Source organism: Stylophora pistillata, chromosome 14 (genome assembly GCF_964205215.1).
Source record: "Stylophora pistillata chromosome 14, jaStyPist1.2, whole genome shotgun sequence".
In the NCBI taxonomy this organism is placed as follows: Eukaryota; Metazoa; Cnidaria; class Anthozoa; order Scleractinia; family Pocilloporidae; genus Stylophora; species Stylophora pistillata.
This window is the reverse complement of record NC_142532.1, coordinates 8,749,341-8,819,878: the sequence shown is the minus strand read 5'-3', so window position 1 is coordinate 8,819,878 and position 70,538 is coordinate 8,749,341. Positions and strand designations below refer to the sequence as shown.

The 70,538-nt window shown below is 39.0% G+C and overlaps 4 protein-coding genes and 1 pseudogene across 4 annotated transcripts; 4 read left to right on the top strand and 1 right to left on the bottom strand.

Annotated features, from left to right (window-relative positions):
- Nucleotides 1–6,458: 6,458 nt before the first annotated feature.
- Nucleotides 6,459–8,088, top strand: LOC111338093 (uncharacterized). The gene has a single exon (XM_022944514.2). The coding sequence runs from the start codon at nt 6,599–6,601 to the stop codon at nt 7,985–7,987; it is 1,389 nt and encodes a 462-aa protein (XP_022800249.2). The 5' UTR covers nt 6,459–6,598; the 3' UTR covers nt 7,988–8,088.
- A 2,018-nt stretch (nt 8,089–10,106) lies between these two features.
- LOC111338097 (uncharacterized) lies at nt 10,107–27,886 on the bottom strand. The gene is made up of 27 exons (XM_022944516.2): nt 27,464–27,886; nt 26,036–26,121; nt 25,585–25,825; nt 24,967–25,095; nt 24,131–24,237; nt 23,868–23,954; nt 23,168–23,221; nt 22,438–22,562; nt 21,921–22,024; nt 20,727–20,875; nt 19,799–19,905; nt 19,632–19,715; nt 18,952–19,044; nt 18,118–18,259; nt 17,671–17,726; nt 17,344–17,419; nt 16,704–16,906; nt 16,366–16,449; nt 16,055–16,141; nt 15,738–15,870; nt 15,249–15,323; nt 14,882–14,918; nt 14,347–14,455; nt 13,446–13,557; nt 12,862–12,909; nt 11,912–11,950; nt 10,107–10,385 (listed from the first exon to the last, which is right to left on the bottom strand). The coding sequence occupies exons 1-27, from the start codon at nt 27,760–27,762 to the stop codon at nt 10,258–10,260; spliced, it is 2,994 nt and encodes a 997-aa protein (XP_022800251.2). The 5' UTR covers nt 27,763–27,886; the 3' UTR covers nt 10,107–10,257.
- Nucleotides 27,887–30,053: 2,167 nt separating this feature from the next.
- Nucleotides 30,054–31,181, top strand: LOC111338103 (myosin-2 essential light chain). Its single transcript, XM_022944524.2, has one exon. It carries the CDS (start codon nt 30,160–30,162, stop codon nt 30,610–30,612), a length of 453 nt encoding a protein of 150 aa, XP_022800259.2. The 5' UTR covers nt 30,054–30,159; the 3' UTR covers nt 30,613–31,181.
- Nucleotides 31,182–35,861: 4,680 nt separating this feature from the next.
- On the top strand, nt 35,862–53,046 carry LOC111338083 (uncharacterized). The gene is made up of 22 exons (XM_022944499.2): nt 35,862–36,375; nt 38,573–38,658; nt 39,512–39,746; nt 40,568–40,699; nt 40,849–40,955; nt 41,597–41,671; nt 42,221–42,274; nt 42,951–43,072; nt 43,322–43,425; nt 43,808–43,965; nt 44,299–44,405; nt 44,756–44,839; nt 45,132–45,236; nt 46,818–46,944; nt 47,433–47,482; nt 47,587–47,635; nt 47,805–47,867; nt 48,363–48,508; nt 49,395–49,478; nt 49,921–50,004; nt 50,761–50,818; nt 51,063–53,046. The coding sequence occupies exons 1-22, from the start codon at nt 36,023–36,025 to the stop codon at nt 51,983–51,985; spliced, it is 3,306 nt and encodes a 1,101-aa protein (XP_022800234.2). The 5' UTR covers nt 35,862–36,022; the 3' UTR covers nt 51,986–53,046.
- Nucleotides 53,047–64,235: 11,189 nt separating this feature from the next.
- On the top strand, nt 64,236–65,281 carry LOC148716394 (uncharacterized; annotated as a pseudogene).
- The last annotated feature ends 5,257 nt before the right edge of the window (nt 65,282–70,538 follow it).

Sequence of the window (70,538 nt, the reverse complement as noted above, 5' to 3'; positions counted from 1 at the left end):
CGCTTGAGCCCCTCACCAACTATGAGCTATTCAGAAGATGTCCCGATGCCACTTCGAGTTGAAAGGATTGTCAAAACTCTTCCTTTCTCAGATGAATGAACCTTTTCAGGAATACCAAAAAAAAAAAAAAACTCGAGAATTTTTCAGAGAAGGCATATTCAAGGCCTGATGTCTATTTGTGAAGTGTTTAATCGATATTCTGAAGGAACTGCACAACACATTTATCTATATTACACTACTCCCAGCAACTCTCTGGTTAAAGGGTAAGTCTACGGTGTCCAATTGATGGGTCAGCGGTGGTTTAGAAAAATGTTGAGAAGTCAACTCCGAACGAAATATCAACGTAACAGGCAATCAATTGAAAGAGGATCGTAAAAGCGCGCGAGATACTAACGTGGCAATCGATTGAAAGAGAATCCTAAAAGTGCACGAGATACTAACTTAACGATTAAATGAAAGATGGCCTTTAAAGAGCGCAAGTTGCTAGCACAACAATCCTATCAAAGAAAATCCTAAAAGTGTGCGAGATCCTAATGTAACCATCCAATGAAAGTGAATCCTAAAAGTGCACCAAATGTCAACGTAACAATCCAAAGAAATACAGTCCTAAAAGTGCTCCAGGCACTAATTGTTACTAACTTGTAACTAATTGTTACAATCGAGTTAAAGAGAATCCTAGAGTGGGCTAGATACTAACGAAACAGTCGAATAACAGAAAATACTAAAAATGCATAAGATATCAACATAACAATCCAATAAAAGAGAATGCTAAAAATACGCGAGATGAAAACGTAACAATCCAATGAAGGAGAATCCCAAAAGTGCGCCCGATACTAATCTAACAATCGAGTTAAAGAGAATTTTAAGGTGGGCGAGATACTAACGTAACAATCAAGGATAAGAAAATCCTAAAAGGGAGCTCATTACTCTAACGCAATTTTCCAATTCAAAGGAATCCTAAAAGTGCGCCAGCTACTGATGAAACAATCGAATGAAGGAGAACCCCAAAAGTGCGCAAGATACTAATGTAACCATCCAACGAAATAGAATCCTTGGAGTGCACAAGATGCTAATTTAAAAGGAGTGTGCGAGATATAAAAGTTACAATTAAATGAAAGAGAGTCCCAAAAGTGCACGATATATAAATGTAACAATCGAGTGAAAGAGAGTCTTAAACGTAAGCAAGATACTAACGTAACCATCCATCGAAAGAGAATCCTAAAAGCGAGCAAGATACGAAAGTAACTATCCACAAGTGTGCGAGATCGTAACTCAACAATCAAATGAAGGAGGATCCTAAATTTCCTCGAGATAGTAACATAACAATCCAATGAAAAAAATCCTAAAAAGGCACGAGATGTACACATAACAGTCGAATGGAATATAGTCCTAAAATTGCGCTAGATACTAACGTAACCATCCGCACGAGATGCTGACATAACAATCTAATGAAAAAGCGAATCCTAAAAGTGTGCGAGGTACTAACGTAACCATCCGCACGAGATGCTGACATAACAATCTAATGAAAAAGCGAATCCTAGAAGTGCGCGAGATACTAACGTAACAATCGAATGAAAGAGAGTCCTGAAAGCGCACGAGATGCTAACATAACAATCTAATTAAAAAGTAAATCCAAAAAGTGCGCGAGATACTAACCTAACAATCGAACGAAAGAGAGTCCTAAAAGCGCACGAGATGCTAACATAACAATCTAATGAAAAAGCGAATCCTAAAATTGCGTGAGATACTAACGTAACAATCGAATGAAAGAGAGCCCTGAAAGCGCACGAGATGCTAACATAACAATCTAATGAAAAAGTGAATCCTAAAAGTGCGCGAGATACTAACGTAACAATCGAATGAAATAGAGTCCTAAAAGGGCACGAAATGCTGACATAACAATCTAATGAAAAAGCGAATCCTAAAAGCGCGCGAGATACTAACGTAACAATTGAATGAAAAAGAGTCCTAAAAGCGCACGAGATGCTGACATAACAATCTAATGAAAAAGCGAATCCTAAAAGTGCACGAGACACAAACGTAACAATCGAATGAAAGGGAATCCTAAAAGTGCGCGAGATATTGACGTAACAATGGAACGAAAGAGAATCATAAAAGCGCGCGAGATGCAAACGTGCACCAGATACCAATGTAACAGTCGAATGATAGAGAATCATAAAGCTTGGCGAGATACTAACGGAATAATGAAATGAAAGAAAATCCTTAAAGTGCACGATATACCAACGCCCCAATCCAATGAGAGAGAATCCTGAAAGTGCGCCAGATACTAATCGACAATTAAATGAAAGAGAGTCCTCAAAGTACTCGAGATACTAACATGACATTCATTAATCATTTTAAGAAACAGAAAAAGTTAATTTTGAGTTTGATTCTTTGAAAGATATCTTCCTAATAAACGTCAACCGTCTAAAGCCTAAGAAATTAACTGTCAATCGTCAAAATCGAAAAACTTAATCGTGAACCATCAAAAATACCCCGCCATTAAGTCCCTCCTGGTGCCTACCTTCGAATAATTTAACCACGCACGCCGGCTCGTACGTGTCTTTGGGGCTACCTTACATCGTCTCATCTGGTTTGTGCTACATTTAAATTCAAGGACTTGCGGGGTGGTACCAAAAAAAAGTGATGATCATCAGACGTCTGACGATTTGAAGCCTCTAAAACGTAACTGAAGTTCCGAGGAACAAGGGAATTAGAGTGTGCTCTGCCTGTATCTAGCTTTTATGAATAAAGATGTTCCCTGAATGCAAGGAAAAGGATTGGAACTGTCAGATAGCCGGTAGTCTTAAAATCGCAAAGAGTGAAGAATGGCATTTCCTGCATCATGAAGATAAACAGAAAGATGAGCCATTGTGTTAGGATTTCCTTGTGTGCTGAACGCAGGGTGTAGGAGCCTTCTCTACCATTAACCATAGCTTAGATCGTAGAATTGTGATCTTCTTTGCAAAGGCATTACCTGGACACTAATTTCAAGCTGAGCAGTCGATACAGGAAAATTAAATACGACATAACATCTTTTTAACAAAACCGCTCAGTTAATTTTGGTAATTTAATACTACATGTGCATCAAATTCCATACTGGCGAGTTTCGCAAGAACGATGTTGATTATGTGGATATAGTGAAGCTAAGGGAGACTATAGAGTCGGAAGCCTATAGCTAAGTGATGTGGAGATTGAGTACAAGTCCATCAATCCCTCATGCGCAGCACTCTCACAAAATTAATTCTTCCGTCCATTGCGCAGAAGTCCAGCAAAGAAGCGCCTGAAAGGAACATTCCCGGATTACCACAAATGAATCCATAAGAATCTATCCCTGCCGCGAAAAATAAAAATACCGATCAGGATTGATAACAAAAGTATGGTAGACTTGACCTCAAGTCCACCTTTGCCATCAATAGATCAGGTAGAAATTTAAGTTGGCCTTCAGGTGAACGATTATTCTGTACTCTCCGCAACCTTCTTGTTTTCAACTTAAAACTCTCTGTGCCTCAGTACATTGCTTTCGCAGATCTTTATTGAAGAGTGTATTGACCATAAAGTTTTACAGCCCATCAACCAGGAACAGGGAACCAGCCAAGACACCTCAAAGACCAGATCAGTTCAGACTGAACTCACAGACCAAAGTGCAGTTCAGAACTACGGGTAGACAGGTCAGTTTACTCTCTTCAAAAGAACAAAAATTTTAGTCTTCGAGTAATTTCGAAAAATTTCGTGATAAAAAATTATCTTGATTCAAAAGATGAACTCTTTCTATTACACTGACACCTTAAAAGTATAATCCATGAACAATGAGGCCCAACGACTTTATGTTCGCACTGTTACATAAACTACCGGCTGTATTTAAAAATACTATAGTTGTAGTCAAGCATGATAATAAATAAATTTTTTTGTTGTCACTTACTAAAAACTTTGTGTGAGAAAATTTCGGTTAAAATACTATAACCTTCTTCAGCAATAAAATGGCTAGGAAGCAAATGAGCGCTTTAAAAAGAGCCGCAGAAACGTCACTTGGGATTGCCAAGGGCCTTGTAAATGTCAGGAATGTAAATGTGTTCATTAATGGCATTCGGTTCACAAATTGAATGCCACGCTTCTAAAAATAATCTTTTCGACCATTGGGAACAGCGGTCAATGATCTTGACGTCCTCAGGGTCAAAATCATGATTGTATCGTTTTATACAATGTTGGGTTAATAAAGAATTTCTATCTCCCGTGAAAATCGCTCTCTTGTGTTCTCTAATCCTGGATCTTAAGGCTCTTGATGTTTCACCGATATAACTTTGTCACAATCTTTACAACTGATTTTATAGATCACTCCTGTCGATAAGTCTTTACTAAATTTGTCTTTAGGTTTTTTAGAATGGAGCCAACGGTCGTTACGGGTTTGTGGGCAACATTGATATTGAATTGATTAAAAGTTCTTGCAATTTTTTCTGAAATTCCTTGAAAATATGGCAGGGTGACAAAACCTCTGTTGGTTTGAGACTGATTTGTAGACCCCGTCAGTGGTGCTTTGCCAGCTTCTAATAAATTGTTTGGTGTAACCATTGATCTTCAGGGCGTCGACCACGTGTTGTATTTCGGATAATCTGTCTGCGTCGGTAGACGGGATGTTCTTTGCTCTCTCGAGAAGGGTTCTAGCTACTGAGCGTTTGTGTTGAGAAGGGTGGTGAGAGTTCAATTGAAGGTATTTGTCAGTGTGTGTGGTTGTCCGGTGGACGCTAGTTTTTATAGTTCCATCGGGATTCCTGCCTGTCATGGTGTCCATGGTGTTTAAAGCACTCATTTGCTTTCGTAGCCATTTCATTGCTGAAGAAGGTTATAGTATTTTAACCGAAACGTCCTCACACGAAGTTTTTTAGACAGTGACAACAAAAAAATTTTATTTACTATCGACTGTACTTTGACTTCGTTTCATGATTCATGACAAATCTTTTTAAAATGGCCTCTATCGTTTCCACGGCCGTGTAACTAATCGTGGTTATCATGTACAAGTGTAGCAATAAAGCCGTTGGGTCGCATCGTTCATTGCTGACGCTCTTTGGGTGTCAACGTTCTTGCAATCCTGTGTATCCATAGAGATGGAATGAAGACCGAAATCATTTTGTTTCGTTATTTTGAAACAGCGCTGGAATAAACACTTTTAAAGTTTCGAAATAGGGTGCAAATCGATTGACTGCCTTAAATCAGCACAGATATCGTCACACCGGCCAATCAGAAAAAAGGAAAAATGCTAAACCAAAGTAAAAATATGCACACAGCTTGAGTCGTGGATAAGTGTCTGATTTGTTGAGAGGGTGGCCAGAATTTCTGGACCAATAGCAGGGCGATGTAATCGCAAAACTACAGTAGTACAATCTTGTATTACTTTCAACACCCAAAAAGGCAATCTAAAATGTCAGCATTGATTAGAAAGGTACGTTCTGAATTCAAGGTGTGTGATATCATCTTGACCCACCCTGTTTCCATTTATCATAGACTTTGCCCAATTGACCTCAAACAAGTTCCAGTTACCTGTTATTCACCTAAAATAATCTAACCAAAGGTCAAGAACCTTGAACCAACAACCCTTAAATCCATTTTGCTCGCCACATCATCATCCTTTGCAGGAAAGGTGGTGAGGCACAGTGCATCAAACGGAATGATTCCACTGAATAGTATCCATCTCTGTGGCAGTTAAAAACAATCTGTAGGAAAGCAACATACCAACTTCATAGCCTCCCCCCCCCCCCCCCCACGTTCTGTAGTGTTCGCGTAAGCCCAAGTCACGGTCACGAATGCCCCTTTGAAAAACTTTTGAAATCAGTGAACGCAAATGAAGTTCTAGTATGTGCACGTGGGATCCTAGTTTGAACAGGCTACCCAACTAAAACGGAAAGTGCCGTCATGGGTTTGTTTGAGGCGGGCCGATTACGTCGGCGACCCATTGCTTAGAATAAATCGGCTTGATTTCATTTGTTTGTCTTTTTGTTTGTTTTCCATTCGCGTTAGCCATTTTTCACGCCTTATACCTACCAGTGAACATGTTTATTTGATACAACTATGCAAATGTCATGAACTGTAGAGTTTGCGTGGTCGTAGAGGGTCACCTGTTACGCTCGGGAAATGACTCTGAAGGGCGCGCATGAGTGCAGAATGAGTCACGAACATTAAGCGCGTCAGTTATTTCCCTAATCGCCTTGTGAGACTTTTGTTTTGCTTGAAAGTCGATATGACTTGTATTAAGGCCATAAAAATCCCTGGTCATTGGGTCAAGCGTCGTTTGGGTGTCAAATACGTAATATATTTGTTCTGAGAGCCTATGATGATCTTTAAATAGCAAGCCTACAACCTGCCTCACACATATTTGTTGTTTATAAAAACCAATTGCACAAAGCGAGATGAAAACTGAAATTGACCTCTTGAAATGTCTTTCATCTTGAACTTGTATGAGTTGAATGGTTTATGGCCTCGGAAGTGGTTTGGAGCTGTTTAAGAATGCAGCCCGCCATACGAGAGCGATAAATACACTCGCGGTCAGATAAGCTGATCCAAGCCCGCCTGTGATAACATATTCAGAAACGACGAAATCCAAGATATGAGTCGCGTATTCCTTCTAACCCATTACACGCCCCACGCAACAGAAATGTCAGCCGCTCGCAACGAAGAAGATTCCTCCACCACGCGGGCCGAGACCAACAACAGTGAACACTATGAAGTTGAAGTATTTAAATCACAGATTGTCACTGTGGCATCGTGTGGCTTAAGAGAGGCTATAGAGAATATACGTTATAAAAGCTGTGGTGATCCGACTGTTGTTGTGGAAGCGAACAATGGCGCAACAAGTTCACCCTTACCTGAGGAAACTGATAGCAAAAAAACTGTTGCCATCCCTAGCAGCGCAGAACATAAAACAAGACGATTTAAACGGATTTCTCTTCCACAGTGGCTTCTCAAGCCCAGCAGAAAATCTTCGCATAACTCATCTCGAATACGAAGAATAACTGGCCCGGGTGGAAAACATAGAATTTTACGGATTAACTCGGCACCGAAAACTCTCGGTCCAAGCGGAAACGGCTTTGCCCATTATGGAGACGATGATAAATTCCACATTTTTCAAAGGGGCTCATCGAAAGACAGAGGACATCAACACAGCTTATCGGACTTAAAACCCGTCAAAGAAACGCGAAAAATTAGAAGGATCTCTTTGCCTGCTCATGTTTTGGAAGGGGGATCACAAACAGTAGAAACTTCCTTGCCTCGTACCCCAGAACCAACAAGACGGAATATATTCGATGAAATAGATGAAAAATTTATTCATTCTTTACGAATCGACGATCCACGGGTCGCAAATAAAACAATTTCAAAACCAGGCGCCTCCGGTAAGGAAAAGGTTGAAAGTCCATCCCATGAGAATAACAATAAAGCGGCCTCTGTCGATCACGAAGGGAAATTGTCATCACCTCGTGGAACGCGCGAGGGCTCCCTTCAATTTAAAAATGTGCGGAAAGAGAGTTCCGGATCGGTAATTTTTAAACCCTCTCGCCCGGTACTTAAATTGCACAAGTTTCACAACCCGGACATATTTTACGTTCCTTTGCCAGAGGATGATTCGCAGAACTTAGACCCCTTGCCGCACAAATTGTGCCGCGCGCGGCTGATCGAGCCGAAGAACGAAAACTACATGATACAAGAATGTGTTCGGGACGAATTACAAGCGTTTCTACACGACAAGCAGTTCTGCAGTCGATCTTGCCAACAATGGTGCCTGGAATTGAGCCAGAACATTAAAACTTGTGTACACAAAATGAAAGATTGCGAGAGTAAGATCGCTTGTGTGGTTTACATCGGTGCGCTTCGTGGACATGGCATCCACGCAGCCACTCAGTGTATATGGGTACCAAATGAAGACAATTTTATAACAGTGAAATTTAAAAATCGTTCAATGATGGCTATAGCATCAGTTCTAGCGATCAAATATGAATGAATTCCTCTTTCAGCAATATCCAGTCGTTGACAAGACTGTGCGGCGCTTATTACTTGACCTTCAGCTTCCATAGCTCCAAATAAAAATATCTGTTATCCATATCATGTGGTATTCTCGTGGTCTGTTTAAATCAAATGATCGTTACCACATACCGAGAAAGCCTCAATCACAGTGATAACATGCTACTTAGAATTCATTTTAGTTGAAATATTACAACATTTACAGAGCACAACATGTTGTCCATTATTTTACAAATGTTTCAAGTGGTATTAGTTACCATAATTGTTTGACACGGATCGATTTCAAGACCTTTCACATTTCAGCAGGCTGAGATCTCAAATACTTTCTAATGTCGTAGTAGTAGCAAGTAGGATAAAAAAAGTTGTATATTTCTTACAAAACTTTCTAATGTATAGATATAATCAGTTTTCCGGGACTGAAAAAAGCGTATTTCTCGGGCTTGACTGGAGAAGTATTTCAATCGATAAAATACCGATGACCTTTATATTTTACGGCATAAAGCCCCAGTGACGGTATCATATAAACTTTGTCCCTAAGCCCTTGCAGATTGAAAATACGTGACCGGATTCATGAGCACTGAATTAGAATAATGCCGAGGCGTGTTCCCTATCGCTAGAAACTGGGCTGGCTATCAGCGCGTGATCATCCAATAAAATCACGAGAAACAGAGTTTCGGCTTGGTTAGATGCTCCAAAAAAGGTGAATTAATGAATGAATGAACATATAAATAAATAAATAAATAAATAAGTAAATAAACGAATGAATAAACAAATCTCAGGTAATCAGCATTCTGTTTTCGTTGTATTTCAAATGAAGTAAAACCCTTGTTCATCTGAACTACTTTTCCAATAGTTTCAGTTTCGGAAGATTTAAGATACGGCTTCTCGACGTTGTGATTTTCTGATAGAAAGGTTGTTTTATGGCCCAGGGGGAGCTGGGCCGAAGAAACTCCTCGAGCTCTGTGGCTTACATAAATGGGCAGGGCTGCGCAAGAGTAACAGCTGGGTAGAGTTTTCAACTTTGATAAGTTCTCTCCAACATAACTCAAAGCAGTTCGCAAAATTAAGGCAAGTGGTATTTAGTTAGAGAGAAGTTGACAGTGTGGATGTATGGGGAAGGAGACTTTTATTTCCTTCTAAAAGATAAAAGTAGGGACCTTAGGCAGTCAGGAAGGCAACGCTAAGGAAGACCAAGGAAGGCACTTATTGAAAAATGAGCTTACATCTTTAGTTAGAATTTAAGGCATGGCTGGATCGATGTGATCGCTGTCTCTTTTGGCGACACTCCTCAACTTTAGCATGCATACGCGAGTTCCAAATGGAGACCTCAAATAATTATCCGTTGTTTTGCAGAGGACGGCTAAGAAATGTACAAAGTTTTAAAACGCAGATAGTGAGTTATAGTTCTGGTAACTAGCTCTTTTGTTCTGCCTAGTCCTCGTTGCTGTCGCCGTCTTGGTTTGCCTGTGGTCCCTATCAACTTGATGAAGGCAACATGTCAGGTCATTGAACGCCCTGGATGTCTTTTTCTTAGCAAAGAAAGATACTGAAACAGATAAAAACCCTCACTCGAATTGCAAAGCATCTCTATATTCTTGGGTTATGCTCCATAGGTATTTAGCTATGTCCATAAGAATCTCCTACGTAAGTATTTACAAGAAAGATGATTGTAAATCAGAATCAATCTAGACCACCTATCATAGCGAAAGACAACCCTACGGTACTACTCTAGATTTGATCAGTTTGTTTTGAGAAAATTATGATCTGATTTCAAGCATTGACAGTCATATCACGATTTATAGTTTTCGTACTGATATTTTTCGGCGTAATTAAAGTGGCAAGTTTTTGCATATTTTCAAACTACGATTAAGCATATTGCAAAAATTATGAATCTCTCTCTAGGTGTTTACAAGAAGATTTGGTGTTACGTTCATGTTTACATTCGAGTTACTTTTTTCTATAAAATGCAACTTGCTGTCTGTATAGCTCAATAAAAACAACAAACTCTGCTTTGAATCCCCTTCAATAAAAAATATCAAACACTTGGAAAAAAAGCGTTTCCCAGATAAAAAACAAATGACCCACCCCGTGTACTTAGTATATTATTTGTATCGTAGAGCACTTTTCGATTGCTGTAAAACCAAAATTTTTAGACTCAAACTTAAGCGTCTTGCACAATTCCCAACATTCCACGCGCGCACCGCATATCATCATAGCAGTCTTTACTCCACATGTATTTTGCAGTCTGAGCTAAAGATTTGAATTTGAAGAAAATCTTTTCAAGATGGAGCGTTTCTTGAGCGTAGTTGGGGCTACAGGGGCATCTGGAGTGTCTGAGTATGACATCATCACTTGCAGACGACCAGCGGGCACTCCATCTATGAAAAATAGAAGTTCAAGTTAACAACACTTTCAGCGTACCATGGGATGTGTGCACTATACATAAACAGCAAACACGTCTGTGGACATTACTACGGCAAAGAGTTTTCGGTTCAAATTTTTCGAAAATTGCTAATTTATAAAGAAGAATTTTAAAACACTGTTCTCAAACTAAAAAAAAACACTTAATGTACCATTGGGTGACTCGCAATTCCACGTTTCTAAAAAATTTCTACACATAAAGAAAGGTTGTAAAATTAATCTCAAAATGTCCATCCATCAACAGAGTGATTAAATCTAGATTCTTGGCATACTACGGCGATTGTCAATACAGATAATGATTTTTCCACACTCCTTGGACAATAAAGCATCCGTCGATATTGGAATTCAGAATCGCTCTCCCTTATTCTTTCCTTTATTTTTCGAAGAAGGAAGTGAAAGCACCCAATGGAAAAGAGATCGAGTTCAATTGATATTCAAGCAGTTAGGAGATGCCAAGTCTGTAAATTTATCATTTTCGAGACAGCTTAACTCTAATGAATCCCCTAGTATTGTGGTGAAACACTTAGATATAGAATTACTGTAGGCTGCACGGAAACCTTAGACAGTATTTGCACATCAGGTTAAAAATAAAAAATCTGTGGATGATTGTCTGTACATCATTAATCCTGAGAGTCTTGTTGAAGATCAAAACAGATAACTATCTTTACTCTTGTAATTAGTATGATTGATATTTTGCCTTCAGAAAGAGTAGATAAATGAGATATTTTTCGCAACAGTTAGAAGACAGAAGGTTCTATGGCCCTCTTTGGTATGCCATTGATACTTCGCACAGTGTTGAATCGTATCCTTTTAAGTGCTTAAAAGACAACCTGGTCACACATGTTAAGCCAATTACTCCAGTTATCTGCTTATTAGTAATACGCTTATCTTTATTTCCTTTTCTTTCAGTGATGTCTTTATCTGGCATGCGCCCTTCCCGACCGCCCTCATACCCCACGCAACGTGCGTGGCAGAAACATATACACTCGCGCGAAGACGTAAGTAAGTAAATCCACCACATAGGCTTTGGGGTGGAGACATGTCGTCGGGTACTTGTGAACGATATTTGCTATTGCCGACAGGTGTATAATAACCTTGGAGCTGGAGAGGTGAGACGTGGTGGGCGGGTGAAGAATAGTATTGAATAGTATTGAATAATATTATGACATTTGTTGAAAGCCGCTTTAGGACGCGCCGTTGAAATGTCGTCACTTTTCGTCTCCTACGGCAATGTTCGGCCCGAAACGTTCGCTGATTAATAATTAATGCAAAGCATCCTGGGAACATTTTCAAATCGGTAAGTCTGTATGCACTTTCGCCTCCTCCCCTCTCCCCTCCTTTGGATAATGCACGTCTGCAGTTTTAACTATATACTTTCAGTTGTGACCCACCACAAGTTACATTTTTAAGTAGGTAATGAAAACATGGTTCTATTTTATCAACGATCGGCTAATTAGGTCCTGAACTTTAAAATTGAACATACCGTTTTCAAGATTGAGCCACTTGGTTTCAGAATATTTGCCTGAAAAGTAATTGTAATGTATAAGTCAGGACTTTGCACAGATATCTGACCGATGAAAAATAATGTATTTCATGATTATTTTTTCGAAGATCCGACTACAAAACAGTTCATTTTCTTATTCTCAGCATGGGCCAAAACTACAAAAAATTACAAATGGCGTTGAAAGATGAGTCGAACTTGAGTTTTCAACGGCCATTTTGGAGGAATTAAAAGGTCGTTGAAGATCTTGCGGAGAGGAATAAGTCACGTATGGTATCAGACTTGCGGCCCACATCGAGACACCAAGAGGTTTTCTTCAAAATTTTTTTTAACACTTCTCTTTTTGAGGTGAAGCATGCAAGAATAGAACTCAAGCTGCGAGGTAACATCATGAGAGTTGATCTGTTCCGCGTTCTTAGTTGTCTGGGACGAACAAACATCCCAGGGAACTAAATATGAAGATGACAGCCTCCAGCCTATTTTTCGCTGAAGCCTAAGGTAGAAAAGGCGCTCAAGACACCAGTGCTCCATTGGCAGAAGCAGTGACAGCCTCATGGAAAACGTAGATTTTCTAAATTCTATCACTCATTTGCGGTCGCTGGAACGCTTGTTTTTAATTGATTTTTCGGAATGTACACTGATCAATCAGCTGCCTCTAAATTAAACGAAATTAGATTGAAATGTTGTTTGGAAACGACACTGTCTTTCCATTAATTGCAGGCTACTCTATAAATGATAACAATTGTCAATTGGGACTGAAAATGAAAACGTAATTGATACCAAAAAGTGACGGTTAATCCAACAAACCTATCTCTTAAATGGACCTCTGACTGAAACGGGCATGGAAAAAAGGTGCATAAGAGGTCGAGAGGTGGAAGGGAAAAACTACTGGCGGTGGTACCGATTTATATGAATGGCGTATATGTTATCACCTTCAGATCCACTGCTAGTGTTCGACCTTTCCCTCCTGGTAAACACATCTGGTGAAAGAGAAAAATCAGAATGTGGCCGTGCTTTATTAAGGCTTATTTCCGAAGTTCTAACAAACAGACTAGTCGCTAGGCAAAGGAAATTGTTGTCTGAAAAGTCTTAGTTGGGAGACAATTATAGATAAGTTTCTTCTAGTGAGGCATCTGAACCATCTGAAAAATTGCCATATAGTTCTTAATTTTTTGAAAGTTTTCCAGTCGCCAGAGGAGGCTAACATACTCGATAGCAAGAGAAAATAATGGTCCAATTATTTTCTCTCGTGTATAGCTAATTACTCTAAAAACACTTGCTTCAGTATCCCTTATATCCACGATGGATGTGGCCTTCAGCTCCCTATAATTGGAAGTACTCACACTGGGAGACCTTTAAACGTCGGTATATCGAATGACCGAATGACACAGGTATATTTCATAAACCGAAAAATCAAGAAAACGAACAAATGCGAATAAGATAGGAGCTAAGAAACGAGACACAAAGTAAAGCAAAGGCTAACAAAAATTAGAGATTGAATCGAACATGTGGTTACCTTTGAAGAAGTCCTGTATCGAGATCCTAACCTTTCCCTCTAGTTTTTTCTTGGCGTCTCTCAGTTCAAAAACGAATCCTGCTTCGTTTGAAATTGCTGTTCCTCCCGCAGTCTACGAGAAAAAGGGAAAGTGTCACATGAGGGCGCTAACCATCACCACTTGAAGCAAATACAGACCTAACAGTTGAAATATTTACGAAAAAATTTTTTCTGCAACAATATATAAATTGTTACGTTCCTTCTAATAAGCCTTCAGTAGGATTTGACCCCACTTCAAGAGGTTAGAATGTCGCCATGCAACTTGATTTTCCTATCCGAAACAAAATATGTCTGAAAATGAGACTACGCGGGCTCACCAATCTCGAGAAAATTAAATAACAAAAAATAAAAGGAATTGAAACCACGTAGAATATCTTGTGTTTTATTCTGTTTTAGAATAGTTCGGTAGGCACACTAACTGAATATAGCATCGATTATATCCGGCGTAACTTCCTTTTCCGTCCGTGCGCTATTAGGAAACCTCGACTGGAACTGTTGGGCAGTTTAAACGAGACTTGAAAGTGATGTACATTAGTTGGCGAGGTATATTCTCACTAACCGAGACAAAGCGAAAATTTCTTTTCGTCACAAAAGCACTTTTAAAACGACCGTAATTACAGTCATTGACTGAAATCACTGAGTGTGAAAGTGTACACTCTATCGATCGATCCTTTCTATTCTTTAAGTTTTTCCTTTCTCAATTTTGCGAGACACCGTTTGTTTCTTATGTCTTCCGTTGAAATTTTTCGCGAGAAATTTCCTCCCGCCTGGCCAAAATTGGTCCATTTGGGCAAGTGTGACTGCTGTGTTTGGATATGTTGAAGGATTGTCAGATTAAGAGACAATGTTGAGATAGTCTTACTTGGAAGATATAATTCCATTTTGCCATCCCACTCTCAGGAGCAAGTTGGGGAGTGGTGCACATCGTAATGTACTCATACTTGACACTGCTTTTACGGCCATGACGAGGACTGAGAAAAAAAAAAATTTTAGACAAGTCATAGGCAAAGTTGACGCTAAACTGAAAACTGGGTTCAGTATTCGAGGGGAGAAAGAACTTTCTGACGGAGCTAGAATTGGTCCTAACCCGCAGTTTTGATATAGAGCTCTAATGGCTTACCACAGCTTACCTTCCTTCCCGGCTGCACTAAACCCGAAGAATGGTAGAAGTTTCTCTTTTCGAGCTTGAGAGACAAACTCTCCTAAATGAATGCAAGACGGTTCCCTATGATGGTGGTATTGGATTTCCAGAATTCATATTCTTTAATTCTCCATCGGGCATCAACAGGCAATGTTTCCATTTGTAAATCATTCACCCAACTAAGTTTAACCCACTTGCAAGTTTAGACTTCGCCATTACGCGACAAATCACTAGTATCATATGCTTACATACTCACATCTCAACTCTTGCTCTAATTTGGAACGTACCCCAACCTAGCAAAATACATAAAACAGTTAAAAACTGTACTGCTTTCCTTGACAATACGATTACCGTCAAAACTTTCATGGACAGGAATTAATAACATGCACTTTTTGTGAAGTCTTTTTTATTGTTTGAAAAGTGCTAAAATAGCATTTAAGGAGAGTGTCAATATAGTGTCAAAATAATCCTTCTTTGATATTTTTGCATCACTGCGCTCTCTGAATGGTCCATAAATCTCGTGATAATTTTTCAAACGACCCAAGAATCACTACAGAAGCCCATATGCATTCCAGTTTGGTCACCTTTGCTCTCTGTCGCTCAAGGCCAATTACGGTCATTACCTGTTATATCCGAAGCCTGAATGATTTCTCCTGATACGCCGTAAAACAAAGGTGGGATCCGACTCTCTACGTACTCTGCAAAAGATGGAATATAAAGTGAAAAAACCAAAACCAAAACAGTGCGACTTTTTTGCTGTTTTGATTTTAAAACAGCATCTGAAAATGGACCGAGAAAGATGGTGAATTTCATGCTTTGTCGTGGAATGATTAAAGTTTTTCAATATTTGTTAATAGTGCGGGACAGAGGGGAAAAAGATCACAATTCCCCAACTGGCTTCAAACCCGAACAAGGTCTATTGTCAGAGTAGGATACCCTACTAAGATATTTGTGAATCCGGTGAGACACGAGATTCATGCCTGTCTAATGTCCAGGATTCTGCTTGGAACAGCAACGTCGAAAATGCCTGATGTTTAAAGAAACAAAAATATTTTTCTCCATTGAAAAAAACTGTGTTACTGACAAAAAAAAAATCGGAATCAACCCATTACCGTCCATCTTGCTCAGTGTAAGATCAAAGACGTCTTTCGGCGCCTCCTGATGTTCCCCAGTATCACTGATACCCGAGTCATTTCCACTTTCTCCCGGTTGTGACGTCATATCCCCCGCTTTCTCAGCCTCTTCCTAATTAGATCGAACATAGTCGTTGCGAGTAACAAAAAAAAAGAAGCTGCAAATCCCCAGATCAAGAACAACAATATTTTTTCAGAGATCGATGTTTCCGCCTTGTCACGAGCGTGGGAAAAAGAAATAAAGGAGGGAAAAAAGAAAAAGAAAATGTTTTCAAGGAAATCCGAGTAAACATCACCTGTTCGCCAGGCCTAGAAACTTTGAATTGAAGTTGAATTTCTCCTGAGTCAGCCTCTTGAAGCTTAAACCACTGAGGGGCTCCTTTCTATAAATGATAAGAGTTAAAATAACAAACAGTATGTGTAGAGAAATGCTAGAAACGAGAACAGCTGACTGGGTGAAGAGCATGCACAATGTGTGGCGAGCATTTTGAGACCAATCAGACAATGAACTAAGGGAGTCGCCTTTTCTCATTTCGATGAAAATTACATGAATTCCTAATTTTTTTTTCAATTTAGGGAATAGAATGAATTGAAGAAAGAACTGAACCTTAGCAGCTTCTTTTATGTCATCAACGGTCAATGGAACTGATCCCATGAAGTCATTCTGAAACACATCTTTGTCAAAGACATCCTGAAAAGAAAAAAGGGCGGAAAAAATTCGAGAAGAAAGCTCCTGCTCTCTATATATCTTTACAGTGTAGAGCAAAACTCCCCATCCCCTTCCTCCATTGGATGTTGCAGCCAATCCTACTTTCGCCTGCCTTCTTTCCTTTCAGTTGCAACTTTCCAAGCACCTTCAACGCAACCCTGTCTAAACAGTCCATCTTCCTTGAACAACATTGACCCTCTTTGCAACCATGCGTCAATGTAAAGAAATAAACTTACGAAAGAAATCTTATCTCCCTCTTGTGGCATGGCTATGGACACGGACTCGTTCCACACCGGGGACAGAGTTTCGTACGCCACGTTGGTTTTGAACTTCTTCGCGTTATTGACTCGCACCACACAGAATGGATCACTGAGGCCATTGCTGTCCATAGCAACCATTTCTTTACCTTGGAGAAGTGTGATCACTAAAACACCAAGCTCTGGGAACGAGAAAGGAGGGAATTTTTTTTCAAAACTACAAGGATTATGTAAATGTATTTTTTGTCCTTTTTTCGTTTTGTTTGGTTAGTTTTGTTTCAACGATCTGGTAGCTTTTTGTTAATTAGCCTTATATTGTGTTCTTATTTTGTTATGTTAGGTTTCATTTTGCATTTTGTATATCTTGGCTTGGTTAGCTATTTCATTAGCAGCTTGTTTCAGTGACAATCGTCTTTTACCCCTTCGCTTCGTTTCACCTTGTTTTGTAGCGATTCCTTTGCTTTTGTTGGTTTCACTCCCCATAATTACAGGTCGGGTTTTGGAATATCAAACGTGTGCGCAGTGGTTACTGAGGTGTGCTTATGATGACGACTCACTGAGAGGGTTTCCTTCTCTGGGAAATACTTCTCGTTTAAATTCAGTAACCTCTTCAAGCTACCTTTGATCAACATCATTTCTTCAACTTGTCTTTTGATCTTCATACTGCTCTTCATAGTGTGTTTTTTGGCGTGCTCCTGAAATTGAACAAAGAAGTATCGATAACATTCATAGCTACATTTAAAATTAAGTAAACTTTACTTCTGGAACGCAGTCGCTTAGTTTTTCAAGTACTTTCTAACTATCTATCTTAAAAAGATAAATATCCGTTTAGAACTATTACGGCTATCTTCACTCACACTATTGTCCGAGTTGAAAGTCAGTCAGAGTTGCGTTGCATATCTTTGTGCTATAGTTATCTCTTTAAATAAAAAGCTTACGAACTTACATTTATATCATCTATATCTTCACCTTCCACTAAGTCATCAGCCGTAGGTTCTTTTTCTAGAGATCACGAAAGAAAATGAAATTAGATTAAATAGTTTTGAAGATCGAACTTCTGTGGTCAGGATTTGTCTATGCCACTTAGTTGTTTTGTTGTTGTTGTTGCTGTTTATCACAAAAATGAAAAGAGAGTGTTATTGTAAAGCCCCCTCCTGAACATCTTGGATACACCTCAGTCTGTCCACGCTCTTGTAATGTTAGGTGGAAGATAAGGTAACGACAAACGACAGAAGTCACCAGGGATAACCGATTAAAAGTTTATTACGAACTAACTTCATAACGGTTAAATACAAATTATGTAATCAGTTCAAAGACAAGCGCGCACTTAAAGTAATGAATTCGTAGCTAATTTATATGTCATAACAGCAATCAAACGATGCGATTCGTGTACCTGATTTGGCGACCGACTCGACGGGTTGAAACACAGCTGACACTGTAAGTGATCCTGCCTTCATGATGGAGTCATCTGATCTCTTCTTTCCGAACACTTTATACTTCAACTCTAACTTACGTTTAATGATTGCGGGCTCGTCCTATGACGTTAAAGGAACATTTCTAGAGTCAATTTATAGGTAGCCCGCTGAATTAATTAGAGAAGGCGTTATGATGAAGGAAGGAATAACCTGATGCAGAAGAGAGGGGCCCATGTATCTCAGCTGTGTATTTTTATCTTCTTATTCTATCAATCCGTTGGAATATTGCGTCGGAGAGAATGATTGCCCGTGCTGAGGTTTATGCAGAACTGACCTTTGATTCCAAAGAGTGGCTGATATCTAATTTCTCCTGACAATATTACCCCAGGATCAAACATGAAGATCGCGAAAATATAGAAAATTATTACGAACTAAAGAACCTCTGATTTTCGAACAAATTCTCCTGGTCAGCACCTTAAGAAATGTATATATAACGGTGTGGAGAATATGCACACTGATGTTTGGGCTGTGAAGGGTTGAGAAACTTTACTGAGCATATTCTTACTACAAAAGCTAACGGCAAAACTCTTCACTGTTTGACAAAAATGTGGCATGTTTTAGCTTTTATCCTCCTCTTTTTCATCCTTGCCACTCTCTTCACTTACTGATCAAAATATGAAATTTATTTGGCGCCTAAAACTCTCCTCTTTATCAGCTGCTTTCTTGTTAGAGCAAAGATTTTATTTGTTGCTGTATTCATTTACTTTTTTGGAAAGACCCCTTTAACCAAGCGCAGGTGACACACAACATACCAAAGTCATTTGAAGGTTACAGGATCCCATGAAGTCATCAGATTGACCCTGCCAGTTCACATCACGATCATACACCAGGAAAGAAACATTGGTCTGGGAAAAATATAATACGGCTCATATTTACACCTGGCCCCGGTTGTTCGAAGGTTTGATCACGCTATCCACTGCATAAATCTCTATCCAGTGGATAGCGCAGTACTTTCTGCTGTCACTTATCCGTTGGATAGCGAATTATCCGTTGGATAGCGAATTATCCGTTGGATAGCGAATTATCCGTTGGATAGCGTTATCTTCTCTTTATACAACTGGGCCCAGAAGCTTGTTTCACTTGATTCCCTTGATTCTATTTCGTTACTTCAGGGACGCGTTCAGGGATCGATAGGTGGTGGACCATCGTTGGTACCTATCATTGGAAACGAGCCCTGACCCGGGTCTTTGTGTTTTGGCAAGATACTCAAACTCACACTGTTTTTCTCCACCTAAGAGCATAGCGGGTAAAAGCACACTGTTTAAAAGATGCTGTCAACGAACAGCTGAACACCTAAGCAAATAATAAAGGGTGGTAATAGGGCCAGGAGGGGGTAACTGGCGACGCCATTGCATCCCATTCAAGTAGATTAAAAATATCTTTTGTGACCTCAGTTAGTCAACATTTGAGAATCAAAGGACTGTTTTCTCACCTTCGTAAAGTCTTTGACGGGGAATTCTACCACAGATTCCCACACAGGATTGACAGATCCCGAGACGTGAGGAGTGGTTCTCACCTAAAAAAATATGTTATTGTCAACATAACTAAGTTTTTCAAAAATATATCACAATTCCACTCTGCACTCATTATATAACGTACCTTCTCTCTATTGGCTGCCATAATGCAATAAGGGTCACTAAACCCATCATCATCCATCGCCAGTAGCTTCTCACCGCCATGAACGACAACGAGAAGAAGACCGGACACTGGAACATGAAATCAAACAAGCAAAGTAAACTGCCAATAAAATTACCAATCCAAGGCAGCAAAGCCAGCGGAAGTTTTATTGGTTTATTTGTTACTGGTGTCCCCAAATTAGTAAGGGATTTTGTTCCCTGGCTAGACGGTTTTTGACACTTTAATAAAGTTTCTACTTCTACTACTACTACTACTACTGGAAGATGTTAGACGAAGGAGCTTTTAACGGAAAAAGCTCATCCTCCATTTTTCCTTCCCCGTGAAATTGGCCATATTCAGATCGTGTTCAATCGGTCGTTTACCGTGACGCGAAATCTTGAATGTAGTGCTGATTAGAGCCGCTGTCGGGCGGTAACCTTGACTAACTTAGCAGATTATAGTGATATGAGGGCTGAAAGGCATTGGCATCTGATAAGAGGGTGTGCTCTGAGTCATGTCACTTCCCTTTATTTTCTCAAGAAAAAAAGACAATTTACAAAGAAGAAAACCTAACATGTCCTTTAAACGCTGTTGCACGACTCCACATAAAAAGAGTCTGCTCATGTCTTGGGCAATCCCATCGCCCAATAGCCCTTAAAAGAAACTTTAAGGAAAGTGTTCGTGCCACAGCCCACAGGCAGGCCACGGTGGAACGATTTTTTTCTTTTTTTTTTATCATCTTAAAAAGATTAACCCAAGCGACTGAGATCCCTAGGAAAAAGCTCATTCCAAAGGTTATCTCTGACAAGAATTTTTTAGACTCAACAGGTTAGTTTCTCTAGAATGAATAACTAAAATAGCACTCTTTCAATCACTTGTTGGAAAGAAAAGACATTATGAAACTTTGTACCAGGACTTTCTTCAGTAGGTTTCTGGTATTTCTCAAGGAATTCCTGCTCATCTGTCCGACTGCTGACTTCATAAGGTTTCAGTTGCGTGTACTCCAGAGAGACTTCGAGCTTGGACCCTTTAATTCCTTCCTTACTCAGAGTTGTTTCGCTGTGATGGGAAAATGACGAGAAAGAGAAACGGGATTCTTAGAAATATCGATAAGATACATCATCTAACGATCTGATTATACGTTGCCATGTTTTTTTTTTTTTTACCGTTTTGGATTCTCACGTCAGCCGATCACTCATTCACAATTTCCCAGTGGAAATTGTTGACTTTCCCAGAGGAGAGACTGTAAAGAGTAAAGACTGTTCAATTTTTTTTTAATACACAGGAAATCGATTTTACTCGAAGGGATCAGATTCGTGTGGGTATGTTTAAGAAAGGACAGGCTTTCTTGTCTTGAAATTAAAAACGCTAATCAACACATGATAAAATAAATTATTTCTATCTTACTGAGTTCCGTTTCCTTTAATTTTTGTTTTATTGCTACGAGCTACGCTCTTGGTAAATACCGTTAAATTCGCACAATTAGACCATTCTGTAACCTTCATGGACCTGTAATTTCTAAGATTATAAAGTTATTGCATGGAAAATGTTTGAATCGGAATGTGACCAACAAACATGAAACTATCAGTACTATCAGCTCCGACGAAGGGCTAACGCTCGAAACGTCAACTTTTGTAATCGCTACGGTGGCCAATTTACCATTTGAACTTTGTTGATATATCCAAATTATTTCGTTACCCCCCCCTACGCAGCCCCAAACAGTTTCTTTAGAAACTATCAGCCTTTATTTACCATTACCATGCACGTGCTTCATTTTAAAATTTCCAATTGCATTGTCTTCTTACTTCTTGCCTTCTTTCCTGTTTCTTTTATTTTTTTCTATTTTTTTATCTTTTTAATTTCCCTTTTTTGTAAACGAAAGATGCTATAATTAACTTGATGTCTACGTGGATAATGTTGTAGGTTTGGTTTTTTTTTTAAGATTTAGCCTAAATAAAGTTACAGTTCGCAGAAATAGGAAAACTTAATAAGTGCCCCACTCGATTAAGCGCCCACCTTTGTAGTCGAAATTTTAAATATGTACCCGGGCGCTTCTTGGAGGAGATACGGTAATGTGTTTCAGTTTATGCTCATCTCCACTTACACTTTCTTCTTCTTTTCCAGGCCAAGACTGCCCAAGTACATCTTGTATTTTGCAATCGAATATTTCGTTCCAAAAGTCCTCTTGCCGCGTACTTCAATATTAAGCTGTTGTCAAAAAAAAAAAAAAAAAAAAAAAAAAAAACTATAAACAACAGTTGAAGAATGAAAAACAAAAGCATACATGTATATGGATTTATATGGAATAGCCTATCGGTTTTCTCTCGGTATTTCCTTAAGATACGCGAAAGAGCACTTGGCCACCCTAAGGCACTGCAAGCCTGAGTAGGTCAGACTCTTAATTGAACTAAAGTCAAGAAGATCTTTAAAAGAAAAACAAACACACAGCTCCCCACTTTTAAGTTGATGTGCTTTATGTAAGCTGCATGTGGCAATACAGTAATCGTTAGGTAAAGTATTACCTCTTTCCCTCTAAGGGCCAGTTTGTGGACACGACAGAACCATTTTTAAAAATGCAGTATCAACCAATCTAACTAAACCATCTACGGTTTAGCAAATACCTTGTCATTCGCAAGGTCATAAATAAGAATGGATATTGACTCTTCAAATGTAGTTCCACCCTGAATCTTTTCAGTGTTTTGTTCATCAAGGTTACCGACTTGAAGTGACGTCCAGATCTGGTCATCTGGAAAAGTAATCAAGCTGATCTTACTGTCGACCATGTATATCTTTAGAAATCTTTAGAGCAGAAAAGAGAAAGTGTTGGGAAACCTAAGAGTAAAATTTGAAATAACACCAGAAAAAAATGAATGAATGTAATTGTTGACACAAGTGGTCCCAATAGGAGTCGAACTTATGACTTTCTTATTACTATTACGGGCGCTCTACCATTGAGCTATAAGAGACTCGTGGTAGGTTTGGCTGTTTAGCCAGCTGCATGGTAACAAACTGCTTGCATACTGCGAGGATAGGAATGTCGACATGTGATGCTTCTGCCTAATAATAATGTAAATCAGGATGGTAAATTTGAAGCCTCTTGATCTAACTCGAAGTAAAAGAACTCTGAAGCGAAGCTCTCAATAGGAGTCAACCCTACGACCTTTCGAAAAAAACGGTAGTGAAGTCTAATTATTAGTTTCGCAATGTAGTGAATTTCAATGTAAATAGCGAACAGCTGATTGTCTTATCCTGGTGATGAGATGGACCAGTCACATTTGAGTAAAGAAGAGTTGTTAGACTATCGATGGCTTCGTTTGTAGTTTACATGACGATTTCTCTGATATTATTCACCTGTATACTTTTGGAGCATTCCACCTTTCAGTGTGACTGTTAATAGTCCATCGGCTGGAAGATTAACGCAAAAACAGAACTCATACATCTAAATTAATTGAAGTTTTAAAACACGATTTTAACAAAAAATATGGTCTCACACCAGAGTCATGTAATAGGTAGCCAACTAACAACTGAACCAAGGCTGATAGTTTCTAAAGATACTGTTTGGGGCTGCGTCGGTGGGGGTAACGAAATAATTTGGATATATCAACAAAGTTGAAATGGTAAATTGGCCACCGTAACGATTAAAAAAGCTGACGTTTCGAGCGTTAGCCCTTCGTAGGAGCGAGTAGAGGAATTGTGGGTTGTGTGTGCTTTTAAAGGTAGAAAATGGAGCTACGTTATTGGTGGGAACGTGGCAACGAGAAAAACACGAATAAATTAGTGGAATGAAAAGCGTTCATTGATCCCTGTGGGATTTAGACTGCCGGTTTGAAAGATGAGCTTTTGTTCAAGAACCGTTTTCTTCAGATATAGCGTTACTTCAATGCTTCGTTTTCGTGATGTGCCTATTTCATGATGTTTGCAAAATTTGAATTAGATACAAATCATTATTTGAAGTTTTTCAAATCGCACCATGATGGACCGTCGCCGCGTTGCTTTCGTAAAATCAAACATTTTGTTGGCAGTCTTTTTATCTACTGACGCGCGTGCTCACCGTAAGTTGACTTCTTAGCTGCGCTGAGGAGTTCATCGGGATCAACGCCATGAAGGGGAACTTCAATTCTTCCAGGGTCAACCAATGCTGTAGATCAGTAGAAAAAATACGACACGCCCAAGTAATTAGAAAAAGGCACGTGTGTATCTAAATATTCCCCAACTGTTGTTATTTGTCAGCTGAAGTGTTTCGAAACACTCTAGACCATTTTAAAGCTCAGTGGTGAATTTTCCAGGACTGAGACTGTGAAAATTGATTATTACCGTAAGTCAAACTGTCCATAACGAGAGCGTTGATGAAATCTTTCAGCATAGGAATATCCATCACTTGTACTGCGCGCATCAATCGAACATCAAAGTCGACATCTGGTCTAACAAAAGAAAAGACAACGCACTTTAGTACAATTGAGCATTTCAGTTTAAACACAAATAACTTCATATCACTAGCTCATACATTTGAATTCCACCTATGTCGTCATTTTTTCGTTGAAGGAGAAGCCGCAAGTTCCAGAGAGTATATAATTTTCCATTTGGCTTTTGAAGAGCATTCCTGAGATAATGGCGGACAGTGACTTTATTTTGAGCGTAACCTTTTGAAAGTTTTCCTCAAATTAAGTGTGTTGGAAATTCGACGTTTTACCATGGAGGCAACCATCTTGACTCTTGACCGGCTACATTTGATCATTTCAGTTATCGGCGATAATCGAAGCACGAGCTATTGGTGAACGCGTCTTGGAGTAATCCGTGCGCGGCTAGGTTACTGAGTTATTTTTTCAAACTGGTGGCGTCCACGGTCAAATTTTAGGCGACTATAATATTTTCTGAATGTTAGGTTTCTCTTTCGATACACACACCACCGTGAGATGTAAATTCTTCTTAGTACTTTGTAATAACGGAGATAAAATCACCTGTTTTACTCGGTTGGCTTAAACCTCTCCAAATAAACGTTGCTATTTTCTTTTAAAGTGATTTCTTTCTAAGACTAACATGGCGGTGCATAGACAAATCCTATAAGTTCAACAAATTCCCTGTTTTTAATTAACATAAAGAAGGTTATGGAACCATTTGTTAATTCGTGGAGACGTGAAATTTGTTCTTACTTTTCAAGAAAAGTTATGGAGACAGCTTTCATATGTGGAAATGGTACAAGGTGATCCATCTCAAACACAATCTGAACACGACCAGATAACGACACGTCCTCGATACTGACATCAACATCTGCACCAACCCTTGGAAAAAAACATGTATACAGAAAAATCATTTACCACTTTCATTTGCTGGGGTCTAAATTTGGTCAGTAACGTTTTTAAGTTCTGTTTACTGACCCATTTGTTAATTACCTGTAGAGCTATCGTGTCGATATTAAGTTGCGAAAAGCTCTTCCCAGATGAATGAAATTCTATCATTTCAAGTGCAACCAGAATAATTTGGGCGGTTGTCCCATATCAATTGCTGGTGTTAGGGAACAACTTTGGGAGTGAGGATTTTCAAGATACGGACCTGGTCCGTTCCTTCTCTTGTCGATACCATTAGATGTAATGTCTCTTGCGTCTCAATACCACTTAGCTCACAGATTTTGACATGAGATTTACATTCGTAGCAAAAAGAAATCCAAGTTCTAATTTGACTACGGACCAGTGGATAAGAATAAAAAGCCATGCACTCAGCTTAAGAACACTTTAACTATCATTCATTCCTTTCTAATCGATTGTACTCACATTTTGCCGCCTAATCTCACTTTGATAGCGATTTTTGTATCAGGTGCGTGCAAGCAGAGGTCCATAACAAGCACCAACAGATGTCTCTGCCTTGTTGCCAGGTCCTTCGGTGGGTTGAATGCTGTTGATTCTGAGGCAGGGATATCCGGAGAGTCGTTCTCGTCAATATTTTCAAACACTTTCACGTATTTCAGAAACGGCGTCTTCTTTCCAAAACTGAACTCTGTTAGTTCCATAGTTTCTGAAAATATGAAGGAACTTCAAAGTTAAACAAGGATGAAACATTCTGAGAGGCATGCGCAGTTTTCAGGGGTAAGCACTCAATCGCACATCCGCGTTTCCAACCACAAGACTTTGATTTGAAGACAAAAATTGGGTTTGGTGGCTAGCATCGAAATAAAATTGATTCAAAGACCTGTTGATCGATACCTAACTGTGCTTGTGTTCTTACCTATAAACGATGGTTTGCTATACTCCAAAACAGGATTCAAACTGGAGCGCACAAGGTTGCAAAGGGAGACCTCACTGAAATTCCACCTTGAAAAACACGAAACATTTGATGTAGAACAGAACTTCATATACATAAAGTATGTATGTGAAAGCATATGAAACATTATTCTCTTTAAAGATGCTACGCTCTATTCTAACTTATTCTCACTTGCTTAAAACGTCTGTAAATGATTCCAATCCTTGTGTTTAATTTTTTTCCTAACTTCATTCAATCTCTCAAAAATAACGGTGCCTAGCGTACCTAACAGAAGGTTGCATCCCTCCCTTGGATCAAACTCTAATTTTTTTTAGTGATTCGAATCCCAAGTTTAAAATTATATATAGATTTTATAGAAAAGGAAACTATCAATCTGAATTTTACACTTGAGAATTGCAACTTCATCCCTTTCATTATCGACTATTATTATATGGCTGTCTCACAAGGACTGGGAACTACCGAACTCACGAATTTGATTGGCTGAAATCAATATTGAAAGCAGTCTAGACTTTCCCATCTAGACCGACATCTAGACCGGTCTAGAAAAAAAAGGTACAAAGAATATAAAAAATTGCCATATAAGACACAGCCATATAATAAGCATCTTATTAACAGAGCTAGGTCGGTCTGTATGGGAGAACCTTGGCGTCGGTCGCTGGTACAGACCTCTCTGCGTTCGGTCTGTACTGGCGACCTCGGTCAAGATTCTCCCATACAGACCTCCCGCTCGGTTAATAAGAACTAAATAAAATGCTGACGTGTGCAGAAACCTGTTTACAAGAAGAAGAAGAAGTAACTTGGCAAAAAGTCATCTAATTTATTAATAATGTAGACTTATTACCTCTCGAATGTTACGCGTTGCTTATTTGAAAACTTCAGTGTTGAAACGTAAAAACGTTATAACTATATCTAGCCATTTACCAAAAAGTACAAACATTTTGATTTTATGAGCACGGAATGGAACAAAAATAAAAACTGACTCTGGGGTTTGGGTGGTTTAGTAACAAATGGCCAATTCTTTGTTCTAAACAAAAACAATGTTAGCAAAACAAACGATTTTTACCTTTGTAAGCATTAAATTAAATTTGCTTTTGTAGGATTTACGAGTGGCTTAAAGAGTAGATGAATAATGTACTTTTTAAAAGTTGCTGGTCACAGGTTTCCCGGGAACCGAAAAAAAACCACAGCTGTATATCTATTTGACCCACCCAAGTAACAAAGTGGCCAGCAAAATGCTGTGTTGCAAACATTTTTATGGTAGCTAATTTCAAAATGCCTCCTCTGTTATTTTTCTCTGCAAATGTTAGTCTGTAAACTTGGAAAAACTCAGCGAACGTAATTCTAGACCTATCATAAGCTAATATACTCTGTTAACAATTGCTTTATAGTTACCATCGGTTCAAAACAAAGTTGAGCCACTCGGCTGTCTCCTCGTCCCGTAAGGCCTTTCTTCGGTGTACTTTAATTTCTGCTTCTCTGACACGATCGTCTATTAGGCGGCAATTTTTGCGATACCACACTGTAAATATCAATGGTATTATAAACCCTGCCCATACGAAGGAAAATCCATACGCTCCAAGGAACCATGTTATTGCAACAACGGCGCAGACGAACAGTGACAAACGCAATTGCGTGTCATCTCTTTCTTTCTTAGCTCGCACTTCCAAAGCGTCCGGGCTGTTTTCCGACATATTTTTATGGATTCGTTAATTACGTAAAAACGGAAAAACTGAACTTTTTTTCTGCATAATGGTGTAGCCGCTTTGATGATTTGCTTTCAACATCGAGCCTAATGTTTCCGATAAATTATTTACGTGGTACCTGTTAGTTTAAGAGCGTTTTTATGCGAAATAACAGAATTGCAAGTCAAATAACAAAAACTTGGCCTCGAGTAACGAAACATCAATCTATTGCGGCTTACTCATCGTTGATAACACAGACTTTTTAAAGTGATTAAAATTTTAAAAGTTTTCAATATATTTTCTACGTTGTCATTTCTTTCGAATCACAGCAATCCTAACGGAAGCTGCGAACATTTCTTGTGTTGAAAGCCTTGCAAATTTTTAAGGTAAAGAAGGCAGATGTTAAGCCTGGATTTAAGTCTTTGGTGTCAGAATTTTTTCATTAACATGTCACGTTAAAGAGCTAAAGAACGCGGTTTCCGTAGGAGCGCAAATTTCTTGAAAAGGAAGCATTTTTATGTATCTGTAAATGTTAAAACTCACGCAATTTACTGATAACGTTTGTCATATTAGGGTGGATGCCATGGTTACAACTTTGTATTGTTGAAAGTAAATTGTGTAACTTAAAGCTCAAAATCAAACCATATTTGTCAGACAGCGGGTTCGGCAATCTTAGAAGCAAGATCTGCAATTAAGCAAACTGTAACAGTCGATCAATCGATTTCTCTCGGTTTTAACAAGCCACTAGGTAGTACAAGTTTCTGAATGTATTTGGTTTCTGTTAAAGACCCTACTAAGGCGTGTAAATGAGAAAACTCCGTTTGAGCCTTTTGCGGGCCAAAATGACCGAAATTAAAATCTGAGATCCCGTGAAGTCACCTCCATGTCCGCAAAGAAAAGCTTACAAAGTTGTTAAACTCGGTCAGGAAAACTTACTTACTCTCACCAGGATAAAGTTTCAGGTTGGTTGCACATTTTATCTGGCTTAAGCAATCTCGCCGTGAGGGAAAGATATTCTTTGATAATCGGGCCAACATTCATTTTCAACTAATTTGATGGCAATCACCTGTGTCATGCAACTCAAAGATTGACTTAAAACACATTCAATAGGATTGGAGTAATTTTTCCCGCCTCTTCGCCGAGAGAAGGTACAATTCAGGCCTTCAGATTTAAATATGTGCAGTCTTAAATGCTTAAAAAATTGTTTCCAATTTCAATCTCAATGTAGTCATCTTTAAGACCCGGGAAACACTAAGTTTGCCTTTTCCTGGATTTCCTACATATAACTTTCCAGTCGTGTGAAATTAGCTCCCCGTACATTTGGAGTTCCAGGAGGCAGCAAGTAAGTAAAGAAAAAGATAAATAAATAAACAATAAGGGAAAAATTAGTTAAACTGTACCAATTTTATACTCTAATTACTTAATGCTCGTTTTAACAACAACTCTTGTACTCTTGTGCCTGAATTGAGTTTTGTATCTTTTATCTTTTTTTTCCATGACAGTCAGTTTCTTCTTCAGTCCAGTTCCAACCTGTCCCAAATAATATCCAAAACCATCCCCTAAAATATCCAACACACCACGGCACTTCCAAATAACATCTAACGAAACCTTTGACAAACTGATCGTTTGAATAAACTTACAATCACGCCAATATGAAATATCTTTTGTAATAAGCCGTGCACAACTGCTTGTGTGGAGAAGTTTGCACGTGCCTTTTTCTCTTGACCTATCTCTTACAATGCTCTCCCCGACAAACGAGTCTTTGCCTTAAAAAAATGGTTGCCTCTTTACCTTTTCTCCGTTCGTACTCGTTCAAAATCACGTTCTCCTTCACCACCGTCCTCAACACTCCATAAAAGTGATTTGCGTCAGCAACGTACACAGGAAAACAAAATAGAGGTACTGAAAACCTTTTAAGGAAAACCAGCTAACGGCTTCATTAATAGACAAATACAACACACGGTTACAGTTAGGACTAATTGACTGCATTTTTAAATTACAAATATTCTAAAAGTATTCTTATGGATAAGGAGTTCGTTCTTAACCGAACGTTAAGGAACAACAAGCACAAAATTGTTCTTAAGAGCTCGAGATTTACATGATAATTTCCATGCTCAACGGAAATGTAAATCATGGGAACAAAGAACTCGTTTGTATGCCCTGTTTCTTAATTGTGTCGACCGCTGGTGGCTACCTTCATAATTATTCTCGTCCTCACTCAGTTCCCGTCCACCACGTAAGACAGGTGCAGTGCAAGCCACGTGACGCTGATAAACCATCATGCCACGCGTCTTGTGTCAGCAAGTGCATTGAATAATAATCTTTTCCTGTTGTCGTTCGTATAACATTACCGGGAGCAATTTTTCAGTACAATTTCGGTTCGAGGAAAATTTACCGGGGATTAGAATGGCAAGTACTCTGACAGAAACAGAAATTGATGAGTGTCGCGACGCTTTTAATCTGTTCGATACTGTTGGAGATGGAAAAATCGAGTCGACGGCCATTGGATTGGCTTTGAGATCTGTTCACTTAAATCCTACCCAAGCTGAAGTCGACAAGGTGTTGAGAGAAATTGATCCAAACGGTAACAAGCGGATTTCCTTCGAAGAATTTTTACCTATCATGCAATCGTGTCGCTCCCGAACGCACAAAGTTGGTTATGATGCTTTCGTCGACAGTTTGAAAGTGTTCGACACGGATAATAATGGCTGGATCAGTTCTGGCGAACTTCGTCATGTTCTAACCGGGTTAGGGGAAAAGCTAAGCGATGAAGACGTAGATGCACTACTTCAGGGTTTTGAGGACAACCAAGGACTTATCAATTACGAGGAATTTGTCAAGAACGTTTTGAACGGCTAGTAACAGAACTATTAGAAATTGCTATAATAAACCACGCATCGACCTAATGCCACAACGGATTTCAGAGCGGTTTTTTTTTTCTTCGTTCTAGGTAGCAATACTGATTAGTTTTGAGCTTTTGAAGGATTTTGTAATGGTGAAAAAAACTGAGAGAACTGCAAAGGTTTTTTGGCTTGGTTGAACGATTCAATTTTCCTCGTAGTGGCACAACTGTTCATCCTGTTTGGACGTAGCTTATCAGTGGGTGTCAAGTACATATTCACATGTATTGTAGTCTACGAGCTTATGACAATACTTGCGAAAGTTTCATCTGTCAGTGGAAAAGCGTACCGGAAAAGTTGTACTTTGAATTAGAAGCACAAAACACATCAAGTTTCTAAATAACTTAGATTTTAAGCTGTTTAGATCGCTTAGGTTTTATTCCTATTGTGCTGAAATGCATGGCAGAATATTCCTTCTTGCTTTGTTCACGCTTCAGCGAATATCTTTTGGTCGATTTTTGAACCAAGCATAATTTACATTCTTCTCAGTTATGGGCAACAACGGAAATAAAACCTCTGTTGACAAATGCTCCTGAATGTGAACTTACAGAAGTATGATTTTCCCAAGGTAACCGTTTTCTAAATTCAACGCTTAAATGCAAATGAGTTCTAATGAAATTCGTAATCTCCCGGGAAAACATTTGTCAAACAGCAGCATTGTTTTGACACTTTTGAGTCAACCTGTGTGTCAGAATTTGCATAAACAAATGATTCCCGAATTTAAGGCGGGAATGACGGATTTTATTTAATAAGTCCTTGTATTTAGAATGAAATGAAGAGAGTAATCAGTTGAAAGAAGTCCGTGCTTATAGAACGCTCTAGTTTGATGTTAATAATAATAAAGATGATGATAATAATCTTAAAGGGAACACAAAAGAAAACTCTGCGCACCAAGGGAAATAATTTCATACCGTTAATTATTTTTGCTGTGAAAATTATGATCAACAACCATAAAATCCTAAACAGAAAACGAAACAAATGGTCAAAAGGAGAGAAAAAGGTAAACAAATGGAAGATGAGCAGCTATCAGGGAAAAGGGCCCCAAAAAAATTGCTCAATGATGGACATGCCTGCTTTTGCTTTGGTGTGCCTACGTTTTGTACCTGAGTAGGACCATTCGTTTCGTACCTAGCCTGCGAAGCAAGCCCTGGGGGAAAGGAGGGGGATTGGGGGGAGCGGAATGTGCGGAGGGGAAAGGGAGGGCTTGCCACAGACCCCCACTAACTAACGAAACGCCCCCTATTTTCATATTCATATCGTCTTGCATGTGTCAATCAGCGCCTCTTAAAATTAACCAATCAGAAAGCGCCATTAGCTAGAGCTCAGTGAACCATGCAAACTGTCAAAACAACAACTAAAACTTGCTCCACGTGAGCGAGAAATGTCAGACGACAAGGAGAATCTGGTATCAAAATCTAAGAGAGGGATAAAGCCAAAAGTTAATCCAGAAGGCGTAGTTTGCCGGTTTCGTGGAGTAGATTTAAGAATTAAATTTGGAAGTGGCTTCAAGAGTTTTGTAAACATTTTTAATCAGATACGATGAATATATGAAGTTCATATATTTTGAACTGCGGTATTAGATACGTATGATGCACGATCCTCGCAGTGGAGAGCGCTAATTATGCAATAGCGAAAATCAGACCTGAAAAAAATCAAGCCTGTACGGGATTCGAACCACTGATCTCTGCGATACTAGTGCAGCGCTCTACCAATTGAGCTAACAAGCCAACTGCGAAGATCGTGCATCATACGTATCTATAAGCGCAGTTCAAAATATATGAACTTCATATATTCATCGTATCTGATTTATCATCACGGGTTTATTGCGTATCAACTTAACGGCCTGCTTCCAGTTGGCTTGTTAGCTCAATTGGTAGAGCGCTGCACTAGTATCGCAGAGGTCAGTGGTTCGAATCCCGTACAGGCCTGATTTTTTTCAGGTCTGATTTTCGCTATTGCATAAATGGCGATCTCTACTGCGAGGATCGTGCATCATACGTATTTTTAATCAGAGTCAAAGGGAAGTGTATCTTCGCCGATCGCCTTCGAACGGTCGGTTTTCACTTCGAAAATAAGTCGCACATATCTCAAATTATATGCCTTCCTTGTGCAAGAAAAGCTAACAGTTTTTGCCAGTTTTATGAACTGTTGAATGAGGCCGCTTCTCAATGTCCGGATTCCCGCGATGTTTCGTCGAAATGAAAGCTCTCAACACCGACAGGAAAAAGTCCAGGTAGAAAGAGCTTGCGTGTCCGCTCCCCGGCACACGCAAAACCTACATCTAGCAGGGAAGCGTTGTTTGACTCGCCGACGAAAGGACAACTCTCAACTTCAGCGATGGATACAAATTAAAACATTAATGATTTGGATCCAACGTCCATTGGCTTTGCAATGTTGTGGTTAAGGGCAAGTTTGAGAATGAAGACGCCATTCTTATCAAGGCCCTCAGCTTGAACAAGTGGATGGCTGCCACAAATATTCTACTTCGACATCGATTCTTGAGAGCAGAACTTCTCGAAATCACCGTCGTCCACCATTTTCTAAAAGGTAGTCGCCACGAAGACTGTTTAGTTCGAGGGTTTATTGACAACGTGTTGCTCTCAGCCGATGGGAATTTTTCTTCCATACGAGATCGGAAATTTCGTTGGTTAGTGGGGATCTGTGGCAGGCCCTCCCTCTCTCCACCGCACATTCCGCTCGCCCCAATACCCCCTCCTCTCCCCCAGGGCTTGCTTCGCAGGCTATTTCGTACCCAAGTAGGACCATTCGGGCCGAGTCAGTTTAGTGGTTTCGTACCTATACTAATAAAGTACGCTTTCGATCGCTACTAAAACTTGGAACTTGTACGAACCGACACAAACTAGGTACGAATCGTCTGAATTTTTGATGCGAGTCGACTGGATATAAAACGTTCGTGGGTACTGAAAAAAAAAACTGGATAGCAGTGGCGCGGATGCTTCTCCAAGCTCTTGTTTACTTTTCCTCCTTTTTAGTGTGTTTTCCTTTCCCCCAACTTGTTTGGTTTTCATCCTTCTGCATAAAAGAAAAACTCCTGATTTGCATTTAGCGTTGAAAAAGTCATCTAGAAAATCCATTATCATGGATAAACCTTTTTTAAACCCGACTCACTGTAACGCACACGTTCGGTTGCAGGCATTTGTTTCAAATCCGCAGTTGATCGTCATCAGTTCTATCACCGTCGTAGCTCTAATGAGCATGTATATGTGAAAATACGCGCAATGATGACGTAAACAGTTATTTCTAGAAAGGTTGTCGAAAGAAAGGACAAAAGTGCATGTGACAAACTCGAAAGGTAATCAAGATATCTGGTAATCGATGAATTTTTACAAGTAAAATTAATACTTACATTCATTAAAACTCGCCATACATCGTCCTTACAGTGGCGTTTTCTAAGATTTCTTGGAAGTCTTGAGACCTGAAAACTACCCACAGCAACTTTCGGTGTTGTCGCATGCCCTTGATCGCTTTTTTCAAATAACTTTTCTCCAAACATCTGTAAATTTCAACGCGTTATTATCAAATTGAAGGAAAATGTTATCCAGTCAATGACACAGTTGTACCGGGATTAAAAAGTGTGCTACAAAGAAGTGCTACCAAGAAGACTTGAACCTATGACCTTCCGAGTGGTACTTCGGATGCTGTTCCGCTGAGTTATAGGAGACTCGTGGCAAACTATGTCTTGATCAAGGTCTTTCATGACAAACTTTCTGTATACTACTGCTATAAGTGTCGACATGTGTTACTTATGCACAATAATGACGTAAATGAAGATGGTAAATTTTAGGCTTGGTATTTTAAGTGAAGGAAAATGTTTTTCAGCGAATGAAAAAGGCATACTGAGAATAATTGTCGGAAAAGATAACATTCTCTTTTTGCTTTTTTAATTGTCTTTATACATATGGACCATTGGATAATGCAATTCAAGACTTTTCATTGGCTTAGCCATTATGGTATATGAGCCAATATACCATAAACTACGATATGGTAAGCGTACGCATAAGCTTAAAATTGAAAGGGAGCTAAAAATGTGATAAAATTTAATAATTTAATGTAGTATTTTTAATAAAACAATTATTCCACTCGCTCTTGTTGGATATGAGATGATTATAGCCAACTTGGCGCCACGCGCCTCGTTGGCTATCTATCATCTCATATCCAACGCGCGCTCGTGGAATAATTGTTAACTATCCGGTCTATTGATTCAACCAAAATCCCTCCACTACAGGAACATGAAGACTGACGACTAGTTCCGACTTGTAGCCAAACTGATTCACGCTTGGGAAAGAAGAAATTCAAAGAAAACTGAACATAGCCTACAGCTGTTTTAGAGAGGCAACTTAAATCAAGAGAACAATACCGAAAACTTTTCGCCAAAACCATGTTAAGCAATGTCAATTATTAACCGAAAGTTTTTCTTTTATCTTAGAAAAACTTTACGCTGCAAAACACTTAAGTTTCTTTTCAGGATAAAATAAGCTCGACAACATACAAGACTTTCTATTAAGTTCCACACGAGAATAACGCCAAACAAAGTCAGCAACCACTGCTTCTCAGAGTCGAAACTGGTTTTGAGCTTGCCTACATGTATATTGTGGCCCCGGCGGCACTTGAATAAAATGCTTTGGCAGGAGCCACTTGCACCTTGTCTGCTGTTCAACAAAAGAAGGTTCTGTAGGTTCCCTAATAATTCTCTTTGGTGACGCAGTTGGTTTCTTTGTGGCCGGCTGCCATTGCAACAGAATGAAACATTTTAGATCAAGAAGTATAAATCTGCGAATCGGAAAAAAAGACTCTAATTAAATTAATTGTTTACGATCCTTGTATAACACCGATTGGCAAAAGGATTTCGAATCACGGTGTAAATCAATACAGTTTATCAAAATATTACTTCGCCTCGATGGACAAAAACGTTAAAAGCCAGTTGTGTTAGTGATACTTTTTGCTGTATGCATACAGTATCTTCTAAAATGTGCAGTTCTGACACAGTAGGCACACACACACAGTAAGCAATTGCTCTAATTAATTATTAATTTCCTACCTCGAGCAGTGACTCTTTGTTATTGTCTCTGTAGTTGGATAAATAGATGCATTTGATCCGAGGTTGTGATTTTATTGTTAAATGAATACCCCCAGGGCATAAGCCAATGGTAATTCGTTGGCTAACAGTAATAATAATTCGAATTTACATTGTGGTACAAAACGAACGTAACTTCTACGCGCTGACTATTAGCCATACATACCTTGAAACCAAAAAAAACTTCCCTCCTTATCGGGAATTTTTCAAACCCCAATTGAAGACGACCTAATTTTATATTTCAGCGAGGCTATCAAAATTAACGTGATTTCAAATGTCGCAAAGGAAGTTTAAAGTGACCTGTGCAACCAAGAATGACGAAAAATCGGAAGCGATGCAAACTTCCGACGCCAAAGAAGGAAAACAGGCTATTTCCCGAGCAAACCAGCATCAAAAGCTTGTAATATCAGTGCTTTTATTTACGATCATAGCGTGGCTGGTGGGTAAGGCTGATATTAGCATATTTTGGATTTTCACACTGGCATTATGGATCTTGTTTTGGTGGAATAACGCCGCTGCACAAGTAATAGACAGTGCTGTTAAAGAAGCAGAAATTGATAACAGGCGACAAAAAGCATTGTCGAATGGAGAAACGGCAGAATGGCTAAACTTTCTGATTAATCGATGGTAAGTGTGAGAGATCATTGCATCCTGTTATGAATCGTAAACAAAACCGATAGGTTTTTGAAAAGTACCGAAGTTAGGTTGTGTTTCGATGCTAAGCGAATGCACTTAACACTGTTCGCAGCGTAAACAAAAGTGCCATGACTATTCCTTATAAATTCTTAAAGAGAACAAGTCGAAAACATTATGGTGCCTTTCTAATCTTTCTGTAAAAAAAAACAGAATGGAGGGTTTTACTGCTTTTAAAAAACGAATTTATATGAATTTCGTGACAGGCTTGTGGTGCCCACTGAGAGAAAAACTTACCCCGTGATTCTTACATGAGTTTACTGCCGACATAGTGGAGAAAAGTGAACTAGTTTTTACCGTCAATTGAAAATTTTCTTTTATCAGAGCTATCTACCGTGATAAAGTTCAAGAAAATGAAAGTATGCATCCAACTGAATTCAATCTTAATGTTTTGCATAAATAGCGTGCCTCAAACTTTAATGAGGAAATTTCTCCGAAATTTTCATCCAGTTTCCTGACCAGTCGATGGAATAGAATTCTCTTTCCTCGAGAAGGTAAAAACACTATTACTCGCCTGATACATCCTGAAGCGACATAAATTATAAAAAGAGAGGCAAAATCAAAAGTATTCTTCGTGGAATATGTGGGAACACGATCAGAAGAAAAACCTCATTATGGCAACACGCGACTTTCTCGATCAGAGTTATCGACCAATTTAAGTTCAAGGTAAATTCAATCTTAAACTTGAATTTTGCACAATCCTATCCTAAACGGAGAAATTTACCTCAAAATACACAGTTTGATCCTTTTCAGATACTAATCACGCGCAAGTCTTAAATATTTTATAGAAATTAAATAGACTTCGCTCAATCTCGACCGCATAATTTTGTCTTCTAAGACTAATCACAAATTTTCGATCTACTGATATTACATGCGGCTGCATTTGTTTCTTATCGCAGCGAAAAAAAAACCGTCAGACGTATCAAACCTTTCTTTGCTATCTCTTTGATACTTAGTTATTCAAATCACATCTTTACAAAGAAAAACTTAATAATTGAAGAAGTGTTGAAAGGGTAAAAAATATTATCAATATTTGCATGGTAATTATTGTACGGCGCCTGAAACTACGATGAATTTTTCCCTCCTGAAAAGTCTGCTCTCTAGTTCAAATTCAGTTAAAAATAAAGATAATGGACCAAAATACTTTCACAAGGACTTTGGAGTAACTCGAGGAAATACTTGTAGATCACGAGAAAAAAAAACAACAACTCATTTGCACCTCAGACAGTCAATTAAAACTGTCTACGATGCGAGTTGCTTCGAAATGATTGTCGTTTAAAATTTTAAACTTTAAATAAGAGTAAATTACTTCATCTGTATTTGAGTTTAATGACCAAAGGCTGCCAAAGCTGAATCTTAAAACTCCATTTAATGAATCAGTACAGTCATGTTTTTCACTCAAACTGTCGTATTGCTTTCATTTTTATCTGTCACATTTTCCTCAGCGTACTTATTTTATAGCCCTAAGAGATTCACAAAGAGATTTTCGCGTCTTGTTAGGAATCAGCATATCACAGAATCCGACCATGAAACTAATAACAATGATACATGTAGTTTTTAATCACGATGATGATATTTAGTGAACATTCACCAACAAACCTCTTTTGCTCTAAATTGTCGAGGATCTTAGCCACTTCTTCCTTGCTTTAGTGTGAGCGTTTTTAGAATTCAGTGTTTATGGAATACTTTCCTTCTAAAATTCATCAGTCCACACCGTGAAAGCTAAGCTTGGGATGAAATCGAGTATTGCGAATCAAATATCCATGAGGCCTATTAAGGCCATTTTATAATGTTTCGCTGCGCACTGCTAACAAGCATCATTCTAGGAATGAATGGTGCGCCTACATTAACGAAGTGGAGGTTTTTCTTTTACGATTGGAACTGGCAATAGGCGTCAGTCGTAATTTTTTTTCTGAATAGGTCGAATGACTTGGTAATTTTCCTATTTTAATTTGCAGCCACTTTCTCGTCGACTTGGCTGATCGCAAAAAAAAGTTTCATGCAGTTACTGCCCACTTGCTAGTATCGTATGGTTTATATGCGTTTGGTTCTTCAAAATAACGATCGTGAGTGCAGCTGCCCTCTCAAAGATATCCTTAGAAAATAATCAAATCGGTTACGTTTCTTACAGGTTTGTTTTCAGTGACAGATCGTTATTGACTAGCATCAAAAGAAACTTGGAGCCGATCCTTGAGGCCCAGAAGCCATCCTATGTAGGTAAGAGTCAAAAGCCGAGAGCTCCTTTAAAAATGCTTCTATGGGGATGCAGAAACGCGCCAACCTCTTTTCGCCAGGGCTAAGTTCGATTCCTTGACATGATGTCACCTGCAGATTAAGTTTATCGTTGGTTCTTGTCAAGGCACCATTGCGTGTCTTTAATCTAAGTTTTTCTTCCCGTTCTTCTGTTTTCATCCCTCCCAAAAAACCTGGACCAGTAGCACACCGTAACTGTACTGCGGCTTAATCAAATTAAGATATGTACGGGGTAGTTCATAGTGTTCATGTTAGTTTCATCGGGGCAAAATATCAAAATTTACATTCATGGGACTAATAAGGGATTTTTTATTCAAGTTTACGCACGTTTTCATTTTGCTATCGTAGCGAGCCTCTCCTGGATATTTAACTGGTTTAAAAAGAATTGAAAACAGGGCGCTTTCCATTTTGTCGGAAAACCAAGTTTTTAAAGCATAAGTGGGAAATAAAATAGGACAGCCTTCTCCTATGAAAATGTTTGAGTAAAATAGAATGACGTCATAGTTACTCCCCTTTTGGTTTTTATTAGAATTACCCGATAATCGCTGAAAATGATACAGAGTCTTTTCCAGCCAAAACATTTTTTTCGCAGTTTGCATGACACAGACATATTCAGGATTAATGCAACACTGCACAAAGAACACACTTCTCCTGATTCATTTTGTTTTCAGGAAATATCGTACTTTTCTATTCCGTAGGAGAGCACGGTCTTGTTGGTGTTCAATCACAAATGGAAAGCAACCCAAGCTTTCTCTTTTCAAGTCTTTTGCTTGTATTTCGTATCTTAATGCAACTGTCTCTACTCATTTTTATTTAGGTTCTATAGAGATTCTAGACTTTACCCTTGGCAATAGGACGCCTTACATAAAATACGTCACATCTTATGATAACTCTGACGATCAACGGAATATAAAAGCTTCCGAGTTAAACTTTAATCACCCACCTGACGATCTGATGACCAGAGGTAAATACCAGGCAGTTATTCACCTGGAAGCTGGTCTAACATCTCCAGAGGCTAGATTCGTCATAAGAATCAGACTTGGTAACAAGGGGTAAACAATGAACAATCGTATTAGTTAATTATCTAAGAAATAGAAAAGACCGCCTACTCTACTCGTTATATTCCCCATGAAATTATCAAAATGTTTCCATCTGCTAATCGGTTTTACAGAATTGCATATTCGGATAAAAATTTTTTAAGTGGATTAATTTTTCATGAAGAGAAGGTACGCATAGATAGGAAAGGATTAACAATCTGAGATGTTCTAACGTGACTGTTAAGAATGAAAATCAAGCAACAAAACAACAACAACAACAACAGCAACAACAACAAAAATCAACAAAAGAAAAATTGAGCTACAATCGAATTCTGTGATTTATTGGTTCGGATGCTTACTAAATATCATTAACGTTACCCTCAGAAAATAAAACAAAAAACTTTTGGACTGGCGCGCTTTCGTCGTGCAAATTTCTTTTGTTTCATTGTGGTCCCATTCTGACTGGATGGATTGAAGGGAAGTTTCTATGGTCGAAATGGATGGGATTATATGAAAATTTGTGCACGGATGAATCTAAAAACCTTCTAAAAACCTTCAGTATAACAAAGAAATCTGCAGGCTTTTATTCAGAGTCTTTTCTACTTGCCACGGCACCCCTTATATGCTATTAGGATAACTTGACCACAAATGGTGCTACTCCCTGGGAGTTCCAATAGGCTAAAAGGCACTCAGTTAACTATGCTCCAACAAAACTGAGCTGAGCTCAGTATAGTAGACGTCGGGTGAATCGTTTTCGCGTTCTTATTCTTTTTATTCATTGTTACTTTATTGTTCTATTGTTTAAGTTGAACCTGCTTGTCCGGTTTGTCTTGCAGGTTTCTTGGCACGTGTACCGATGTAGCAGTAGAAGACCTTCACATTCACGGCAAGCTGCAGCTGGTGCTGTTGTTTAATCACAATATTCCCTTTCCCCATCTGGCAGCAGTGACATTTTTCTTTATCGAAGAGTAAGATGTGCAGTTAGTGTTTTATTGTAGAGAGTAAATTCAAAACAATATCTTCGTTTAAAATAATCACTCGCCTCCCTTTCTAAAAATTCTCTTTTTTATCAATTGACATGACTAGATCTTGCTTTTTTTTGTTTTGTCTGTTTAAGACCAGACGTATCGTTCAACATTCGTCTCCTGAAGGCCGTACAACTGATGGAGTTTCCCCTCCTCAGACAATGGATCACACAGATGGTCAATGATTACCTTAAACTAGGTGACGATACTTTTCTTTTGTCGTACCCATTCAAGAGAGGATGATGTTCTTTTTATCAAATGAAGTCCTCCCTATTACCAACACGGGGGAAAGATCAACAACAAAGGAAAACAAAAGAATTACTCCGGCCGTTCCTCTGTCTTCTGCTGTCATTTCCAAAGGTCCAAAGGCCTTATTTTCAAAGTTAAACCCTTCCGTTAAGTTTCTGAATGTTTTATTGGGAAACGCTGATACCCAAACGCAGATCTCCTAAATTTTTTTGGAAAAGGGAGTGATCCTAAATAAACTTGAGAAAGATTACAGTTCACCTCAAACTCCGACGAAGGGCTAATGCTCGAAACGTCAGCTTTTGTAATCGTTACGGTGGCCAATTTACCATTTCAACTTTGTTGATATATCCAAATTATTAAACTCTCACACCTTAAAATACAATACAATATTTTATTGACAACTCCCCCAAGGGGCTTTTCAGTGACAATGAAGGGGCATGTACATTCTCCATACTAAGTTCCATACATTTCCCACAGGGATGACAGTTTTATAATCAAGATCTTTTTCAACTTGTGACCGTTTCCTTCATTCTCGTGTCCTTAATGTGTTAAGACTAAAAGATTTACGATGCAACTTGTTCTTACCTGCAGCCTTGGTAGATCCCGGCCACATAACAATTCCATTTTGTGACGATCCTGAGGTTGTCGGAAGAGGAGCAGCATATGGTAAGTGTATCCACCAAGAAATATCGTTACTGTCTCTAGAGTTAGGTTCATCCTATCAGAGGTCGCGAAAGAGCGGGAGCTAAGTAAGCAGAAGGATCCCAAAAGAGTTGCTTTCTATGGCCTTCTTGGCTCTCTTGTTGAAGCATATCGTTTGCAAGAGAGCTGACACTAGTTCCAAGAAATAGGGTTGAAATGAGAAATATTAAAGGAACCCCCATTCACTGCTAGGGTAGGTTGCCGTTATGCATGAACTGATAAACGTGCTGAGAAAACGAAAATAAAATGAAATAAAATGATTACGAAGATTTCGAAACAAACTCCATTTATTGGGATGTTCAAATACCTTTCTCAGGGCATTACGTCCTACGGCCCATGCTCTTGTCAAACAATAGTAGCCTTTCTGCCAAGGCTCTCTCAAGGAGAAAGCACATGTATTACAAGCAACAAGGAAAAGGATCCCAAATGGCACTCAGAAAAGTTCTAAAATACCTTCAGTTCTTTATTAATCAACTTGATCCTTACATACGCTATTTTCTGTTGCATCTAAAGCATGCGGCGTTCTTACTTTGACAATCAGCGGAGGATCTCATGGAAAATTAACAGGTGCAGTAGAATTTTGTTTGCTTACAACTGAGATACAAGAGGTGGCGTTGATACAGGGTCGCCTGACGATGCTTTTAGCCAAATTGAACTTTTCTTGGCATTAATTTGAACTCGAGTGCTTTTCACTAAAACAAGAGGTTTTATCAAATCTCTCGATGATTCTGCCAATTTACCTCCATTGGCCCCAAATTATCGTAGAGGAGCCTCGGGATTTTAGCCCTATCCCAGATGAGCAATAAGGGTATCATACAATTGAGAAAAATGTGCTGGCTTTAATTTGCTTTGTCATCTGTAAATGAGGACAATAAATTTAGGCCTGGTATCCTTCCCCTGTCTCCGAAGCAATTGTCTTAATTTTTTCTGTCTCAAAAGGCTGCATTGGCATGTCGATCCAAAATTCTAACCTGTTGTTAATAAATGAACTAATTGAACGCATGAGATTGTGGCCATAACGCTCAGGTAATTTAACGGGCCCGTAAAATTGTTCGCTTTCCATTCACGATGTGGGGTTCAAAAGTTTTAAGATTTATGCAATAAAACTATCAGTTAAAGGGCCAAAATGGACTGGTTAGGATGCGTCAACTCTTGCTTTTACAATCTGGTTTTGGGCCCGTTAAGTTATTGGGACTTTCGAGAACGGGCTCCTTAATATATCAGTAACTCTTGTCTGTCACAGATGACCCTTACTGGTGCTCTGTTAAGATTGATGGTCAAAAGCGATACACCAAGGAAGTAACGGGAGATAATCAATGGAGTGATCATGTGTCATTGTTGGTGTACAACCTGCATGCTGACAGGGTAAATATCTACCGATAGCCTACAAATGGTCTTGGAATTTTTATTGTCAAGAAACTGACCTTCAATGTCCACTTAAATGGCTCATAATAAATAGTTCAAATATGACGGGCAGAGACAAGCACTCATAGATAGGGAAACTTTTCACAAATAATTCGCCATATATTGTATGTTGCTTGATTAAACCTGATTTACGGGTGCCTGTGATCTATGACGTTTGAATCTATCTTGAATGTGTTAATCTTTTTTCAGCTGGTGATTAAACTGAAAGGACGAAGAAAGCTGGGCACCAAGTACACTGTAGTTGGACATGTGCTGATCCTTTCAAAGTTTTGTTTGGAGAGCAGTCCTCAGCAGTAAGATATAATTGAATTATAAACCATCCCATAACATTAAATACTATCCAACTTTCCTTATGATTGACATCACGTTCCTGCTAAAAATGATCTTGATAATTTTTTTGGTGCACTGCACAGATTTTCTATTCTTAAAATGGTAATCTCGGCAAACGACCATCGAAAGTTGGTTATCTGTAGAATTAGTTGTCGACAATGTTTCAAATCGGAAACGATAACAAAGGTATGTGCACACCCACAATTAGTCGCCCTCAATCGTACAGGTGTTGCATAAGCTTTCTTAAAACCAGTTACAAACCCACAATCTCTTGTGGTGCAGCCCATAGCTTGTGAATGCTCATTGTCGTAGCCATTGTTAATAAGTCGATGTTGTTTACGTAAGTGATCAAGTGCTGGAAAAGTCGTCTTTAAAGCCTGCTACCCTATCAGTGCAGATGGAATACACACCTCTTCCAGTGATTGACGTGTGCCACTCAATAACCCCTGAAGACTTTGGCAGAAACTATCTGAGCAGACTACGAAATCTCCACCCGAATGAAGGTAACTGTATATATCTCTTTAAATTTTAACAGTCAATCTGAGCCGAGCATCGCGATTTCTTTTGGTGATGACCACAGGGAGGTTAAGAAGGGCATTTAAAGCAACTAAAAAAGGCAGAAACGAGCTCTGATTTGTCAGCTTTTCCAATAACTCACCGATCTGTCCCGTAGAAAATATTGCGCAAATTTATGTTTTTTCAATTAATAAAAATTGTTCAATAAGTGCATAAACACCTCAAAGTAAACAGTTTCAACTTCATTTTCTTCGATCTGTGTTCCGTTTAAAAAACACGTAATGCTTCAACTTTCTAATATCTGTCTTTGCATAATTCAGTTTCAGGAGTTCTCCTGGTCTGCGTTCACAGCGGTCGAGGCCTGGTTCCCATGGATAAACATGGACTCAGTGATCCCTATTGCGTAATTTATGAAAACGGAAGACAGGTAACGAACCCGTGTAATAATTGTTCTCTTCAATTCCCTGTCCTTAAAAAAAATTTTAAACATTATGAACCAAACTTGCTATTCTTCAAAAATGTTTCCTGGAAAAGTTATCGTTAGTTAGTGCACATGACTACTTTCCCCATGTTTATGCCTTCAGATGAATGGTTCAATCTTAACACGCACTTTTTCGCACCACGCTTTGCACCTGTGATACTCCGAGACTCTGCTTTAAAAAGTCCGTGTGAATGTATTTCTTTTTTTTTATGGCACGGGGGAAGGGAATGGAATAAAATGAACAGGGCCAGACACAACAAGCACAGACATACGGTTGGTTCATTTGCTTATTTCAGGCCAAGCGTGGGGAGGCTGTGAAAGGGACCCTGAGTCCTATTTGGGACACCATGGTTGAGATACTTGTTGCCGACTTTACACAGGTTTGAAATAACGAATACACATACTTATTATTCATGTAAATATGGCGCCGTGGATAATGTGGGGAATCCGGGGTTCTGACAGGCTATATGAGTGGGACAGATGGCTTATCATGCTCAGAATATCTTTTATTGTCGTCCCCATTCGTGCGATTCATCTTTTGTTATGATGATAAAAAAAATTATCATTTTTGTCTTTGTTATAATTATAATTGTTATTATTTAAATTATTATTATTTTATCATTATTATTATTATTATCTTAATATAGTTCTTATTCTTTGTTCTTTTTCTAGACGACATTATCGTTTGTTATCTTAGACAAAGACACAAATTCTATAAAAATGATCAAAGATGAAAGAAGTGACTTCATGGGATCATGTAATCTTTCTCTTACAGAGGTGAGTGTAAAGCTAGATTGAACTAAAATGAGCTAAATTGGAAATCTGACAGGTTTCCATTCTCGTCTCGGTTAGCCTCTCATTTAGCTCAATTGGTTAGAGCGCTGGACTGTTGTGCGGGAGGTCGAGGTCGATGGTTCGAGCCCCGGCCGGACCAACACTCAAGGTCTTAAAATAACTGAAGAGAATGCGCTACCTTTCTATAATATCAAGAAATGGATATACATTCTAGTCTTCTCGGATAAGGACAAATAAACCGTAGGTCCCGTCTCCTGCACTATTAAATTAGTTAATTTGGTTAGGTAGGGGACGTTAAAGAACCCACTCACGAGATTACTGTGATGTGGTCTGGCCTGTTTACTGGGAATTGGGGGGGATAGGGCATCTTCAAATAAGTTTCCTTCGATTTTTTGTAAACTGCTGATGCAGCCCGGCCAAAAGTCCCCCGAAAAGTGTTGTGATGCGCATTTGATCACATCCACATGTTAATTTGCGCGATATAAATATTAAATTATTATTATTACTACTATTATTATTATTATTATTGTCTTTTATGGAAATCCTCATGGGTCATATTTTTAGTCAACACATATTTCTTTTTAATACCGGTTTGATTTGTTAAATTAAACTTTGACATCGGTTTTCCACGAGCCGAATCATATTAACTGGAGGCCCAAACGAACTGGGCCATGGCCATCAATTATAAACGAGAAATTTTAAGCGACTTCATGTTCGAAACACTCCGTGGTCTCCGCCATGACTGTGTGGCAAAGTAATAAATATTTAATGAAAAGGATTTCAAATACCTACCTTATTATCAAATAATTGACCACGTTCTCGTCTTCACCAACAGCTTTTGGTTTCCGCTCATTATTTTTTACATCATACCATCATCTATTTCGTGCAAAACCACGTGTTATAATGACATATATGCACCTATACATCCATTTGTTTCACAGTTGGTCTCGTGATTTCATAAAACAAGTTCTTCCTTTCGTGTCATACTATATCAATAGGGACTTTAAGCAGTCAGGACAGCAACGCCACGGAAGACGTCGATTAAAAAATGATTTTCTACTTTTAGCTAGAATTTCGAAAATGGCTGCACGTGTTTACCGTCTCATAGGGCGCCAGACCTCAAACCCAACATAACGCATAAAAAAGTAGCATTGAGTTGCAAATGTAAATTAAAATGATTTGCCGCCGCGGTTTCGCTTCGTAGACAACGCAAATTTTGGTGATTTCACGTTGTTGTTTTGCAAGGGGCGGCTAAGAAATGTACAAGGTTTTAAAACGCACGTGCTGGGCTATTGTTCTGCCGATTAGATCTATTGTTTTTCCACGTTCTCGTTGCCGTAGCTGTCGTGGTTTGTTCAAAGTCCTAGTCTCTTGTCTTTTATGAAAACCGAGAACTTCATTTGTTATCATCTGGCTTTTTTGGATTAGTGTTAGCTCATCGTATCACAATACTCTACAATTTTTTTTGTCTTTCCAACACATTTTAGAAGAATTGGTTTCCCTTTTCAATGAAGGTGCAAACTCATTGAGCCCAATTTTCTTTTTTTGTTCTTACTTTTCCAGGTATCACCCGTGCTATTTAAGAAAAACCTTGACTTGCTGTATAGAGTTAAAGGCTCTGGCATGATGAAGGCGGGAAAGCTGTGTGTCTCCGCCATTTTTAGACCCGTTCCATCGGTGGCCAAGTCTGGTAAGTACGCATGCTCACAAAGCAAGGCTCTTTCATCATTTATATCCTCATTATTTTATTTAGTGATGTAGGTTACAAAATTGGCAGCTTATAAGGCTAATGTGGATGTACAATATACTAAATAAAGTAATTTTTCTAATAATACTAAAAATCACAGTTGACATAAAATAAGAAATCTTATAATTTGTGTAAAAAATATCAAAGGTATTTCTACATTACATTCTAAAACCGAGGAATCCAAGTTTTATAGAATACAAATTGCGAAAAAAGAAGAACATAAAAAAAGCAAAATGACAACGAAAGTTAACTTTACTCGGAATGTTTTTACACTCATATTCAACGTCGTGGAAGAAAAAAAAGCCGCACCGAACGTTGAAAAGGTGATATTTTGTGCAGAGGAACGTTAACGCTCAGGTCAGTTTACTCAGAAATTTGATTCACTCCTGTTGAGTTTGCACTATTCAATATTCTGTTTCCTTCCTCGTTAGAGATGAAAGAAAGTGGTCAAGGTCTATCAGAGGGAGAACCTCCAGGACAAGTAAGTTGTTATCCTGAACTGATTTTCCCATCAGTTTGAATGGTTTTGCACTGAAAAAGAATTCAATAACTTAACCTTTGCTTCACTTACTCAAAAATATGTAGAAAGATGCTAAGACTGAGATACAAACACTAGAGGCTTTGCTGCGTGCAGGTAGGTCAAAGTGTTTCAAGTAAATTAGTTGTCCTTCAATGTTCAACTACGCAGTAAATAGGTAACATCTCAGCTGATGGATGGTAGTCTTACGAAAAGAGCCATAAAACCGAGTGGAACCACGGAAACAATCCTCACGATTTATTTATATACATAAATTTATTTGCAGAACGAGGAAGCGTCGAAATCAATATTTACCAAGGACGAAATCTGGTGGCAAAGGATATTACTGGTAAGATAAAATTCATGGAAACCCTAACAATATTACATTTACTGCAAATGTCATCGAAGAATTCGTGTATAAACAAGCTTTCTTAATGTTTATAGTGCAGACTGCGGGTAAATAGGCTTGGGTTGAACCTCGTGCCGAATAAAAAACGAAGATGATTTCATCACGTGACAATGTACAAAGAAGAAAGCCAATAGAATTGTTTTATGAATTTGAGTGATAACTTTACTTCTTGCAGACGACTGAGTGAGCAGCTAGTAAAGTGCGGATCTTATTGAGTAACTGGAAGTAATTTCACTAATCTGTAAACAATGTAGATAATTCAAGATGTCCCACAAATACGAAGTTAACGAAAAGCAAGATTAGGTGGAAAACATTTTGTAACCTGGAGGGATGATTGAAAGCGTGGACGAATGCGCATGTCCGCAGTTGAACTGAGGACCAGGAACTTCTCAGTAAATAGATTCGATCTCTCTAAAAAAGCGTATCTGTCCACAGGTAAAAGTGATCCGTTTGTGACGGTAAAGGATGGAAGTGAAGGAAGAGAGAAATATAGAACACGGACCATCACTAACACTTTGGAACCAGTGTGGAGTGAGACAGCTGTTGTAGCGATGCCTGATGTGAATGGTCTGCTCTTACTGGTGAGAAAGAGTTGGTTTGAACTCGATTTAGTCGCTTTTTCAGAATTATTCAATTTCGATTCTACAAAGACACAGAACCTGTGAATTCTTCTGTAGACTTGGGTATCAAATTTTATTTTGTTGTTTTATTTTTACATCGAGGGCTAAAATAGGAAAAACTTTGGGGCCAGTTAATTAAACGAAGTTTAGCTGTTGTTTAAAAATTAAAACCGCGTTTCAAGCCCTGTTCAATTTAGCCGAACCTTCTATCTTAACATTTATTTTTGTGAGCACTGTCAAGGGGGCCCGAAATCTAATAGTGGAAGGATATTTATTTCATTAAATCAAACCTCTTATGGAGCATCCCCGAGGCCCACTGCTTGCGAAAAATTGCGGTTTGGGTTAGACCTTGCACAAATAATCGGCCCCTTGAGTTCAACGCTTTCTTTTGCTTTTCCTCTCCCTCTCCCTTAAAAAGTAGTTAAAAAAATTTATATAAACTAAGGCATACTTATCAAGAAGGCAAAAAAATCATAACTCAAGAAAAATAGAAAGAATCTAAACAAATAGGTAAGGCGCACAATATTCCGTCATCATGAGGCTTATGCAGACGATACATCTCATCTATCTGTTTTCCAAATGGTATAACTTTTTAAAATGAGATTCGTGCAATATTTGGGACCTCTTTTAATACGACATTTTGTTTTACCATATAATCTGAAGAGCCATTTCCCACCCAGAGGCTGCTCCAACCGTTAAAAAATGGTACCAACGATAAACTAATTTGATGATATAATTTGATAAACTAAGTATGTGCCTGAGCTAATCAACCTGCAGCTGGATGAAGAAATATCAACTGAACAAGAAAAACTGCATTACTTGCAAACATATTTTTCTAATTTTTCAGGAAGTGTGGGATAAAGACCCATTGACACAAGAGAGAATGGGACAAATAGGATTTACGACGGAGAAATTGAAAGATTTAGGAAAGGTAAAAGCAAAAGCTGAGTACAGCTTTCTCCTTATTTCAAGCTTCAAATTCTTTTCGAAATATAAATACAATATTCTCAAAATTACGCTTAGATAATAAAATATATTCAAAACCATTTTTCAAAACTGGTCGATCCCATTTCGTTTCCTAAGTAGAAGGGAGAAATTTGATTAGCGGCGGAACCATGATTCTGACTTAATATCCTTTGTCCTTTCAGTAGCATGGATCAGTTTGGTATCAGTTTGGGGAAGCTTTGAGTGCTCGAAACTAAAATGATAACAAACGAGAGAATACAAAGCTCAGCCGCTAGCATCCAGAGGGATTGCACTAAAGTTTTCTAGCTACACTATTACGAAACATTTCAGTCTTTCTATTCAAATAGATCTGAGTAATAATTGAGAGCGCCTTGACAAAGTTAACTTTTAATTCTGTCATTTGATAGCCTCCCTATGAAAAGCACTGGTACAGGCTACGAGGGGTGAAGAGTGGAGAGCTACAGCTGGCATTCAAATACACTCCTCGGCAAGTAAGGGAGATCGTGTTACTGGTGGAAATACAAATCGTAACATAATACCAAATGTGGGCATAATCACTCGCGCAACTCATCTTAAGTCCATGGAATTAAAGTCATTTTTGATCTTTCCTGACACTGGTAGAACAATGTTTTCATCAGCCTCAATTTTCCATTTTCGAAAAATTGGAATCGGATAAAGCTTTGAAACAAAACTGACATTTTAGGGCTATCGTTTCTGAAATACTTGGCATTTCCTGTAATCACAGTAATCTTCTGTCTCTCTTCAAGTTTGAAATAAAAAATTCAGTTACATACGTTACAGTTGAGAGGGATTTGGAGTCACAGAACTGGAAAATTGAATTTAATATTTTTTTTTTTGCTGCGTTTCTTTTGCAACCATGATAATTTTTAAAATATTTTGGAGAGGAGATATTTTTTCTAAGTTTCTCTCTGATTTTTCTAGGAGTAGTATAAGGGAAGGGAAATCAAGAAAACCGTGATACGATTCGTTGTTCACAATGGAGGCATAAGTTTTTTTCGTTCGCGTTTTCAGTAAGCGTGGTTTTACATCGATCTAAAACGTCTACTTCGTCTACTGAAAAAACTCCTTTTTGCCTCCAAGACTGAATCAATATTCAACCAAAACTGTGTCCAATATAGGAATAGACCCACATCTGTCATACTTGTCAACTATATAAAGATGAATAATGATGAAAATACCTCATTGTAACGTTGAAGTACTAACAAATCTATTTAACAACACAACAGGCAGATGATGACGCCTCCAACAATAACATAGACAGTAATGAGCCCCGAAAGCAGAGAGGTTTGTTTCTCTGATGAATTCATTTAAAAATCAGCTTTCTAATATATTCGAAAGAAGTCTAATTCTAGTAACCTCAACTGTCACGTCCCAGTCGAACAACGCCTCATCTCGCTTTCGTTGTGATACGGACTCAGCAAGTTGTCAAACTTCCTAATTCGCAGTCATTCAACAGAGAGGCTCTCGTGAACAACATCTGACAATTTTCATTTTTTACAATTTTTATTTTTCCATCTTACTCTCACAGAGAAAGATTTGCTTTCGTCGTCAGTTCCAGTTGCACTAAGTGCAAACAGTACCTTGTCGACACCAGTGAGAATGCTTCATTCTTCGCCTAGAGAGGAAAAGAGACTGTTTACTGGTAGGAGCCCAACATCCCTTAGCGGCAGTACTCAAGCAAAGGGAAGGAACGAAAGAAGCAAGGATGAATTCCCAGAAGTGTTCACACAGAATACGCCATCTGATTCGCAATCAAGGCAGGATCGAGAAGAGTACGAACTCAAAGCCTGGCCCCGGAAAACCCGACGCCTTCGATCAGTTGTCGACACCGTTCGATCCCTTCGGTTTAACGCGGCTCCCAGTGTTTCTGCAGCTTCTTCTAGTACGGTGAACACCTCGGGGCCAGAGGAGGGCATTGAACAAAAGCAGGATGGTAAAGATAAATCCAAGAGCTCTTCAGGCGTTCAAAAAGGCAATTCTCTTCGCAAGAAGTTCTCTTTTCTGAAGGGCCGACAGCGCAGCATCAGCGAAAGTCACCTAAGCGTGCTTTACTCATCACATGACGATATGGACCCATTACTGAAGCGAAAAAGTGAAAATGAATCGGATGGTGGCAAAAATCGAAACAAGAAACGTCTCCGGCGAAGCAGTGAGAATATTTCTGGGTCTACCACGCTAAGTCGCCAAAGGAGTGCCGAGAATTGCTTTCATTCTCTACCGAATAGCCCGGTCACTGTCACTTCACGCAGGGATCGGGCTGAACAGTTTGCTAATGATAGAGACTCACGAAGTACCGCCTCTTGTGGCTCACACTCACGTGGTTCGAGTACAAATCAGGACAGTTGTCCAATGTGTGACTTTAACGTTTTAATTCTTAGTGAATGCCCTGATTGCCAGAATTCGCAGAAGAAAAAAACTAATTCTTCATTCCAAGAAAGACTGATTCTTTAGAAAACATATTTGTAATGTGGATTTTTGGAGAGGCGAAAGATTATGTTAGCAAAAGTACTTAATCAGAAAAATTAGACGAGAGCCGAAAGCGAGTTGCAGAACTTGGATTAAACACATTTTGAAATTATTGAAAGCAGTTTCAACCGAAAGTGCAAAGACCAGGAACGTATTATTTAAAGATTTAGGCTAAAAAACTCCTGAAGCAATAAGTGTCTAGTGACGCTTTGAAGGACATGGGAGAAATTAATTTTTACAAGACAGAAATGTTCACGCGACTAATAAAATATCATTTTCACTCACAAGAGACCATTAAAATGCTTAAAAGATCTGTTCGGTCATCATGATCGCTAATGATTATTCACCATTAAATGTTTTTTTTTTAAATTTAAGGTAACAAATTCTCGCACGTGATTAGTCAGTTACATGCAGTCTGAATAAGACCATGCACGCGTCATGCCTATGAAACTGAATAGTTTGTGTCATCTATGCGGACTGTGATATAGACCAGTAACTTAATTCTCTCACGCCAAAAATCAACTGACTGATTACAGTGCCATGAAACTTTTTCGCCATGGTATTGGACCTGCAAAGATGAGTTTACCTACCAACAAGAGAACAAACATAAGTATTCGCGGAAAATTCTGCATTCTTGTTTTTCATTTGGAGTGAGTTAAACGGTAATATAGTAATAAAGTGCACAACTGCTAAACGTTAAAAATATTTCATGCAATAGATATAATGAGTGAAATACCATACAACTCAAATATATTTAGCATTAAAGCTAGCTATTGACATATTTAAGGAATTCTACGCGCTGTGTCATTGTGCGTTCTTGTCTTATTCGAATTGTCAACATCTGTTAGAGAAAAAATTCATTTTATCTCGAGGTACTTTTATGCCTCCATTAAGAACAACGAATCGCATCGTTTTCTTGGATTACAAAAGTACATTGGACATTTCTCTCTTCTTCTTCTTGCAGGGTAGGTTTGCTTCCCTCGCTTTTTCACTTGCAACAACAACAACAACAACAGCAACATTTAATAAACACTATAAAAATTACAGCGGAGCTGATGCGGTCGTGTATAAAAGTTAAAAATTGAGTACTATATATATACCAAGCTATTTAAATGAAATTCTACATTTAAGCGTATTTTTAAACAAGCTTCTGCTTGCGATTGAACGTGTATGATTTTAAAGAGAATTCCATAGAGATATGGCTTTGTAACAAGTGGACTTGAAAAGAAGTTCTGAGTTCAGCTTCGGTGGCTGAAAAAAGTCATTTTCCTTCGTAGGTTATAGTTACAATCATATTTCATAAACAGCTGCTTAACAGGTGAAAGGTCATTAAAACGGTCGTGTGCTAAAGAAAGTAATCTATATTCGTATAAATAATTAATGATAAACCGGTTTCTTTGGGCTAGAACATGATCGCTAGGTTATACCAATCCAGGTTGTAGATGGTCTTAGTGGCACCTATGAGTATTTTCTCCAGCTCATCAAAGAACGATTTGCCTCAGGAGCCCCATACAACCAAACCATAGGTGACTAATGGTCAAATTACTTTGAAATAAAAATCAGCTCTCGCCGTAGTCGGTAAAAAATACAAGGACCTGAGAAAATTCAATTTTTGTGACGGTGAAGGACTTAATTAACTCTTTTACGTAAACTTTAATTTCCAATTAAGATCACTGTCAAGCTCAGCGCCTAAGCACCTAGTTGACTTGACTTGATTGACAACACTGTTCCCAATGACACTGCTCGCAAGTTGCAAGGGCCCAACAAATTATATCAGCTATATCAGGAAGATCGTTGTAAAACAACGAAAACAGGGTAGGTTCCAAAACAGATCCTTGCGGCACGCCAAACCTCGGACTGGAATCCATTCATGATTGTAACCTGAGAGCGGTCAGCTAAGTAACCCTTAATCCAGTACCATAGGTACCTCCCCCGGGCACCATAGGTCGCCCGCAATACCGACTGCTTGCAATTTTTCCAGCAGGACATAGTGAGAAATAGAGTGATAGACCTTTCGAAAGTCTACAAAGGCGATACCAACCATTAGGTTTTTACCAAATGCCCGTCTCCAGTCTTCGATCATTTTTACCAACAAAAATTCGGTTGAGTGGGCCTTTTTATAAGCCCGCTGGTGAGGATGGCCAAGAATATGTTCCAAATGTGAGTTGTAATCGTTGTGGCTATGGCCTGTTCTATCAATTTTCCATGGACGCATAATAGGGAAATTGGTCGATAGTTCTGTTAATCTGTTTCATTACCCCTCTTGAACACGGCCGAAACGCTAGCAGTTTTCCAAGAAGCAGGGACTGAATTATGTTCAGCACTCATGGTGTATAGAGGTAACAATGATTGAAGCAGTTCCTTTCCTGTATATTTGAGTAGCTTCCACAAGCGTTGTTTGCTTTCATCTTCTTGTCTGCTTTCATCTTTTTTATGCTCTCGGTAAACACCAGCATGCGATGTGGAGATATTCATTATGTAGGGAGTAACGCGGTTGATGTGAATATCATTATTCTCTTGTCTACAGAAGGGAAGATCGCTTGCCAACTTTTCGTCAACAGTAGAAAAGTATTCATCAAGGATCTGCGCTTTCTTGTAGTCAGATGTTTCAACTGATCCGTCTTAAGTCTATATACCGAGTACGGGCTGCGACGCCGAGCTGTAAGCAGCTTTTTTGATCAAGTTCCGCTCAGTGACTTATGTGCTTCTTAGACCACTTCCATCCTCATCTTATCAATCTCGACAACCCAATCTTATTGATCGTCCAAATTTTCAGAATGCGGCAAAGAAAAAAGTCGAATCTTGTACCTTGTTACTTAAAACAGGACATACTTTTGAGCACGAAATCAAACCGCCATCTTATAATAAATTAAGCGAGTTACACTATATTTTCTCCTGCTGAACAAATCAGCCGAAATTTTCATATTCCTCAGCTGCAGCTTGTAAATTCCTTGCCATTTCTACTTTTTCTATTTGCCTAATTTTACTCTTTTTGTTTTTCTATGTGTCAAACATATTTTTTACTCATTTAAAATGGAGTCAATCTTTTCCATTGTTAGTCATACTTTTTTTTGGTTTGTTTTTGCTTCTTTTGTGTTTTTCTAAGAAGTTTAAAGCTTCTTAGAAAGTAAGCTAAAAGACGTTTTCATTCTCGATAGATGTGTGTGGAAATACGATATTTAATATAAGATTGTGATGATAATTATTTTCGTTTTCGGCTATTATCATTATGGTTTCTGATTAGACAAAAGGTACTCAACTCAGTGGAAATAGGCTGGAGGCAGTCTGTAAAATCAAAACGACATTCGTAAAAATCTTGTTTGTATACTTATGAAGTTTCTCTGAATCTTTTATTCCTTGCCAAGTTTGTTAACATGGCGTGGATAGCGGCTTCTCAAGTGGATAAAGTTTATTCCCATTTTAAAGACTCTCCGCAGGGGTTAGCGCGAGTTCTGCAATATCCCCTAAGTTAATTTTTCTCGAATTCCAATCATTTGAAAGTGTTATTCTAGTGGTTATTGTTTCCTTTGTTCATATTTTAACTCCTCATCGGCCTTAATTTAATTAATTGAAAAAAGTACTTCTCATAAGTATAATTACTCAGTGATTATGGAGATGCGCGGGCTCTGGTTGGTCGACGCACTGTGCCATATCTTGCTATGATCACCTCGCGCGAAGTGATTATAGCAGCAGCAAATGGCAGCAAATGGCCTCCTCGCGTTTTTTTCAATGTTCCTCAGGAAGGGATGAACGCAACTGAAGAAAATTCAATCGCAAAGATCGCAAAAGATGTTGAGGGGTTGGCAGAACACTTTTCAAAAGAAAGATATGAAGTTTTCACTGATTATATTAAATAAATCTGTTAAAACTTCTTGCTTATCTTGATGCGAGTAATCAACACAATTGTAACAAACTATGTGCAGTACTTTCTTTATTTAAAAAAATTTACGACAGAATCTGAAAGAACATAAGCAGTTATACTTAAACGATTATTCACCTCAATCGACCTCAGGCTCAGTCAATTTTGTTAAATAGTCCCCTCGACCTCGGCTCGGGAATCATTCAACAACATTCGCCTTCCGGCGGTGACTAATTGTTAAATGTGAATTTTCGTACAAGGAAAATTTTTGAACAAAGTAGCTAAACGAAGTAATTACGTCTGTGTCGTTGTTTTAATTCAGATTCGCTTCAAATTCAAAGCTGAAGTCGAGTCCTCATCACACCGCAAGGACCCTCGCTAGGAATGGTATTTTTTTGATGCTGTTGGAATAGTTTCAGTCGATCGTAAATCTTATGACAAGTTACAGACAGAAGAGTGAAAACGTGACTTGTACTGTTCGGAATCAAAACAGACACGTTTATTCCAACACGGAAAACGTAGACACACGGTAAACGACAACAACCGTTAAACAAAACCGCCGCTCGATAAATTAAAAAACTTTTCAACTCTTCTCTAAGAAAATTGCACACGTCAAAAATAAAAAGGTCCGCGTGATTTGCTTACGATATTATTAACCTACGTAATCACAAAGCACGCGCACGCGAGTCGCGCGCGCACAAGTTCGTTAACGTCCTCTTAACACGTACATTCCATGACCTCGTGGAATTCTCGGTGACCAATCAGGTTTTACTATATCTTTTTTTCCGTATTACGTAATGATAGTTGATGGTGGCCGATCTTTTAATAAATGTAAAAACTTCCATTCTGGCTGTCGATCATGTCTGAGAGAAAGTCTGAGCTTATAGTCTGTCTGATTCTTGGATCCAGCCACGCTAACTGTAATACTGAGAGATTCTGGGAGGGTGTAGAAACTTGGAAAGCGCGCTCCACGGAGTGAAATTTTTTCTGACAAGAAAAATAACGCCTTAACACGCATCAAAGTCTCAACACACATTTATCCATTTTTTTCAGACACAAAACCACCAAAGCTCTAATAGTAAAGTAAAAGCAATGGCAATAACAACAACAAATTTCGACAGTTGAGAATCAATTTATTGATTTAAACCAACTGGAGTTCGCAATATCAGTGTTCCTATAACGACGATTATGAATAGAATAAATAACTACTGACAGCTCCGTTCTGTAACTCCCACAAAGCTTTTTCTTCATGCATTTAGAAGCAACTGAGAACTTTTCCGAGATATTTATCTTTTAGTTGTTGTAAGGAATTTATAACAATTACGATCGAATTACGGTAAGTCGAACCTTCAAAGCAAATTGATAAAGGTTCAAGATACTCAAATTGGGAGACAAAGGACCAGAAATACGGGAATAACGATGGTTAAATGTACTGCTTTTCTAGTCAACCAATACTTGGCTGTGAAGCCGCGCGATGCGGTTCCAGTCGAGGCCCACAAATTGATTCTTGCTCACCATAGTGTCTCCAGTAGCTCAGTGGTTAGAGCATCCGACTAGATCACGGAGTGTCGTGGGTTCAAGTCCGATCTGGGGCTCGGATTTTTTCTATTACACTAAATATCATTTCATCTTTACATGCTTTTCTAGTCATACATATTATGTTTTAGTCAAATATAATTATAGAGAAGTTGAGTAACAATGAAACACTAAATTACTGCAGAAAGGAAAGCGTAGCGTTAGTTGGCGAGAGGTCCGAGTTAACGAGGGTCCGAGTTATCGGGATCGAACTGTATTTTTAAATGCAAATCTCATCCTTCTCCTCCACCGCTTTAACTGAAAAAGCTCGAGAATCCCCTGAAAAGTTACTCTATGTGTTGACAGACAAATAACAAACCAACAAGTAAACGAAGTCATTTTGCGTAAACTCAATGAAGGAAGTACCTCCGAAATGATTCACTCTGAAAACTGTAACGTATCTATAACTTAAACTAGCTTTAACTCTACCGCAAGGACAGACTATAACCAAGATTAAGTTGTTGGGACTTTCGAGTAACGGGCTCCTGCTCTTTAGGTCCCATCTTCCTCCATTCTCCAAATTCTTTCCTGCTTAGGTGCTATTGAAAGCTTTAATAACTTGATCAGAAGTGTCATTAGTATGAATTGCGGCGAGCTTTTAGCTCCAGATAGCTAATTGCATTATGCAGTATTTTCACTGAAATGGCTGTATGATATCTTAAGACTGGTAACAGAGGCGGATCCAGGAATTTTTTATTGGGGGGGGGGGGTCCAAACTTTGGTTCAGAAAGGACTGTTGGACTCTTTTGAGGCAAATTACTTCTCCCCCAAACCCCCTCCCACCACTCGCGGTTGCACGTTATGATTCCTTGGCTGCTTACCGTTTACTTGGATTCATTAAAAAAATCAGCCAGTTAAAAAGTGATATACAATCCTGTCGATGTAGGAGTTTCAGTCTCAAAGTTGTAAGCGTCAGGTCTGGTAGGGGGGATCCGGATTCCCCGGACCTTCCCCCTGGATCCGCTACTGGGTAACGCTCTTTGGAGTCTCATCGCAATATTTAGAGAAGTCGCTATGCGTTGAAGTGTACCAGATTCTTGTGATGATATGGAAAAGTTTATCAATCAGTGCAAAATCTCACACTAAAAAGATGTGACTTTTAAAGATGCTTTGGATAGACTCATGTTTATGAAATGAACATAGAACACCTGCGCGTGTAAATAGTCAGACACAATGTCAGATGGATTGTTCAGTGCACATCCAGAAAAACAACCAAACATATACATTTTGTCGGAGAAGAGCTACAAATTAACCTAAGCTAGCCTACTGTTACCAAATTTTTTATTTAAAAACCTGAATTCAAAAACAAACTATTTTAAAACCAAAGGCCGTACTGATTTATCTACACCTTAAAGCTTGTAGTAAAAAGAATCTAAATAATGAAAAAAAGATAATTCAACTATAAATTTTGGAAAAAAAAACAACAACAACCAGCCTCTGAACAGTATGACCACCACAGCTGAGTAAAGTACTGCCATGTGCATTTCATTGGATGAATCTGATCTTTACCCAACCATCTCCAGCGCTATTATAACAACATTCATTTTGCTGATTTTCCCCGTTGTAAAAAGATCCTCCTTCTTCCCCCGCAGGAAACATTTTCTACCTCACCACCATTTCCCCCAGAGTAACCTCCACCGCCACCAGCTCCGTTGTTGCGTGCGCGAAAACCACCGCCACCTCCGAACCCACCCACACGAGCTCCACCAGTTGCTCCGTCAATATATCCTTTACCTCCTTTTACCCCTACCCCATTAGAATTCTCTGCATTTTGTCCATTACTGTAGAAGCCACCACCACCGCCACCGCCTATAAGAAACAAAATGCTATCAGTGGTTCTCTCATCGATTTTCTCTCCTAAAACTGATTAAACAACGGTTCACAGTAGACTATTTCACAACTTAATTTGGTTCTTAATTTTGAGGGGTTATTCCAACATGACTGGATATTTTTAGTAATATTAAAGCTCGCGAGGGATAAACCGTTGTTAAAATTTTCTGTTTGCTGACGTTGTCTATTCCAAATCTTCAGCCTAAGTAGGTCCTAAGAGGTCCTGAGAATTGTTCCGATGTCATCCCATGAATAGATATCGAGAGGAAATTACGCTTAATATCCATATTTGACGGATTGAAGGTGAGCAGTAAATAAATTAGTAGGATTTTTAAAACTGAACGAGCGAAACTTAGTTGAAATTAGATTTTTTTGGGGGAAAAACCTCAAGAGATGTTGTCAAAGAGGTTATGATAACTTCAATTTAGAATTGATCATTTCAGTGATGTAATTGTAGGCGTTTATCGCATAGAGGATATCGGGGTACTAAATCTGACACCAGACCCATCTAACCTTGATTCCAATACGATTTAATCTGATATCAAACACGTCAAAATAAAATACAAACAAGAAAACCTAGTCTAAGCGACAGTACAAGGAGCTGAACTAAAACAATAATTATTACACAACAACACAAAGGTCGAGCACATAAACCCTAACAATAATCGATCAAATAATAAACGAAAACAATAAGGGGAGAGAAAAATACGCTTACCGATTGTCCTAGAAGTCGCAAATGATCGCAGATAACTCTATCGCACAAACTCGCATAGACTCTCCTTTTAGCGACAGCGCATGAGCCCACAACGCACGAGGTCGCAATAATGTCTCACTAAAACTTAACATTCAGTTTAACTTAACGACAGTTACAAGTGATTATGGTTTTGATTATCTTACTGTCGTCTTACTATAATGATGGATTGAACAAACTGATCGAATTTTCTTCTTAGCTTTATCATCTCACCCGAAAGTTGACTTCTGCTTTTTCCTCCATGTCCGTCTTCTCCTCCTGAATCCAACGGCGATTTGCATCCTGCATTTCCTGTGGTGCTTATGGAGGGAGGCATCACATGTCGGATGTTGTTCTGAAAGTTTTCTAATTCCCCCTCCACCTCCAGCTATGACCAAAGGCGTGTTGTTTCCTCTTACTACAAATGTACCTCCACCACCTCCAGCAGTTTTTTGGCTGTTATTCCCTCTGTTCCCTTTTTGGCCAACAAGTACATGTATCAACAAACATATGAAACATATGTGTGAACTGCGGTTATGAGACGTATATGAGCACGATCCTTCGCAGTAAAGCACTATTTGAGCAATAGTGAAAATCAGACCTGAAAAAAATTTCAGGCCTGTACGGGATTCGAACCACTGACCTCTGCGATACTAGTGCAGCGCTCTACCAATTGAGCTAACAAGCCAACTGGGAGCAGGCCATCAAATTAATTCGACATAAACCCGTAGATGATAAATCAAACAACAACAAACATATGAAACATATGTGTGAACTGCGGTTATGAGACGTATATGAGCACGATCCTTCGCAGTATAGCGAATAGTGCTTTACTGCGAAGGATCGTGCTCATATACGTCTCATAACCGCAGTTCACACATATGTTTCATATGTTTGTTGTTGTTTGATTTATCATCTACGGGTTTATGTCGAATTAATTTGATGGCCTGCTCCCAGTTGGCTTGTTAGCTCAATTGGTAGAGCGCTGCACTAGTATCGCAGAGGTCAGTGGTTCGAATCCCGTACAGGCCTGAAATTTTTTTCAGGTCTGATTTTCACTATTGCTCAAATAGTGCTTTACTGCGAAGGATCGTGCTCATATACGTCTCATAACCGCAGTTCACACATATGTTTCATATGTTTGTTGTTGTTTGATTTATCATCTACGGGTTTATGTCGAATTAATTTGATGGCCTGCTCCCAGTTGGCTTGTTAGCTCAATTGGTAGAGCGCTGCACTAGTATCGCAGAGGTCAGTGGTTCGAATCCCGTACAGGCCTGAAATTTTTTTCAGGTCTGATTTTCACTATTGCTCAAATAGTGCTTTACTGCGAAGGATCGTGCTCATATAAGTACATGTATGATCTCATCTTTAGTCAACTTGAAGTTTCCAATCATCTAGCCCCTCTTCTTCCGTTCCTAATGACACTGTCCTTACCGTACCCCCTGAGGCTCCTATTGCTTCAATTCTGTATTCGCCAGTGTGTGGTACAGTCCACAGTTGAATACCGCTTGACATTTCAACTTGTCTGTCATGATAATAACTCGTGTAATGACCACTGACTAAGCGTGGACCCCGAGATCCACTTGCACCAAGGGTTCTAAGTACAGCTGTAAATCCTGCGCAAAATACATGCAATGAAAGTGGAAGTTTTGATATTAGTACAAAATTGTTAAAATTTTCTTTTGTAATGCCAACTACCACTACTTTTAAGTAGTGGTAGTTGGCAATACAAAAGTAGTGTTCATTAGTTCGAAGATCGCTTTCATATTGAGTATTGCCATAGTTACCAACTAACAAAATGAAAAGCGAAATTAGAAAAGGGAAAAAACAACTCTGTAAATTCTACTAAAAAGTCAAAGCGCTTTCAGGAAGTCTTTACGTGACTTGTATAAAGTAGCGAGGTTTTTACCTTCTTCCGGTTCCGCTAATGACTAGTCGCGTTTGGTCAAATTTAAGTTGAATTGCAAGAGTTAGAGGCGAAAGAATAAACAAATCATTGTATTCGATTCCGGGAAAGGAAATGAATGAGAATAGTAAAGTGAGAAAGCGCCGTGGGGGAAAGATTGACCGTATGCAGCAGAAGGAAAAGGAAAAAATAGTTGCAATGCAGTGGCAGTAAGTTTTCCTGGTTCCCTCGTTAAGACTTTGTGAAGACTTCAAAGAATGAGTGAGATATATATTGCTCCACAGGTTAAGCAAAGTGTGCGAACAAGCTATGAAAAAATACTCTTACAGAAAGGAGAGGAAGAAAAGTTCTTAACGTTGATAGATGGCTCAAACTTTTTTAAAATGTGAATAGCTATATTTCTGCGATGTCTCGAGCTCTGCTCAATGCAAAGTAATGTTCTAAATGAAAGATACTGCTGAGAAGATACGTGTTTTTCTTTCTTCTCTTTTTCTGGCATCACATTTTGTACCTTGACGGGCCTGCAGCGTGATTGACCTATTCATCTGTTTCTTTCCCCGATTCCTTGTCTGAATTTCAGGTTGGTCATCGAGATGGACAAACCGGTATCCCGGCAGCATAAACTGAGAATTCATTAACCTTAATTGCCCTTCTGTTCGTAGAAGCAAGTTGAAGTTTTGAGGAAAGTTTTGACGTTGTGACCGTTATAAGAAAAATTTAAATGATTTCCCCTCACCTTTCTGCTCAACAGTGTATTAAAATGTAAAAATAGTTTTCTCCTTACCTTTCTGCTCAACAGTGTATTAAAATGTAAAAATAGTCTATAAGAGAAAAATCGATTTTCTAGATGGGATTTGAACCCACGACCCTTCGTGATCTAGTCGGATGCTCTAACCACTGAGCTACAGGAGACTCTATGGTGAGCAAGGGTCAATTAGTGGGTATTGACTGGAACCGCATCACGCGGCTACACAGCCAAACATCAGCTAGCGCATAGAAGTTCACTAACAGCATCACGCTGTCACATTAAAGCCTCGCATGCATTAAAGCATCAGATGCAGCCAACCAGCCCCCAAAGTGAGCATGTAAAGATGACATAAACAATTTTTGATATGTGTAGCCGCGTGATGCGGTTCCAGTCAATACCCACTTATTGACCCTTGTTCACCGTAGAGTCTCCTGTAGCTCAGTGGTTAGAGCATCCGACTAGATCACGGAGGGGTCGTGGGTTCAAATCCCTTCTATTCTCTATTCTCTTCTATTAAAAATTGTTTATTTAAATAGTCTATACACTGATTGTTAATTCAAGGAGTTAAAAGATTAAAGGAAATTTTTCTTGACTTTACAAGTAAGGATGTTAATAGGTTCAATTGAATCTTCCCAGCCAAAACCAAAAGTGCTGATATTACAATTCACAAAGAGCATTCATGTCACAATTTTTTGTTCAATTATTATAATAGTCTATATCTAGGACAGTCTGAACCAAACTTTTTGAACGATCCAAAAATTTTAAAAAGGTTCATATGGACATAATAACAACTGAAACAACAAATACGTGCCAGTGCAGCTAGTGCCGTTTCCATGAAATATTTCCTTACAACTGCAGTGGTAAGATACCTTGGCATTTTAACACTTAGCATTTACATCACAGACATGTTTTGTGTCAGCACACTCATCTATATCCGGATGAACAAAACGAGTTCAAAATTCTAATGTGATATCGTTGGAACAATTCCTATCATTGCGAATAAGCAATAAGACAATCTATTTCAAATATTTATTGACACAGTGTTTCTTCTTATCATGATACGTTACACATAATTACCTGTGCAGTTAGCTCCAATTCCTTGAAATCCGTTTTTGCACGTGCACTTATAAGATGCCAGGGTATTGTTACATTCAGCATTCACATCACAGCCGTGTATTCCGTCAGTACATTCGTCCAATCTACAATATTAAAAGATAAAGAACATTGTGTTATTAACATTTGGACTTAAGAGTCACCTCAGATAAGAAAGGTTAAATAAATAACATAGTATGTTAACAAATACTGGCTGGACAGTTGTCTGCACATTCATGCTAAGATTCTTGAGCTCTTTCTTAACATAATTTGCTGATTCCTGATCTGTGAAAGATTTCGTATGATGTCTCCTCGTTATTCACAAACGTGCCTTTGGACGAAACAATAGAGATCTTGGTTAACAGAGCCTTTTCGAACAATTGGTTCAATACGACCCACAATCTTGCCCTTACCAGAACAGATCTTATTGACCTCCTAAACGTAGCCTCCAAAGGCCAACTATTTCAATTTAACGGAGCTCTATACGAACTGACAGATGGCGTTGCTATGGGGTCCCCTCTCGGGCCCTTATTAGCAAACGTCTTCATGTCATCCATCGAAGATGCCCTATTATCGTCCCATCCTATTATCGTCGATATGTTGATGATACACTCACTGTAATGCCTGATCTAGCGACAGCAACTACCTTCTTGCATACCCTCAACAGCGCCCACACTTCGGTCAAATTCACCATAGAGGTGGAGAAGAACAGCAGGCTTCCTTTCCTTGGCACCGCACTACTCAACCATGCACCTCGGATTGAAACCAAGGTATATGTGAAACCAACAAACACGGGTCTACTATAACACTACCATAGCCATGTAGACAATCGCTACAAACGGAGCTTGCTGAAAACTATGCTGGATCGCGCACACCGATTATCTTCCTCCTGGGCCCATTTCTCTGATGAGTGTGATCGCCTAAAGAAAGTTTTCGCACGGCTTAAATACCCGGAACGCCTGGTAAATTCTACCATTAACACCTTCTTACAATCGAGAATTGTTGGTGAGCAGCCCACACAGACGCCCAAAGAACCAATATCCATTGTTCGTGTGGTCATACCTTTCAAAGATCAGGAATCAGCAGATTATGTTAAGAAAGAGCTCAAGAATCTTAGCATGAAGGTGCAGACAACAGTCTAGCCAGTATTTATTAGCCGCAAAGTTGGCCAAGATCTTAAAGTACTAGAAATCAAGCCACAGATCGTCAACCAACAACGCGTCGTTTATCAATTTCAATATGACCTGTGTGATGCGGGTTATGTGGACTATACACGCGGACACTTACACACACGCGTGGATGGACATAAACGAAAGGCATCTTTAATATGTAAACACTACCACGAACGGCACAGCGAAGTCCCGAAAGACCTACTGAAACGTTTTAGCATTCTGAAAGAGTGTAGTAACAAGTTCGATTGTTTGGTGAACGAGATGCTTTTCATCAGAGACCTAAAACTTACTCTGAACGTGCGAAGCGATTCAATTCGCGCAAAAGTATTTGTTGAATTAGCTCCTGACATATTTATGCTATATTAGTGTTACACCTTGCCACAAACTTTGTAAGTTTTTATTTCTCCTTGACAATGGTGTCATGATGACACCGAAACGTCGGTTTTTATCCTTGGTTTTTAATAGTAGGCGTGCGATTTTTGGTCGACTGCTATCTTTAGACGAGACTACATACACTGACTTGGTAGTGAAATTTTGGACACTTACGCTTTTTTTGAGAAACATTTTATAGGATCGATAAGAGAATTTTCTCCTTGGTCGTTCGGCCTGGCAAAATCAGGCAATAAGCATTTTATCGTATGACCACCAAGTGTTGAAAATTTCAACCTAAATAGGACGCGATAGACGTGCACACGTAGCCACTCGAGCACAAAAAAAAAATTCTGAAACTTGTCCCTTATTTTTTTCCGGACCGGCTCACGTCAACCCGTGCGGCTCTGTACACCCCAACTTCAACTGCGGTTTTCCATGGGATTGCGCAAGCGGGGCCGAACGGGTTATATGATAAATATAAGTTATAATTGATGTGCTCCACGAGTTGCGAAGTCGGTTTTTGTCCTACCTTTTTTAATATGGAGGAACGTGTGATAGCTCGAGATGTGATACCCAGTCTGTGAGCCTTGAAATCATCCTGAGGCTATTTTATAACAACCATATGTAAAACTAGCAATTGTTGATATATTCTCGTTTACAGTCCTTGCAAATCTTGTTGGTATTTCAATGGAACAGCCAAACGCAACAGTTTGTCCTTTCAGACATCGATTCATACCTATCAGGAATTGGGTTTATAGGGTAAGGATAACGGCCGCTCAAATAATTTTAATGGAGTTACACAGCAGCAGTTGGAGGTTTTTCCATAATACCCTACTCAAAATGTACTTGCCCTTTTATGCAGTATCTCCTTTTGTTATCAGTTTATCTTACATGTTCATTTTCATCAGAGTCCGATGCAGTCGTTGACCTTGATTTCATTTTACGACTCAAAGCCGCAGAAAGAACTCCAATGGGTACCTCGCTTAACGTTTCACTCTAATCTTTCCTTTGTTTTCTACTAGCGTTGTTCTATGTAGTTCTGCTTGCTTTTCTCCTAAGTGAGGCTTTATATGTTGCTATGCTTGTACTGAATACATTCTTGGCTGACTCCCTTACAATTAACTTGAATCCCGCAATATACGCTTTACGAATGTCAGGATTCAGGGCAGGTCTGTTACAGGTACTTTGTTGGGTTCCAAACCGCCCCAATTTACTTTGTTCTTCCCATTCAAAACTTGAGAACATCTAGAATAAAATGATGGACAGCAAAAAGCAATAAACCTATATTTTGATGTTTCTGGGCAAGTTCACTTTTTATTTTGCTACAGATGCTGTTGTATTATCAGTTTTTGGATATAACCGTCTGAATTGGGTTCAGACATGCATTTGAATAGAATAGATATTCCTTGTAGCTGTGAAATGTAACATTTTCTAGTCGGTGAGAGAGTGGTTTTGCTTGTCACGCAAAAATGCCCCGACAAATTTAGCCTTTTTTACATTTGCCAGAATGCAATTTCTGAACACCCTTACTGTCCTTTATAAATAAACGGCAAATGGCACATTAATCTTCCCTCTAGCTGAATTCTTTTAATTTAATTGCGTAAATTGGCATGACCGACGGCAATCTCTATCCTTTTCAGTTTCAAAATTTTAAGTCATAGTTTCGTTTAAAATTGGCACGTTTTGTCTTCAGCCCAGCATGAATAACATAAATACGTATTCCAAGGTAAGGTGAATTGAGAGATGCGAAGAACAATATGGCGGCCACGATTTTATGGCTTCGCTCGATTTCACTCACTTTACTGTGTTTCAACTTGTACTACGATCCCAGAACATATTGTTCAATATCCTTAAGTGTCCAGCCACGAAACTTGCCAACGCTGTTGCCGTTCAACATCGTTTATACAACTCCTTTGGCCGAGGTGAGTATCAACATCATTGGAGTTTGAAGGCCATTGTGGCTGATAAAAGCGACACAAGTTGTAAACTATGTAAAATGACCATTCTACAACAAATTATTTATAGCGGTGACTTTGAGGTTGTTGCAATCACTGAGACATGGCTTAAAAGTTCTGTGGTTGACAATGAAATTATACCAGGTTACTCCATCTTTCGACGAGATAGAGAAGATCTCGCTGGTGGAGTATTGATCGCGGTTAAGGAAGGAATTCAAGCTTCAAGACGACCTGATTTAGAGAAGGATGACATCGAACTGGTTGTCGTACATCTAAAAAAGGAAACGTAAAGCCTGTTACCATTTATTGTTTTTATCACCTTGATCCATAGCCTGATCCTCTTCTTGAACTTAACTCATCTGTACGAGACAACACAGAGTCCGCTTGTATCCTAATACTCGACGATTTCAATCTGCCAGAATGGATTGGACAGACGACGAAGCACATCCAGTAAATAAAAGTAGCCGCGCGGACCACAGAATATTCTGTGACCTTATGGGGGACAATTTTCTATATCAGCTTGTTCCTGGTCCCACGCATGTTGCCGAAAAAAGCTCGACCTTGTGCTATGCAATTGGCCCGAGATTATTAAGAACGTTCTAACCTTTCATCCACGTGAAGGTATATTTCCCTCAGACCATTACGTCGTAGAGTTTGAAATTCGACTAAAGTTTCAAAGAGCAAAAAGAGTGACGAGGCAATTTAACGACTTTAAGAATGGGAATTTTGATGATCTACAGGATTCTCTTACTCGAGTACCTTTCGATGTTGCTTATTCGGACGATATAAATGAACACTGGTCAAATTGGAAGGACTTGTTTTTAACAGCTGTTAAAGATCGTATATCGGTAATAGCAGTCCACGATACTAACTCTCCTCCTTGGATAGATGGCGAAGTCAGTCACTTGATGCGCAAGAAATACGCAGCTTTAAAAAAATTTCGCCCGAACAAGACCCCAGAACGAAAGGGAAAATTACGCGCTTTGAGTCAAAACATCAAGTATGTAGTTCGCTCAAAACATCGAAAGTACTTAGTACAAATTTAGAAGTCTCTACCACGGTGTTTCTAGGAGGTCGGTCTGGCACAAGTCTGGTGATCTCGTACAACGGTGTGACAGCTAAGGAACCTGCTCAGAAAGCAGAACTTTTTAATAATATTTCTGTTCTGTTTTCCATCCCACAGCCTCTAATGAAAACAGGGCGGAAATTAACATATCACCAAAAACTGCTATGGAAATTTTGCAAATAGAAGTATCAGCTGAAGAGGTGAGAAATCACTTGAATGGACTAGACACCTCAAAAGCATGTGGTCCCGACGGCATTCCAGCTCGACTGTTAAAACAATGCAGTGAACAAATAGCTCCGAGTCTCTGCGCTATTTTTAACACCTCTCATAGCAGCGGCAGAATTCGAAGAGAATGGAGGTCGGCAGATATAACACCCATCCACAAGAAAGAATCGAAAGAGTCAGCTGATAATTACCGACCCACATCGCTTCTCTCGATTGTACGCAAAGTTTTGGAACGTTGTGTATTTAAGGCCATGTACAATCACATTAATGACTGAATCACAAAATTTCAACACGGATTTTTCAAGAACCGATCATGCGTTACGCAGCTATTGTCAGTATTGCACACTATCGGACAACACCTTGATCAGAACACTCAAACAGATGTTGTTTACTTGGACTTCGCCAAAGCCTTCTATACGTTAGATCATCAGATCCTACTGGCTAAGCTGGGGGCATACGGGGTGACTGGGAGGCTACATTCATAGTTCACTGACTATCTTGGTGGACGGATGCAGAGAGTGGATGCAGCGTCACAGTGGGCACCAGTCACCTCCGGTGTCCCCCAAGGAAGCCTCCTGGGTCCTTTATCGTTTACCATCTTTATCAATGATCTCCCAGAAGAAACTGTGGATGCTGTTATGGTCGCATTATATGCTGACGATACGAAATTGTATCACAGCATCAAATCAATGGGCGACTGCATTCCTTACAGACCACGCTTACCAACTTGATGAGTGGTCTCAGCGTAATAACATCTGTTTTAACACCAGCAAGTGCAAAGTCCTAACCGTGACCCGTAAAAAGAATCCCCTAACATACAACTATCACCTCAACCAAGTTCAGCTTGAACGTGTCAGCAATGAGAAATATGTCGGGCTACTGTCACACGTACACTCTGTTTAGCTAAACTCAGTCCGTGACGTTTTTCTCTTGTTCTTGTTTTTTTTTTTTGTTGCGTTGCATTTCGGTACATATACACGAGGTAGAGTTTGGTCACGTTTTTGGACTGTAGCTTCTCACACGTGTTTTATCGACGAGCTCTTGCGGGCTGTAAACTCTTCTTTTAATCGTTTGGTTCTTACAAAATGTAAGTAGGATTTCGATTGACGCTTGTTTTAGGTATTCATTTTATTTATTCGTCTTCTTGTTTGTTTTCTTTCTCAGTTTTCACCGTCTTGTTACCGTTTTTCAAGACATGTTCATACTATCAATTGCGATGGTCAAAAATTAAAGGAATATTACGGATACCGGGTCGAAGTTTTGTGCTATCCCCAACATAGTGAAAAATTTTTTGTCCCACTAAGAGTAATTTGTTGAAGACAGTCCCTCTACCCGAATTTATTGAGGAATGGTCGCTTCGAGTGCAATTGATGGTATAGGTGGAGTGGATCACAGGATTGTGGATCGAGGAATAGACCAAGTTGATTCAGGCTGGGAGATAAATCAAATGGACCCTGGAATGAGCCTGTCGGTTAAAGGCAACCAAGATTTTCCACTGGACATAGGAGTCACAGCCTTTTCACTGCCGTCTGCTGATCTTAATCCACCATCAGCACTAGAAGCATTTGGATACTCGCTACGCCAGGACCCCTGCCAAATACACAAATCAATTTCAGTGAAGTTTTGCGGCAAAAGGGTATAAGTGAACAACATCGACTGGCGAACTCGTGGAACAAAGTTGCTAGATACGTCACTGCCGAAAGGCAACAACTGCGTACTTGTCTGTACACAAATTGGGACCCCTCATCCGCCCGGAAAATGGTAGAGAGTTTAACCCTTCCTTGGAATTCCTTCCAAGCTATTCATGTAAAGTACGTTCCAGGAAATAATGAAAGGAAACGTCTTCAAGAAGTAGGAGCAAGATTCGAGTCCCTCAAAGAGACAATGACAATGCTAATCGAAGAATGTGAAAGGCAAATACAGTCAGATCGAGAAACCCAGAAGCACGAAGATGAAATCTCTACAAAGAGTGAAAAAACACACAGGAGTTCTTTGTCTTCAAAGG

What these genes read in the sequence shown, in the direction of transcription:
- LOC111338083 (XM_022944499.2), top strand. Translation starts at nt 36,023, where the DNA reads ATGTCGCAAAGGAAGTTTAAAGTGACCTGTGCAACCAAGAATGACGAA. An exon ending in AACTTTCTGATTAATCGATG is followed by an intron (nt 36,376 to 38,572) that starts GTAAGTGTGAGA and finishes CGTTTCTTACAG; the next exon opens with GTTTGTTTTCAGTGACAGAT. An exon ending in CCAGAAGCCATCCTATGTAG is followed by an intron (nt 38,659 to 39,511) that starts GTAAGAGTCAAA and finishes ATTTTTATTTAG; the next exon opens with GTTCTATAGAGATTCTAGAC.
- LOC111338093 (XM_022944514.2), top strand. Translation starts at nt 6,599, where the DNA reads ATGAGTCGCGTATTCCTTCTAACCCATTACACGCCCCACGCAACAGAA.
- LOC111338097 (XM_022944516.2), bottom strand. Translation starts at nt 27,762, where the DNA reads ATGTCGGAAAACAGCCCGGACGCTTTGGAAGTGCGAGCTAAGAAAGAA. An exon ending in AATGCTCCAAAAGTATACAG is followed by an intron (nt 22,563 to 23,167) that starts GTGAATAATATC and finishes TTACTTTTCCAG; the next exon opens with ATGACCAGATCTGGACGTCA. An exon ending in GATACAGGACTTCTTCAAAG is followed by an intron (nt 12,910 to 13,445) that starts GTAACCACATGT and finishes CTCTTTCACCAG; the next exon opens with ATGTGTTTACCAGGAGGGAA.
- LOC111338103 (XM_022944524.2), top strand. Translation starts at nt 30,160, where the DNA reads ATGGCAAGTACTCTGACAGAAACAGAAATTGATGAGTGTCGCGACGCT.